At 40.9% G+C, this 72,089-nt stretch overlaps 1 protein-coding gene across 1 annotated transcript; it reads left to right on the top strand.

The window, feature by feature from the left end:
* Positions 1-37,390: 37,390 nt before the first annotated feature.
* On the top strand, positions 37,391-68,031 carry LOC149279567 (protein spire homolog 1-like). Its single transcript, XM_089501041.1, has 15 exons — positions 37,391-37,516; positions 47,725-47,850; positions 51,041-51,124; positions 51,706-51,870; positions 52,572-52,658; positions 53,368-53,497; positions 56,544-56,707; positions 58,929-59,013; positions 59,876-60,018; positions 62,390-62,563; positions 65,687-65,824; positions 66,427-66,497; positions 67,109-67,136; positions 67,229-67,365; positions 67,773-68,031. The coding sequence occupies exons 1-15, from the start codon at positions 37,391-37,393 to the stop codon at positions 68,029-68,031; spliced, it is 1,917 nt and encodes a 638-aa protein (XP_089357167.1).
* Positions 68,032-72,089: the final 4,058 nt, after the last annotated feature.

Here is a 72,089-nt window from a genome sequence, read left to right as displayed (position 1 = left end):
TACAATAATTTATTTTGTATACACTTTCATTAAAGCATCTTTTCTTGAATACGTGAATATTTTTGCTCATATGCGCATCTAAAGTATGTCAGGCTTTTATTTTAACCACTAGAGAGCAGTAGACTACTGCAGCTGAACGTTGGTTCACGATGGGTAATATTTACGGAAGATGAAATAAATTGGTACTTTATAGGGATAGTGGCTTTCTACTTTGAGTTGAGTCGGTGTAATGATGATAATATTGTCCACTGATTACAGTGGAGTTTTTCACTAAAGGAAGGATTGGGTTTCAGCTGCTTGACTTCACTATACGTTGCGTTATAAAGGTCCAACCCCAGAGACCTTCTGCTGCAGGAAGCGCTGGGCTGGCCATGTATAATGTCCCTTGTATAATGCTGAGGGTAACATGTGAAGACATTTTGGACAATGCTATGCTTCCAACTTTGTGAAAGCAGTTTGGGGAAGGCCCTTTTCTATTCCAGCATGACTGCTCCCCAGTGCACAAAGAAAGGTCCATAAAGACATGGTTGGATGAGTTTGGTGTGGAAGAACTTGACTGGCCGGACAGAGCCCTGACCTTAACCCCATCCAACACCTTTGGGATGAACTGGAATGGAGATTGCGAGTCGGCTCTTCCAGGGCCGGCCCAAGGCAAAATGCCGCCTGGGGCGAATTTTAAAACGCCGCCCCCCCCTTATTTACCCTTCCTCGCCGCCCCCCCCCATTATCTACCCTCCCCCCCCCCCTTGTACTTACCTTTCAGCAGTCCTGCGGCGAGTCTCCCTGTTCGGTCTCGGTGCCGGCTTGTAATGGTGAGCACCGGAAATCTTCCGGCACTCAGCATTACAAGCCGGCACCGAGACCGAACAGGAAGACTCGCCGCAGAGGAGAGAGAGAGAGGGGCGCCGAGCGGGTACTGACAGGTTGGTAAGCGAAAACCACTTGGCGCCCCTCTCTCTCTCTTTTAAAAAAAAAAAAATAAAAAAAAAAAAGGGGCTTGGGGCGGCAAAGTGCCGCCCCTTCAAAAGTGCCGCCTGGAGCGGTTGCCCCACTCGGCTCCATTGTCGGGCCGGCCCTGGGCTCTTCTCACCCAACATCAGTGCCTGACCTCACAAATACTCTACTGGATGAATGGGCTAAAAATCTTGTGGAAAGCCTTCCTAGAAGAGTGGAAGCTGTTATAACTGTAAAGGGGGGAACCAACTACATATTAATGTCTATGTATTTAGAATGCAATGCAATAGAGGTCCCTGTTGGTGTAGTGGTCAGGTGTCCCTATAGTGTGTGTGTGTGTGTGTGTGTGTTTATTTTATATATAATTGTTTTAAAGGAGGTTACAGCTATACAACAAATATATCCATTAAGAATTGAGAGCCTTATGATGTAGACAATTTTAATCCTGCTGGTATTTACCTTTTTATTTTATACTGCAGGTAGGCTGGATTGTCATTTAGTTGGAATTCTAGGGGCAGTTTAGCGTGCATGACAGCCTTAATAAAGAAGGATGCATATTAAAGTACACTGCTTTCTTCCAAAACCAAAAAAACCCCACTTAAAGTAGAAGCTGCAGCACTCCCCTACAGTGTTTAGCGGTTGTTTTTCTATGCTTTCTCTTACTCTTTCATCTCTTCTCCCCCTTATCTGTTCCACGGTCTAAATTCCACACCTCCTATCACTAACCTTTCTGAATCACACCAACATTGACGTGCGGAACCCCTTCTCCTGCCCCTCTATCCCCTCTTCCACCAGCATTGAATTTATAGCAATTTCTGATTTTTTTTGTTTTTTGTATTTTCTTGTCCTGGATTGCGTTATATGGTTTCATATTACCCCTCTCCCTTGTCCCACAACTTATACTTTGACCCTCCTCTTGTTAGCTGTGCTTCCTCCCCTTCAGTTGCCTTCATTTGTTCTGAAAAACAAAAAAAAACATTGATTTACCAAAGAAACAAAAACATGTTTGAGACATTTCTGCGTGGGTACATCCCCACGTGCAATCTAGTAGGTGTTACTTATTGTGGGTAGAGTATCTTATACATTGTTTGTTTATTTGCCTTTGTTTTATAGGAGGAATTGCTCTAAACACTAGAAACCGGATTACTTGGCTTTTGGCTTTTATATCGGGGTGTGGATGAGTCGGATTTGTGTGTATTAACTAGGACCTCGCTAAGCCTTGAACTTTTAATGCATTATGAATCTTCAATGTGATTCAAAACTTTGGAAAGGGCGCAAGGGGGGACACTGTGGCTGCGGTTATATATAATAAAAATCCACTCTGGGGCAAATCATCAGAAGCGGTCTTTGGAGAGTTGGCTAGAAAAAAATGTCCAAACTATTTAGATTTTGTTGGAGTCGTAGTGAAATTTACGAATTCCATTTGTAGATTGATTTTGTCCAAGACATGAGGTCACAGGTCATTCGAATAAACATCACTCGGCTAATTGTTTTTATGAGTGAACTGGATTGGTGAGAAATGGAGGGATATGTGCCAGATATGAACTGGCCATGACTTTGTTATGCTTATAAAGCAGAATAACTTGAAATGTAGTCAAAATGTTAGTTAAAGGTATTGATTGATCTTAGACTTGCCAGTTTCTGATTAAGTGATGCCGGGAGGATGAGGACCATCCAAAAACCCTGAGGTTGCGATATGTTGGTCCCATTGCATGTTGGCTTCCATCCTCTATTAGTTGTACTCAATCTGTTGGGTAAGGAAGGTTCATGTAGAATACAGATGGATCCCATGATGATCCAGACCCAGTAACGGTTCACCAAACATGCTAAAGGTTTGTGTCAACATATCGCCTGCTTATTGTAACATAATTAGAAGTACGCAGCAACAAGACATTTTCATACATAGCCCGTGAGCACCAATGACTACATGTATTGTCATGATAATGGTGTTCTTGTACAGACATGACAATGCCAATAGCTGGGCATGATCCACAGACCGGGCCTGTCCAGGGCCCCCAGTACCACTGCTTACCTTCTGGTTTCTCCAGGTCTGAGTGAAGTCCTTAGATATGATGTCATATTTATGTTATTCTCTTCTGTCAGACCCGCAGAGACCATGAGTTTGATCCTTAGGGGTCCCACTCCATCCTAAATGTAAAGGAGTCATGCAAATCCTGAAGGCAGAGCCGCCTTTAGTGTACAAACATGGAGGGACCTCAACGACCATCACCAGATGTTATTACCCAGCCCCATAAAAGTCTAGAACCCAAAATGGACCGAGCCAAGGACACTCCTGAGATCAGACATCGTGTTTCTTACTTCGTACATAGACTATTAAACGACCCATTCTCATTGGAACGCCGGTTACTGGTTGTTCTAAAGCCCTTCTGACAGCGGACGGTGAAGGCATTAGCCTCTCCTACAAGCTGACGTCACTAACTGCCTTCTCCTACACCGAGAATGCGGCGGGCTGGGCGTTGCGAGGCTGTGTGACGTCACGGAGCTGGGGTTCCAGGCTTGGCCGCCTCCTGGTGATGTTGTTGCTGCCGCATTCCCCGCACTGGAGCCGCGGGAGGATGGTCACCGGGATGCCCAGCACATCGCAGTGAGCGCGGCTTGCTCCGGAGCCGGGAATGGCTGAATCATCTCCAGCGGCTCTTCAGAAGCACAGCCTGGGCGCCGGATCCGGTGGGGAAGCTGCCGCTGGTTGCCGGGGGAGCGGGATTACTGTGGTGGCCACGGCGGGAGCAGCAGGAGGGGACGGGCTGGACGGGGAGTCCTTATCCTTACAGGAGATACTGGAGTTATATAAGCAGCCCGTCAACGAGGAGCAGGCATGGGCTGTGTGTTATCAGTGCTGCGGCTCCCTGCTGGAAGGCAAGGGGACCGGGGGCAAGCGGGGCAAAATAGCCGGGGCATGTGAGATCCGCATCCGGAAAGATGGAGCTGTCACCACCAACTGGGGGGCAGGTAAGCTCGATCACAACAATGCATGCCCCCCATCTCTCTGTACCCTCCCCCATGTCTCTATATCCCCATCACGAGCCTGTATCCCTCCGTGGATCCCGTCACCGCGCACACGTCTGTGCTCCATCTGTCACAAAACACAAACAAGCTGCGGCCCAGCGCGACTGCCCTTCCAATCATTCGCCTATGGATGATGGGGATTGGAGTCCACCATCATCTGCCAGGGGCTTTAGGTTGGAAAAGACATTGTGTGGCTGAAATCCGTATATTGCAAGGCACCGCGCATACCGCCGATCACAGATAGGCCCTAACAAGCTTTAATTATGGAAGATAATGAATCGATAAACGATCTCCTAAATGGCATGACATTAGAGTGTGCGGCTATTACTCTTATCGCAGGCGTGTTAGTAAATGGGTTGTGTATTGCTGTCACCCCCGGGGATAAATGATTGGTGTCCCGCACTGTAACCAGCCATCTCACATTGTTCCTCAACATCCACAACCCCCCAGTAATGATCTTGAAGTCCACCTCTGCTCTAGTCACACCCCCTCCTTAGCCAATCACATGACGCCTCTCGGTGTGGCATTGATCAGCTTGCCCACATGACATGTAAAGGGTTAAGCCTTAAACGCGTGGGAACCCTTTCTTTTCACCCCGAAAACCCCCCCAAGTAACACCTGAAAGCGTCACCTTGCCAAATACCTCCGTAACTTCCTTGTGTGACACCTTCTGTAAACGAGGAAATCCAGCAGAGCCCACGAGCTAGAACAATGCCAGATGAATCTAGAACCGATGAATCAGAAACATCTTTTAAATCTAGAGCGCGGCTGACTCACTTTTATCTGTTGTAACGAGTCATTATTTATATCAGTTCTGCGTTTCTGCGCGTTGTCCGTAGTGCAGCTTTTATATTTTTGTTTCATTGCTTTTTTTTTGTATTAAAAACTAAACAATCTACATATTTCTGCGACCGAGACCAATCACAGAGATTGCTAGTAATTACTGCCGTGTACCTGCTTACTACGTGTTTCCATTCATTATGCTGTTTGACAGACAGATGGCTGTTGGTTTAAAGGGTGGTGTGTGTGAGAAAGTGTGAGTGTGTGAGAGAGAGTGTGTGTGTGCAGCGTCATCTGTATTCAACGCACCTTTGGCATTCCGGGGGTTGCGTAGAAATGTTTATCATGGTGCAAAGTGTAAAAGTGGTGCAATCTCCATAGCGTCTAATGAAATGGTTTTGTTGATCGCTCCACTTTTAGCCATTAATGCACAGGGAGACCGGGGTCAGTAATAGTGTAAATAATAAGAAAAGTTTTTACGCAAAGCTATTCAGAGTATTACCTTCCTGGAACTCCAAGGTTTGAACGCTTAGTTGTTGCTCAGTCCTGTAATGTGATGTCTTGGTCGATAATCAAGGCATTAAAGGAGTTCATGATCAGTTATTACAGCGCTACAGAATACGATGGCGCTATATAAAAGAGTAGATAATAATTATTATTATTTTATGGCTGGTTATTTGGAAGCTTTTGTAATGACATGGGGTGTTGGGATATTGGTGTGATGAGGGTATGCGCTATTTGAGCGAGGATTATGTACTCCGTAAGGTGCCAGCCCCGCTACGCTGCTGTTTGTTTTTTTGGACTGTATCGGTGGATTGGTGCTTGTGACACACGCTTTGACCGAGTTAAAAACATCTTCTTTTGCCCTCTTCTGCTTATCAGTAACCTCTTGGATCCCGGGAACGTGCTCTTCAAACAGTCATCACTTATTTATCACATTCATTTCCTACGCTGCAGCTCTGTACAGCAGAACTGGGCAAATCTATCAGAGAGACCGATGCAGCAATCAGGCTCCAATGTCAGCAGAAAATGCATTTTCTGAAGAAAACGAGGTGAACGGGGAATGCGGAGACCAGAAAAAGACAAGATTCCCCAGACAGACAGAGAACAGATCCAATGAATTGATGTCATTTTACAATAACCACAGCACACCCTGATTGATTAAGCTCCTTGGTGTGATGCGATGTTATGCGATGCGGTGTATCTGCAGAATGCTTCCACGTGCAAATCTTCTGTTTGATCTGGATGTTGGAGCTTTATGGCATTTGGTGTTATATTATACCATTTTATTTGAGTTATTTGTATGCAAGTATTTTTAGCAGATGTCATTCCAGATGTTTAGATAAATCGGCTAAAGAATTCGCCAGTATACAGTTCCCATGATGGTTACATTTTTATCAAAATAGATACATTTTTGATGCTGTAGGACAATGTCTTTTGGAACCAAAGTAAAAACAGTGTTTTCCAGTAATTTCTGTATGACTGTTGTTATTATATCACCCCTGTATTATGCTGTGAACTTTAATGCATATTTTTTAACATAAAATACATTTAATTAGACTCACCAGTCCCATATAAATGATGCTGTTGAAGCTTGTAAAGTGTTTGTTAGCTTCATCTGTGTGTACAGCAAAGAGTTGAGTGGAACAGTCACCAATGACCATATAATACAACGATAACACATGGAGGTATCGCGTGTCATCATTTCACTTTGTCTATATGATAAATAGTATACAGCAGACATCTTGATACATGGTGTTCACCAAATTCCCGCTCGAGGTCCGGTTGGTGGTAGTGGAGCCATGTTGCCGTAGGCCCGGATATCGATGGTTTCATATTTTATGTGTTTTTATTGTAAGGGACCTCTGCGTTTTCAAATAATGCCATTTCATTTATGGTACATCTTTCTTGCCTAGTTCTGACTTATTTATTTTGAAGTTTATGTAACAACTTTTGGACCACAAGAAGGATAAAGACAAACTTGGTACATAAATAGTTAAAATAGTGAGTGTGAATTCACTCGGTAAGAACGTATCTTAATGTGTTCAGTGTTGGTTGGTTGTCAGGGAGGACTGTATGAAATGTTTTTGGTGTAATGTAGGGGTTCAGTCAGTAAACGGAGATACTGTTTGCACCACTTTTTTTTTAGCAAATCAAAGAAATCTATTTCATTCTTGCACTGATGCACTTTGGATATTTGTTAATGGAACCAGGACTGGCTCGTGGTGCCAGGACCGGTTAACCCACAGCGATAACTATTTTAGTCCCAAGCAGCCGCACAGTCCTGGGGTTAATAGTGGCTCAATGACAGTGAGCAAGAATAGACAGCAAAGAGTTTGGAGTTTTAGGAATCTTTTTGCCAGGGCAGACAATGAAGGTCTGACTTAGAAATAGCATTGTGAACCGTTACTGTACCCTAACCTTCATGGGGCAAGAGGGGCAGCCGCTGCGGGTGCTGCAACATGAGACTGTGCCCCTCTGCCCCTGGTGCCTCCTTCCAGAAGCAGATGTGGCATCAGCATGGGGCACAACCTCTGACCTTGCCCCAGGCACCATGATCCATACTTCTGGCACTGAACCCCGGGATATTATCTGTAAACCGGGACACTGGGAAAAAAAATAATAAAAATATATAAGGATTGCACTTATGCTTGTATTTTTAGTATATTCCCGAGTATCGGTGTCTCTAAAAGGCAGAAACATCGATGTACGCACCGTATGATTTCACTTTGCGCACTACACCCCTGAGCAGGAAGCTATAAAATACTGCCATTTCAGTCATATTTTCCGCAGATCCCCTAACTTTTATACGACGCTGACGACCTAGCTTGGATGGACATTAATATCAGCTGTTTTTAGTAAAGGCTACTTAATGCTATGTACAATGTAGTGTGTTTGCAGCAACCTTTGCAGGGTTAAAAATAAATGTTAATTTTCTGGGCCGTTGCACGTATTTCCTTGTACAGGAGGCAGAGTGTTTTGGTAACACTGCGACATTTAAGACTCTTATTTATTTTGGAATCCGCAGATACTGGAGTCTTTTTTTTTTCTTCTAGGCATTGGACAATGGGACGTTTTGTACATTGACTGAGAAGGACGTTGCCAGGAGGGGAATTGTAAGGGAGCATGGGGGCTTTGTGCGATGGCTGGTGGTGGGGAGGGGGATATGTGTAGCCAGTAAATACACCGACCGCAGAGGTGGAAGCCTCAAAAGCAATGCCACCTCCTATGGTACAACATGATGTGCATTCCAAGTATTGCTTTCAAAGCACGAGCTCAGGGGAACGTTTTGGGTTAACAGAAGGTTCTCCATTCGGTAAAAGATGGATCTACTTACATTGATGAGAGCGGTGAAACCACGTTGGGTTATATGTAACATGTATCATCATACCTTATCTTGAGGGATCACAACGGGGCTTTAGAGAGCAGATCTGGAGCGAAAGTCGTGAAAGAGGACTTATCACTATAGTAACCAGTGAAATGTCCCTGCTGACTGGCCCATTTGATTATTTACCCACCATTGTTGGGTTCTTACATGGTTTACTGAGTAGAAGGCAAAGAGAAGATTCTTATTTTTATTAAATGTGTCTATTATTTACAGCTCAAAGACAATAAAGATAAGAGAGATACCTTTTGGAATTTCCTTTCATCCTAGAGACCTCTTGTGGCGTGTATGCAACCCCACCCTGGTTATTTTACAGAACTTTCACTTTTTCTATATAACTCAAAGAAAACCAATTTTTACATTTCGACAATGTATGTTTGTATAGGCTAGGACATTCTGCTTTTAATGACCTAGCTACAGAATTATGGTAACTGGAACTAGAACATGAATGATTTTCCATTTGATGAAAATGCCAGATAACTTGCTGCTTGCTCAAAGACCGTCAAGGAATGAAACTAAAGTGGTGTACATGCTGAGCATTATGGGAGTTTCATCCCTGAGCAGGTGGGGCACCAGAGTTCGCTTTATAGGCAGCAGTATATTTCTCTTGGGTGCTGAACTAGGCTTGACCATGGGTAGCGCCCCCGTGGCAGTCTTTCGTGCCCACGTCCTTAGGACTGTTATATCCCAGCACTCTTTAGGACACACAGCTGTCGCAGGGTGACTAAGTGGAGATCTTCCTTGTAACTCACAACAACTGCATTCCATTTCTTCTTCTGTTGGGTTAAAATATGCAAGTATTGATTCAATGCTAACACTCAGCAGGCATCATCAATGACATGATAGGTTGCAAGTCAGAGCAAAAGTAATGTGAGGGTGATGTCATCAGATGCATGATGTGCATGTGTGATGTCATCAGAGGCATCTGGTCCATACACTGTGACCACCATGTGGGATGTCTACCTAAGTGCGCGATTACCTTTGTGAATATATATGCTGGTCATCGGTATATAAAATCCATATGTATCTTGGGGGAAAATGGCTGATGTGGCCACTTTAGGTCAGTAGCTTGAGACTTAAACTGCCTGCAAACTAGTATAAAGAATATTTAATTTAATTCTCTGCACTCAAGTAGCCTTCCTGAGTTAGTCATGCTTGGGAACTCTTTGGGTTTGACTCAGAATCTTCAGGTCAGCTTCTTCTTTCTTCAGCCAGGGGAGCTGAGTATTGCCACGGCTGCTACACACAGGGCTGGCCCGACAATGGAGCCGAGTGGGGCAACCGCTCCAGGCGGCACTTTTGAAGGGGCGGCACTTTGCCGCCCCAAGCCCTTTTTTTTTATTATTATTTTTTTTTTTATTTATGTTTTTTTTTAAAGCGAAAGAGAGAGAAAGGGGCGCCGAGTGGTTTTCGCTTACCAAGCTGTCAGTACCCGCTCGGCGCCCCTCTCTCTCCTCTGCGGCGAGTCTCCCTGTTAGGTCTCGGTGCCGGCTTGTAATGCTGAGCGCCGGAAATCTTCCGGCGCTCAGCATTACAAGCTGGCACCGAGACCGAACAGGGAGACTCGCCGCAGGACTGCTGAAAGGTAAGTACAAGGGGGGCGCGGGGGAGAGGAAGGGTAGATAATGGGGGGGGCGGCAGGGACGGAGGGAGAGGAAGGGTAGATAGGGGGGGGGGCGGCATTTTCAAATTCGCCCCAGGCGGCATTTTGCCTTGGGCCGGCCCTGGCTACACACGTACTTCCACCCCACCCCCCAACTGAAGGCTGCATGGAGTAGCCCCACCACTCCATTTAGCTCCAGGTTGTGTTTCTTGGGAAGATCCCAAGATTGTACTCTTATGTGGTACCTCAGCCATCAGTGGTAGAACGTGGTTTAAATGAACACATTGATCTATTGCTCAAACGTCCCCATAAATAAGCAGTTAACACAATGTTAGGCACTGGTCAAAGCCAGCGGTATACAGCCTTGTTACTGGCCCCCACAGTGTATATTAAGGCTGGTTGCCCTTGTGTTGCAGAGCTTAGTAGTCCTTTAGCAGCCGAAAAGGACGGCTAAAGCTTTGTTTTTATTTCTAACTGAGATGCTTTTTCCTTTAAGAGAGAACTGTGTTTATAAAAATAGCACTTTGCATCCCAAATGTCATTATCTCCAGGTTATCTTTATTAGGCTAATGAACTCTGCATCTTAAGTGTCTTCCCTGCATTGTCCGGCGCAACAGAGAGGCAACAGATCATATGTTAGTAACCAATCTCCGTGCCGTTCTGTATCCAACCGCCTCAAAGCTGGCAGTTTGGAACATTTTTTATTCGGTTATCACATCTAGTAAGGTTTATGCTTACAGTGATGGAGTCTGAAAAACGCAAAGCACGTAGATAAGATCCAGCTCATTATCTTCTCTGTCACAGAGCCGGCTGGAGTAGCTTATCTGTTCACGTCTCATTTTGAGAATATATGAGATTGTGAAATTTGGTTCCGCTGGCTGTCTCTTCTAAGCAACGTTTGCATTGGGCTGTAAATGTTCTCTTTATAACCAATTGACAAATTCAGATCAGATGTCAGAACGGGCTTGGAAGGCCACGTTTTGCCAGCCATATTCCTTTCTTGCCAATGACAATCTTTTATGTACTTATTCAATTGAACAAAACGGTGCTCACATTTAGCATTACCCCACAAAATGCTTAGGAGAAAATAACAGCAATATTGGTAGAATATATTTTTTCTCCAAATTATGGTGCATATTTTGTGTAAATAAAGTGTTTTCTCGCAGTGCTATGAGCAAGCTTTCTCCCGGAAAGTAGTGATCTATTGGGTTTAAAGGTGCCGTTCCACTTAGACAAAAACACTTATTGCTGTCTCTAGTATGTTAAGCAAAAAACCTTATGTGACATGGCACTCTTTTCTTTAATTGCATAAAAGCCATACCCTTTAAGCACCCTTTTAGTTTCTACGACAACCAGTTGTACCTTCTTTTATGTCACATGACAATTAACTGTTCCTGGTGAAATTATGAATGAAGCAAAACATTTTTCCATTAATGGATTATTTCATGCAGAACTAGGAACTAGAGCCCTGCGCGGGACTGCATTTTGAATCCCGCTCCCGCAATGTGGGTGTTCCGCTCCCGCCACATTTGTGACCAATCCCACCCGCTCCCGCCACATTTGTGGCCAATCACGCCCGCCTCCTTACCTGATTTCCTGCGCAGTCCCGCAAGGCTGCCCTCGAGTTGTTCCCTCACAGCGTCTCTTCTCTTGCTCCGCCCAGGAACAAGGCGGAGTCACAAGAAGTGACGTCACATCACGTGACTCCTCCTTGTTCATGGGCGGAGCAAGATAGGAGACACTGTAATGCAGCGAGAAGGCATCCTTGCGGGACTGCGCGGGATTACCGGGACCCGCAGGTACAGTGCCTGACCGCCTCCCAATGCAGTCCTCTACTAGGAACGCTGTTTCTAATGCTGCATGTAGTTACAAAAGTCAGCAAAGTAAAAAAGGGTTAAAGGGTACATTTATAAGCAGCTAGGACCATGATTACAATGACATGGAACTTGTGTGGATGTCTCTGAATACATTTCGATTTGTCCCCCAGCCTCCGAAACTGCATTTCTATACGCATATATTAGCATATAAGTGTCTGCAGATTGTTGTCACCGCTGTGGGATTAAGATATACATAATGCAGAAAGCACAGAGACGCTTCAGCATACTAGGCGGTGTTTCTTGGCTGAATCCTTGCACTCGTCATTTCTTGGGTTATGTGTACTTGATGACAGAAATAGTATGAATGTGCATGACCAGAGGGCATAATATGCCTGTCGATGTGATTAAGATCTAAATAGCTTAATGCTTCGTCTCCTGTGTCAAGATGTACTAATTAAACATTTGCTGATTAAATATGAGTTAATTTGAGTTAAATATTAGCAAGCCTCATGGCAGCCGTCTCTGTTTTCTCTGTTCACACAGTATGAGCCGTTTTCTCTATTATCCTGGTGTCTCTCCACAAGTGAGAATCCTGGACCTGTATCGTCCATATCACGTCGGTCTATGCTTTGCCGGTTAATAACATGATGCTCATTGACTGTATCTCTGTTGACGGTTGTTATTGGCAGCAGGCAATACACTTTGTTTGCCATTGAGTATAATATCGCTCACATGTGTCCTGCTGTACAGCTAGAAGTGACAGAAGGTGAAGTGGTCAACTCTTGTACCATTGTCGCCCAAGAATCGGGGCACTTGGTGCATATAAATTGTAACACAATCCATATTCTTATTGGAAAAGTACGTCTGTCTGTCTGTCTGTTGTACGGTCCGTTCGGCACTCGGTATCTCAAGAACCCCACTGTGGAAACCTTTTGTGTATAATAATTGTACATTTCCATACTGGGTGTGACTGTACTTGGTGTTGTGAAATAACCGCCTGTTCCTATCAGACGCAGGTAATGCAGTATGTGAACCTGTTTACTGTCATGTGGAATTTACACTAACATTTTCTTAAATACCAGTTATTTTAACAGGTTTGACGAGTGTCTTGGCACAACCCAAAAAGCCCCATTGCACAGTCTGTGCTTTACTGGAGTTTTTAAGTCTATAGCTGCCATTTTGCTTTTTATGGGGCTTATTTACTAAGCTTGGCTATCAGCAGTTGTGCATTTACCTGAACCACTTTAATACTCTTTGGCCTTTAAAGTGTTGGAATAAATTCTGTATGTTGATAACACAAAAATCTGTGTGTAAAAAAAGAATAAAAAAATTGACAGCAATAGGTAAAATGCCTTTTATATGTTATAGGTTGTGGGCTCTACAACTACAGACCCCCAAGGAATTGCCCAATATGTCCTCATACCCCTTCGCATGACTTTTGAAACCATCATAAGTCCTATTGGGTACCAGTATTACCGTATTTGCTCGATTATAAGACGAGGTTTTTTTCAGAGCAAATGCTCTGAAAAATACCCCTCGTCTTCTAATCGGGGTCGTCTTCTAATCAGACCTCAAATAGAGTCTGATTAGGAGACTAAGATCCAGATCCCCCGCACCGCTGCAGGGGACCTGGATCCTCCTGTCTCACCCCCCCCCCATCACACACACTTACCGGTGCTTCCTGCTGTATTGCCGGGGCAGCGGGTTGACGTCTACGCGATCCGCGTAGACAACGTCCGCTGCAGCCGGAAGGAGGTGTGGCTAGCAGCGGGGGTTGTCTGCGTCCGTCGCGTAGACCTTCCCCGACTGTCAGAGATCTCTGATCTCTGACAGCCGGGGAAAGTATACGCGACGGACGCATACAAACCCCCGCTGCCAACTCCACCTCCTTCCGGCTGCAGCAGAAGGCGACGTCAACCCGCTGCCCCGGCTGGAAGCACCGGTAAGAGAGGGCTGAGAGGGGAGAGAGGGGAGAGAGGAGAGAGGAGAGGGGAGGGGAGGGGAGGGGAGGGGAGGGGAGGGGGGGAGAGAGTGTGTGTGTGTGTGTTAGTTAAATGGGGGCATAGGGCATTTCTGGAGTGGCGTTAAGGGGGCATTTAATAGAGCACTCTGCCTCCTGAAATGCCTTATACCTCCCTATATGCCACTCTGCCCCATAATATGCCTTTTAACCCCCTAAATGCCAGAGTGGCATATAGGGGTATAAGGCATTTCTGGAGGCAGAGTGCTCTATACAATGCCTTTTAACTCCCTTAATGCCACTCTGCCTCCTGAAATGCCTTATACCTCCCTATATGCCACTCTGCCCCATAATATGCATTTTAACCCCCTAAATGCCAGAATGGGATATAGGGGTATAAGGCATTTCTGGAGGCAGAGTGGCATATAGGGGGTCAAAAGGCATACCATGGGGCACAGTGGCATATAGAGGGTTAAAAGGCATATCATGGGCCACAGTGCCATATTGGTGTGGCAAGCCTGGGGGCAGATGTGCGTAACTGGGGGACAGGCTGGAAAATACAAGAAATAAAAACAAAAAAAATATTTTTCTCAATCATAGCTTTTATTAAAAAAAATAGTTTACATGAATTAACATTTACTGGTAAAACTTTTTTCCTTTAGGGTCGTCTTATATTCAGGCTTTTTCTTTTTTCCTAAGTTAATATTCAGATTTTGGGGGGTCGTCTTATAATCAGGGTCGTCTTATAATCGAGCAAATACGGTATTCAAAACATGTCAATAGCTGGGTTTTATATTACATATGGATTGCTAGGAACAGAACAGCTCAAGGGAAATCATAAGAATTTAATCATTTAATTGGATACAAATCATAAATACACAAAATAGCTACAACTAGAGTTTTTTTGCTGTTTTGTGCAATCCAAACATGGAATTGAGGGACAGTTACTGACACATGAAGTCAATTTCTCCACTAAACTAACATTTTTTTATTTTATTATTATTTTTCGATTATTTGGAGATCCAGTCCCATACCACCAATGAGTTTGGATAAACACAGTTAAGAACCCCTTATATAGTCAATGTTAGCTGCAGATGTCAGGAACTTACTGGGAAATTGGCCAACACAAGTATAGGCAATATTTTGCTTACTTCAGAGTTCAGTAATGTCATTCTTAATTGACAGTAGCTTTCCACCTGCATCTTATAAAACAGAACCGAGAAGCTTTTAAAAGTTATCACGCACAGATATCACGTAGCATAACATCTACATTTTCTAACGTGGAATTTATGTTAAGAAAAATATATGGGCTTGATATGTTCATCCTGTTATTTTGCATGTTAGTATTTTTATAGTCCTTGATTGGTTGATTAGCTGGTATTTACTCTTTTTGCTATTACTTCATATATCATGCACAGCTGGCCTTGTATTATTTGGTTAGCAGAGCTGATTTTTATGAAAACTCTTTAGAGACCTTGTGATGGTGTGTATTCCTTGAAGAAAGGGTTAACTGCGTTCAAGAGTGTAAACAGGGGCACTCAGTAGGTATATCGCTGCGGTGTTTTGTTGACCATACAATAAGGTCCGCTCCGTTACAGACCTCCGTTTCATGGTCAAGAACATGTGGTCATTGTCTATTCGAAGATCTTATTTCAAAAATGTGCGCATTAATATGGAATTAAGCTTTGCATTTGCTACTGAAATAACCCCCATTCTTATGAGTAGACATCCACTACATATCGGAGCATTGCTGCTGGCTTAAACAGCAAAATTACCAGTGAGGTTGAATAATGATGTTGAGTGCGATTAGGCCCGGCTCGTGTTCTGTGTTCCAGATTATGCCAAAGGTATCCATTGCCAATGAGATCAGTGCTCAGTGCATACAAGTTGGCTTCTTAAACACTGTGGACCTCAACCAACCACTTCTGTGAGGACCTTCCATTGTGCAGGAAAACATTTCCTCCGTCACCAAATTGCCACTATGTAGCCAGACAGGTAGCATTCTCCTAGAATCTGCCAGACCCAGTGTCCTCCTTTAGAATGGCAGATGGTGCATCCATCCAAGCTTTACATCACCCTAACCTTGTCTCACGTGTGTGTGTGTGTGTGTGTGTGTGTGTGTCTGCTCAAAGAAACCCAGTTCTTGTACTGGTTGAATGTTTCATCTTGTGACCTACCACTTTGCAGCTAGCCTGTTGTTCCCAGAAATTTCTATTTCACAGAAACATCACTTAAAGGTGTGCTAGCATGGCAGAAGTTTGCTAAACTGGGAAGTTGGCATCTAATGACAATATCACATTGAAACTGTCTGAGCTCTGCAGTATAGGTCATTCTACTGTTTGTCTATGGAAATTACATGGCTATGTGCTTTATCTCATGATTTAGAAGGATGTGTCCATTACTTTTGGCTATGACGTATACAATAGAGATGCATTTTGCCGCATTGAAGTTACCAGTGCATCTCTATTGTGTTTTCTGAGAACCGCAAATGTAATTTTCAACCCAATTTTTCTTTTCCTTGGGTGCCATATGGTCTGTTTGTTACTGGAGCATTTTGTAATCTGTAAAGCGGGTCAATGTAAACCATTTCCCTGGATCTTTCCTGGGAGTAGAATCCTTTTGGAAATTGTTCAGTGACATCAAGTATGATTGAATTAAGATGGATCATTAAACACACACGAATATTGATTGCCAAACTAAATAGCGATACATATATGTAGCAGCCATTAAATGGCCATTTTCTTTACTCCACTTAAGCCTGTCTTGAATGGTCGGACATATTAATGTAGACAGTGTCTCTTCCAAGAATCAATAAAGTTTTTCAAAAGCCAAGACATTGTACAGGCCTTGGTCATCTCTACCCAATACGTGCGGCCCATTAGCTTATTAAACCAAATATTCTTTGTGAGATAAGCAGATTCACGCGTTTAATTCCTTTTATTTGGTTGTTTTTTTTGCTTTATTTAGTGCTTTTACATGTGAAAATGCTTATAGCGACAGATAACCTATTGTACTCTAGCATTGGGTATAGTTGCCCTTTTGCAGTACCTTCCATGCCGTTATGAACACTGTCTGATCTGAGCAATATCTGGTAATATTTCTATATGGCTCCTAGGTGAGAATGGCTGTTCCCTTCCAGTGGGGGTGCTTTGAATGGGTCAGATAGCTTATTCACTAAAGCAGAATTGTAGTTTCATTTAACTATTCACTATGCATTATGAAGGGCTAAAACCAAACAAGGTGAACCTGCAAGAACTAGCTGACCCCTTATTATACTATATTGAAAAGTGATATATACAGGGTATCTGTAACTTATGGTATTATTTACTTCAATTGTCTAATTCAGCCCAAATGTAATTTATATTTTGTCTCTTACAGGTGGCTCAAGTGAGTCTAGATGCACAGAAACGGAGGTACGTCTCTATATAACAGTCATGTTTATGCCTCTTTGCTTAGAATGTTGGGGCAGAATGTATTGTTCAAATGTATATTTGATGCTGTCCTAACCTCAACGTGTGAGGAAAGGGATTTAGGGGTAATTATTTCTGAGGATTTAAAGGTAGGCAGACAATGCAGTAGAGCAGCAGGTAATGCTAGCAGAATGCTTGGTTGTATAGCGAGAGATATTAGCAGTAGAAAGAGGGAAGTGCTCATGCCGTTGTACAGATCACTGATGAGACCTCACTTGGAGTATTGTGTACAGTACTGGAGACCGTATCTCCAGAAGGATATAGAAATGTTGGAGAAAGTTCAGAAAAGGGCTACTAAAATGGTTTATGGATTACAAGATAAACCTTACCAGGACAGGTTAAAGGATCTTAACCTATATAGCCTGGAAAAAAGACGGGACAGGGGGGATATGATAGAAACATTTAAATACTTAAAGGGAATCAACAAGGTAAAGGAAGATAGTTTATTTAAAAGGACAAATACTACCACAACAAGAGGACACAAGCATAAACTGTTACTAATGGTAACATCAGAAAATATTACTTTACGGAAAGGGTAGTGGATGCATGGAATAGCCTTCCAGCGGAGGTGGTAGATGTTAATACAGTGAAGTCATTTAAGCAAGCATGGGATAGGCATAAGGCCAAGCTAGATATAGGATAAGGGCAAGTACTAAAGGAAAGTACTCAGAGGTTGGGCCGACTGGATGGGCCGACTGGTTCTTATCTGCCGTCACTTTCTATGTTTCTATGTAACCTTTTAAGTACCAGGGGAGTATGCAATTTATAATATTCATTAACCCCAAAGTACTTGTAGGGTTAATAGATCACCCTATCATAAAAGCCCTTTATCATTTTGAAAAAATATTTTGCTTTATTTAGATTTCCCATTATTTATTTATTATATATTTATTTTCTTTAAATCATCTGCTGTTTTGATTCTCCCAGGAAATCAGTGTCATGTTCGCCGAGCACATTAAAGAAGCTGACTACAGATGTTTGTGGATCACAATTAAATACGCCTTACAATTAAAATACTAAATGTTATTATTTCTGTGACGTTTATTGTGGGTAGCTTATGTTACCTGATAGAAACTGAAACAAAGTATAAAGATAGCATTTGTGTTCCCATTGTATAGCACCTTGGCATCTAAGTATTAAAGCAATGATTTAAACGTTCAGCTAAAATGAATGCTGTTTAAACGTACCATGCAAATAGGCAGTGATTTTTTTTTTGATTTTTTTTTTCCTGCGGGTGGAAATGTATATGATTGTAGATTGTATGGGAATGATTTTTTAATAACTGATTGAGGATACAGAAGGTTTAGAAACTAGTAGCTATATCTCCAATTTCCCGACAATGCATTCTGTGTATAAAGAATTTATTATATAAGTCTACCGCTGTCAAGACGTTGAACCCTTCTACCACTCTATTGACTGGCACAGCAAAAAGGGTTAGTTATGACTCCCCTTATTGTAAGGAACAATACATACCCACAGGCATGGCCTTAAAACCAAATAGGTCAGAGTCTTAAACATATGACTGTTGATATTAAGCTTTGATGGCCCATTATTGGTACTCCACAAGGTAAATGAGGCCCAAACCTGTAGAAACTGACACAAATTGTGTCATTCATTCATTTTGATTCATTCATTCGGTAATTGGTTCCTGTCTCTGGGCAGGTAGATTATCTTGTGTCCCATGGATTCATGTTTGATAAGAACTCCAGATTTGAATTTCATGCACCATGCTGCACACCTTGTAATTGAGAGGTCGATGAGGACTTGCGTTCTCTAGTCTCCCTGCGGCCTCTCACGCTCCTCTGTCTTATATTAACCAGGAGTGATTAAAAGTCACCTAGAGCATGTCACCTTCTGGGAATGGACAAAGTTAAATACCTAACTAGACTAGCAACACCGAGATAGGAGAAGTAAGCAAATGTTCATTAGCTCAACTGTTTACTTATACAGTTTGTTTGAAGTCTTCAGTCCAGCGGCAGTATTTCTGCTCTGGCTATTTATAGAGTTTGCTGCACTTGTAAATGGCAGTTGTGATTATAATACATCAATGCGGAGATGCAATGCATATACCCTATACTGATGCCAACCGTAGTCTATAGGATGCTGCTAGCTCCACAGAACCCAGCTGCCAATAAATCAGTAGACTAGGGAGTGCTGTCCTAGTGCTTGTACATATGAACGTGGGCTGGTGGTGTTCACCGAGAGCGTGGCTGTGATTTGCAGAATTGTAGAAGTCTGATATTTTTGGCACATGTCATTACAGCACTTCCTCACGTGCTTTTGTAAGGTGACGTCCCCTCTGTGGCATTATTGTCTTGGGTGTTTGTCGCTGCTGCAGTTTACCTCTACGGTTCCTGGCTTTTACCTTGTGATATTTTCCACTTTCACTTTCCCACGGCCTCCTGCCATCTGGTAACACTTGTATTAAATTGCTGTAATTGTGTCACGTGTGCACAGCTCACTCAAAGACATCTCAACCTCTTAAAACATCCTGCTTTAAACCCGTAATCCCAATTTGAACTAAAGTGAGCTAATCCCAGAAGAATTTTTTTTTAATTTAATATGTTGTAATGATAAGCGGTGAGAACTGTGAACCTCTTGCTTCAAAAGGATTTTATTTCCTCTACTCCTCCTTAGGTTGAATGTTATGGTACATCTCAACCATACATTGGCCTGTATGCATTCTGTAGTAGCATAATACTATTTAAATTAATATAAGACTAGGATTCTACAATGCATGTTTTGTACAGGTACATTATAACACTGAAACCAGGTAAATATTTCTCAGTCAATGACAAACAACCACTCTTTTTGCCACCAATATAGTCTGCTTTATTAAAGTGGCACTAACCTTTTTTCTTATACAAAAAAACCCAATAATTTAGCACACTTTGTCGTATATTAAGGTTTGCTCTGTTGTACCCTTAAGCGTTTAAGAGGAGAAAAAAAACACATCCTTAACTGATACTCATTTCTACCTTTGTTCTCTTCCCTGGAGAAGCCGGTCTCCAACGGTGCAGGAGCCGTCTGGGGCCACAACTTTTTGTGAAATCCGACAGATTTGTTAATAAATAATATCAAAAATAATATAATTTCTATGGTGTGATAGTTTCTTCCTGTCACCCTGCAGGTCTATGCATATATCAGTTTGTCAGTTTTACTAATTGCTGTTTCATAGGACAAGAATTGTGTATGTTGCATATAATCTCATTGAAATGAAAGCAATAATCTAATAATGCCAGTTATCCATGGGTTTACAGAGGAAAGCCTCGTTACTTTAGATGAAAAATCACAATTTTGAAATTGCTTGTTTGCATTATACCAGATCTTATCATATAGCCTTTCATTTGCTTGCGTTGCTGTGTTCTGGCATGTACCCTTGCGGCATTTTTACGCACTCCTCCTCTCATAATTATATACTTTCTCTATGTAGTTTAAGAGTCCATTTAGTAACTTTAGATGAGCATACAGAGCTGTAAGAAAGTATTTGCCCTCTTCCTGATTTGTCACACTTAAATGTTTCAGATCATCCAACTAATTTTAATAAAAGACAGACAATATGAGCAAACGAAAAATGCAGTTTTTAAATGATGATCACATGTATAGAAGGAAAATAAGGTTATCCAAACCCAAGTAATTGCCCCTTCATTACTAAACCAACCAATTAACTAAATGCAATGGAGGAATGATTACTGCCAGCCCTGTTGATTCTAAAAATCTGTTAAGTAGGCTAAAAGGTCTCAAAAGCAGCTCATGAGGAGGCAATCTAAAGAAATTCATGAACAGATGAGAAACACAGTCACTGACACTGATCAGTCTGGAAGGGGTTACAAAGTAAATGATCTGGGCCAACCCTGTCCGGATGGCCCAACCATCACACCTCCAGGGTTTTCTCTTCTACCAATGTATTTTTAGTGGCACAGATCCAGCAGACAAGCGGTTTGGATGCACCCCCTCCATTACCAGGGATTTTCCACCTTCATTACCAGACGCCACACACACACATAGTCACACACTGTGTCTGTTGATTGGCTGAGGCCACCTTCACCCTAGCGAGGGCTCCTCTTCCAGCCTTCTCTTAATTAGTGATCCCCTAGCAGGCTCCCCAGTACAGCCGGGCCCCTTACAACTGTAATGGTTCAAACCTCCGATGGCGGCCCTGTGGCCAGGCTACCAAAAATTCCCCCGAGAATGCATCGACGACTCACCAAGGAGGTCACAAAGGAACCTGAACCAACATGTAAAGAACTGTAGGCCTCAGCTGTCTCATATAAAATGTAAAATAATGCACTTGGAATGCAAAAATCCCAAAGCAGAACATAGCATTGAGGACACTGTTCTGTCAGTGACAACAGAGGGATGTAGGAGTAATTATTTCTGAAGACTTAAGGTAAGCAGACAATGAGGCTTATACATTATGTAAGGAAGTTCTACTTTAGGGAATAGTAGACAAATGGAACAGTGTACCAGCAGAAGGGTGGAGGCTAACACATTGAGGCAATTTACACATGCAGTGGAAAAACCTAAAGCTATCCTAACTATGGGACTTGACCAAGGACTCATAGCGTTTTGAATCCCTTACATCAGGAAAAATGAGCAGACTAGATGAGGCGAATGGTTCTTATCTTCTGTCAAATTCAATGTTTCTAAGAAAGCATAGCTATGCGCAGTTAATTTACATTGACATAGTGAACTGATGTTCAACTCTCCAGCTGTCAGCATGGCAGCACCAAAGGAAAGTAACGAGAGGATCCGTGTGCATTAGAGTAGAACGCCGGCGGCTGTAAGGATCCTAATGATTTCTAAGGAACTCACTAAACCTCCATGTATAAAGAGCGGCTCCGAGTGATTGTTTTGTGTTAGCTGTTTGCACCCTGCTAGATGTTGGCCCTCTCTGTAGAAGCGTTGATTATCCATTTACTTGAATCAACTTGAAAAACTTTAAAGGTTATGTGGATGTCATAGCGAGTCATTAAAAGGCTTAGGAGAATGGCCACTGCAGGTCTGTGTTGAAGCGTTAGTTTTACTAACCTGACTTTGATCATTTGACTCTTTGAGAAGCAATATGCAGGGATAGATATTTGAATTTTCATGTAGTATCTATCTATAGCTAGTGAATGTGTCCATTCAGCATAGGCCTTTCATGGTAAAGATGGATTTTTATTGCAGCTGCAAACAGTATGATGAGTGCAGTGAGGCTGTTAATGTCACGGATGGAGGAATCGGTTTATGGAACTACGAATGACTCTAAGCATGATCATAATCAGGCTCTGTGATTCATGGTGTGCCGCTACAGGAGTCTTATGGGTTTTGCAATCGATGCTGAAATAAGATATGGGGTACTGGAGGAAATAAACGTTTGTCTGTAAGGGACAGATCTTAAATATATTAATAGACATGCAGCATCTTGTGTTTACTACCATGGAGTCTCCCCTCATCAATTTCCTCTGAAATGGTTATGTTTGAGCTTTACCTTCATACCCAGGGCAGTGTTGGACCTATATTCAGTAGTCTATTTGTTTTACGTGTTAACTAAGTAACTACAAATAGCAATTGTAGAGGTACAAGAACATTTTAGGGTTAGTGTATTGCTTTAGGTGCCGGGCATCATGAGCGGCTTAATGATGTAACATATAAGGGAATGTCCTCATCCCCACCTTCACCACAATGTTGTGGATTACTTTTTTTTTTCTCAAACTATGCTGATCAGATGGCCAAAGGCATATTAACTAAGTGGATTGTTTTCCTCTTTTGGCTCCCATTCGTGTGGCCCAGCCCGAGCTTTCATGTGTGGTAACAATGCAGTTACATGGTGACCTTGAGGAACTGCCAGAGAAAAGCAAATATCTAGAAAGAAAGCTGTGTACAAGTCCTGGAGAAGCTCGGGTTGTGTGAATGGTGTAATCACAAGGTAGCTGCTTTGTGCGCAGGATGAATTTACACAGTTGGGGAAGGTGAAAATTGGCTGATAAGCAGGCATTAGTATGTGATATGCTATACTGCTCGTGCCGATGTCCTGTACACTGGGGAGAAGACTACGTGGACTTTTAGTCACTAGTAACATCACTTATTTGTAACCCTTTTGCTTTAAAGCCTATGGGCAGCCATTGTGCCCATAATCTACCCTGGCAACACATGGTCCCTTTAGATCACTCTTGTCTGGCTGGCTACTTTTACCTTGATTGAGTAGATCTATTACAGAAATGATATACCCTGTCTGATACTATATCTCACAAGCTAAGCATTGTGTTAGACCCACAATCGTGTAGTTTAGTAGCAGGTCAGTACTGATATAACAGTACAACCTTTTATTAGGTAGCACAAGAGTCTACAGTTTCTCCTCACTAATAGCCAGTAATCTAGTCACAGAAGACTACTTTTTGGCAGAAACATTGCTCTGATAGCTGCTAATGGAGTCTCAGTCTCCTAGGATGTGTGCTTGTTACGAGCTGGGCAGATTTTATACAAGTCTGTGACAGCACAGAAGTTCAGGCTTTGAGCGTGTTTATAGATTTTAATTCTAGACATTCATCATTGACCTGTCTGATTTGCAACCATAGATCATATATTTCTTGGGTTGTCTTTTGTCTTTATTCTGTGTGTTGATGAAGGGCACACGATAATTGATGCTGTTACCCCATTACAAGAGTGATTGTGATGTCATTTGGAGACGTCTGTGTCATGTCTTTATCCTGGATTTTAATAGCAACGCTAACACTGCTCCCCTGCTAGTAGAATGTATGTCTTCAGCTTCTGTAGTGGGTGGATTGATTCATATGCAATGTATTTGGAGAGGATAGCTGTTCTTTTTGACTGTGTCATCATTGCATTCATCTTAATTTTTAAAATGAAAGGATTTTGACTGGTATCCCAAGCAAGAGACATAAGGACTATGTTTTTGCCTTGTATGACACCTATCATTAATTGAGTGATAGCTGCCTCATTTCAGATACTACAATTCTCCAAACACCGAATACAGGGGATTTGCCGTCATCTCTTCTAAAGTTGGATATCGATTTAATTTCACTCTCCCAAAGAGCTCCTTGTCCCCTTCCGCTTAGATTTTATGTCTGCTGGGAGAGTTTCTCGTAATTTAAACCTTTTTTGAACTTTGTCTGAAATGGTCAGCTCATACAGTCTTATGCTTTTGAACGCTCTTTTTCTGTCTTGGCCAAGTATTTCTAGTTTACAGCCAGGGAAGGGCTCCAGTATTGATGAGAATTATTACAATGCAACTTTCAACCCCCAGACGTTTGGTCACACAAAATATAGAAGTGCTATTAAACACAGTCTGGACATAGCCTCACCGACTGTAATTGCCTCATTAATAAATATCTATGTATAGAACCATTTAAGAAGAGACATAAGCAATGTGATCTCATTCATGAGTTATATTCACAAGTACATGCTACAAATCACAGAGTTGTCTGCAATAAAAAGATGAAGCCATAGTTTTTATGAGAACATGCAGACAATTTCATGATCAAAGGATATGGCTATTCTGTAGGTAGTCCGGTGAATAGTTTGCAGGATAAAAATCAGCAAAGACTAAGTGATCTCAATAGCTTGGAGGACAGAGAGAAAACCACTTAAATACATAAAATGATTTTATGGAGTACAGGGGGAGGTTCCAAAGGATGAGAGAAAAGTTTGAAGAAGAGGTCATAATCTAAAACTAAAGGGTCGGAGGCTAAAATCTAATGTAAGGAAGATTTACTTTACTCTCAGGGTGGTAGATAAGAGTAACAGCCTCCTAGCAGGAATGGTAGAGATGAATGCAATGAGGGAATTTAAACTTGGGGTAGGCATAAAGCTAATCTGAATCCAAGTCAAAATTAACGACTGATTAAGGTCTCAATCTTTACATCAAGAAAAACCGGAAAACTAGATAGGCTGAATATTTTTTATGTGCCATCAGATTATGTTTCTATGGTTCCATAGAAAGATCGATGGCATCCTTGGCCAGTTCTACCCTTATGTTATCCTTTCAATGTAAAACACAAAGTTTTGTGCTTCCGTCTCTTGTGCATCTTTCCGGCAGCCAACAGGCAGTAGAGTAACTAGCTATATTGCAGCATTGTAGTAAAAAAAAAACAAACAAAAAAAACCCCAAAAACGACAGATGTAAGATGTGGGATATTCCTTTCTCCAATAGGTAAGGTAAGTAGGTAAGGGTGGTCTGTATGCCTTGGTGTCCCTGTAAATTTTTGAAGATCTAAAGATAATGTGAATACCTAGGAGCATCCAGGCTCCGGCTACCTCGGAATGTGAGTAGGGAATCCCACTGGAAGCTGCCGTTTTTTTGGTAGGCAGTGGGCCGTGTTACCCAGTTTGTGTTGTTTCTGTTTCCTGTAGCATTTGTGGCTTATTTGCCACGGCTGGTATCACATGTTTTGTTTACAGGACAAACACACATTCTGCCAATTTATGTTAGGGGATGTGTAATCATGCTAATCATTACAAGATCTATTTAATGGGGATAATGTGGCTTCATTTGCTGCTAATTAAGCAGTTTTAATACCTTTCATACTTTGATCTTTTTTTTAATGCTTTCACTAAGCTAGAGCCCACTGAATACACTGAAATATCTATTAACTCAACTCCTGGCCTGTTATTTAGGGTCCTATTAATTGTTTCCCCAGCCTATTCCCCCTCCTTTCTGTGGTCACATGATTTATAAAGTGACGGATGATTGGTCTATTATAATGCCCATCGCAGAATTTAAAGAAAATGCATGATTCCTTTTTATTTTAGCTCTTAGTAGTCCCAAGACTATAACATTAGTTATGCCCTTTAGCCGGCACCAGCATGTTTTTAACTCATTTTTATAGAAAGCAGAACCCCTTTTAACTATTCATCAAGAAGTCTCACCACGTTTGGATACTTCTGATACTTCAGAGGACTATGGTTTTATTAATGCTTCGGTAAGAGGCACTTAAAGACAGATTGCATGTTTATGTATCCAGACCTGTAAAAGGGAACAAAGGTAGATCTTTAGAGGATTATTATTACTAACTTTTTTGTAGTAATAGGGCACTCTTACAGTGCTTCAAAGATTAGTGGCTTATAAGATAGCTATTTAACTGTCCCTTAAAAAGTAAATATTACATTGATATTGTCTCTGAAAAGCAAGTGATGCCCCTCTTACAACCAGTAAAAATGTATCTGCTTCATGAATGGAGATAAAAGAATGAACCGATGTGTTTTATGAAGATAACATCAAACAGATAAATAAGGTTAAGACATAACCTTCTGCCTGTTTGCCTTTTAAACAAGGTGTAGTCCGGATGGGTAGATCCGGCTGTTCTGCTTGGAAACTGTAAATTAACAACAGATGGGTAATAACCGACGGCCTGCTGTAGATCTAGACCAACGCCTGCCAGTGGGTTAATCCCATACTGAGACCCGGAATCTCCAGTTAAAATGATTTGATATGCATGCTACATGGTGTCACGTGTTGGCATCAAAATCTATTTTTGGTTCCTCAATTAAGGAAATTTGTTTTTAAATGCGGATAGAGAATTCTTCTTGTGTTTTTAAATCGCACAGTACATGCAGTCCCCAGCTGAATAAATTGCATTATAAAAGCAAGCTTGCCCCAGGATATGGGTTTTAAGTCCTAAATGCGTTAATGCTTTGCTTTTTTCCCAATAGCTTGTAATCTGGATGATAAATTTTAAGGCTGAAGAACAGAATTTTACTCAGTTTTTGTAACCCCTTCTTCTGTGGCCTGAAAAAATGCACCTCTAATTTCTCCAACAGACAGTAACTGGGTGGAAAGGGAGTTGGCTACTGCCCAACTCTCTAAAAATGTTACACTGCAGCCACAATATGTACTTTAATGCATATGATAGCTGAGAAGTCTCTTTCAATTTACATGGTGTCCCCCTTGCAGATCCTGCAGAATCCCCCCCATATGCATACCTGGGAACTTTCTGGCTCCAACTATCCAGAGCTTCACTCGCGGGGTGTGGACAGGAGGTCCCGCAGATGGTGGTGGTCAGTCCCGTCAATGTCAATTGGGGACGCCCTATTTTTAGTGTTTGAGTCCTCAGGTATGCCCATATGTAATCACCCCTCCCCCAGCCAAACACCAGCTTCAGCGCCGGCTGTGTTAGCATTGAAGGGGGCACAAGACCCCCAGGTCACATGTGTGGTAAACAATGGGAGTGCTTTCCTGCCACTGATTGGCTGCTTCACTTGCCTGAACGCAGATGAGACAGGGAGTTGCAGGATCTGCTAAACGGTAAGCGTATTTCTTTTTTATTATTTCTTTTGGATTTGAGGAATGCTTATTAAAATACTTTCAAAGTATATTAATATGCATCTTTTTTTTTAAAGGCTGTCTGGGACACTGAAGCGGTATACCTGTGATGTTCTTCACTCATTTGCGATACCTGTCCCTGTCCTTTTTTTCCCCCCCATATCTTAGTCACTACCTCCAAGGTGTCTTTATGAAGTGGTTTAGTAAAAACAAAAAAAAAAACTAATGATTTTTTCCAATTCCACTAGATTTTTAAGGCTTTGAAGGGCTGGCTCGTTTCATAACCTGAGAATGAAACTTGCATTCTTTTTGCAGGACACGCGTAAATATCTAAGATCAGCTGATAGCCTTGGCCTTGAGGCTCTGGAATTTTCATAGCGGCAATACACGGTTTCCTTGTTTGTTCTGGTATTTTATTATGTTATCGTGAACTCTGTACTTGTGAGTATTCTGAAAATACTTTTATGTAGAGTTCCAAAATTTGGTATTGCCCCCCCAAGAAGATAAAGGCTTACAAGGTTTGTGGTGCCTTTTATTGGGCCAGTGGTCAGGGCTACCTAAGCTTTCAACGCCTCCGATGTCCCTTCTTCTGATGTACCCCTGAGGCGTGACATTGTTAAGAGATCTATATATAGCTTTCTCGTGATTTGCACCATTATTCCTCCAATTTTGTTATCTCTTCCCTGTTCTTAAATTGCTGATAATTGGCTCAGGGACCCTTTGTAAGGATTGAGGGAGGAAATAGAAAACAAATGTAAAAGATGCATGTAAGACAATAAAATGTCAAACAGATTAATTATTTCACTGTATTTTTTATTTTTTTTACTTGTGGTTTGGCCTTTCTATGTAAAGTATGATTTTGAAACTACCGTATTTGCTCGATTATAAGACGACCCCCCAAAATCTGAATATTAACTTAGGAAAAAAAGAAAAAGCCTGAATATAAGACGACCCTAAAGGAAAAAAGTTTTACCAGTAAATGTTAATTCATGTAAACAATTTTTTTAAAATAAAAGCTATGATTGAGAAAAATATGTTTTTTGTTTTTATTTCCTTGTATTTTCCAACCTGTCCCCCAGTTACGCACATCTGCCCCCAGGCTTGCCACACCAATATGGCACTGTGACCCATGATATGCCTTTTAACCCCCTATGTGCCACTCTGCCTCCAGAAATGCCTTATACCCCTATATGCCACTCTGGCATTTAGGGAGTTAAAAGGCATATTATGGGGCAGAGTGGCATATAGGGAGGTATAAGGCATTTCAGGAGGCAGAGTGCTCTATTAAATGCCCCCTTAACACCACTCTGCCTCCTGAAATGCCTTATACCTCCCTATATGCCACTCTGCCCCATAATATGCCTTTTAACCCCCAAAGTTCCAGAGTGGCATATAGGGGTATAAGGCATTCCGGAAATGCCCTATGCCCCCATTTAACACACACACACGCACACACACACTTACCGGTGCTTCCAATTTCCTGCTGTATTGCCGGGGCAGCGGGTTGACGTCTCCTTCCGCTGCAGCCGGAAGGAGGTGTGGCTAGCAGCGGGGGTTTGTCTGCGTCCGTCGCGCATACCTTCCCCGGCTGTCAGAGATCAGAGTTCCGGTGCGGGGAACTCTGATCTCTGACAGTCGGGGAAGGTATCCGCGACGGACGCAGACAACCCCCGCTGCTAGCCACACCTCCTTCCGGCTGCAGCCGACGTTGTCTACGCGGATCGCGTAGACGTCAACCCGCTGCGCCGGCAATACAGCAGGAAGCACCGGTAAGTGTGTGTGTGTGTGGGGGGGAGACAGGAGGATCCAGGTCCCCTGCAGCGGTGCGGGGGATCTGGATCTTAGTCTCATAATCAGACCTCTATTTGAGGTCTGATTAGAAGACAGGGGGGTATTTTTCAGAGCATTTGCTCTGAAAAAAACCTCGTCTTATAATAGAGCAAATACGGTACATCACACCACTTCTAGTTGTTCCATACCAGTGTTGCCAATGTCCCCAGTATGACGTTCCTCCGTATAAACACCGTATAGCTTAAAGATTTGATGAATAAAGGGTTTATTCCAATACATGGGATTGGCTTGTTGACCTTTAATGTTACATTTAACACTTCAATAAAAAGCATGGTTTACCAAATGATACTAAAATGTATATTATATGTGTCCTTAAATGCCAGATGGTTAGTGTTGGCTCAGTACTGCTCACTGCACATGCTTTTGGTTTGATGTCACAGATCTTTTCTATAAACAGTAGAAAAATTTCATTTCTAAAATAAAATGTGCAAATAAAAACACTAATCCTCTTTTAAATAAGTTATATAAATAGCTATGACTTGGTCAAAAGGTCCCATAAAGAGTCTAGTTAAAGTCCTGCCCCAACCACACAACTAACCCAACTCCTTCTTTTCCTGCTTGAAAAGTTCGGCTACCAGATGATTCCAAATGGGTTTTCACAATCACATGGATGTTTACTTTGTAAAACTCCATATTCGTCATTGGTATCTGTTCTAGCTCTGCATGCCATCAATGCTCAGTGTGGTGTTTGAACAGTAAAACATCACATGGCTGACAACAATGGCAGCCTCTGGTCTGCAGATAAGAGGAAAGATAAGGTTATATAAAGTTTATTGGAGCAAAAAGAAATATCCTTTTGTCAGTGCTAACCTGCATTACTGTATTTATAGTTCTTTTGCCTTGGGACTGCCCCTTTAAGTGTAGTAGAATACCCATTTCTCACGTTTGCGTAATTTAAACCATATTCATTTATTTTTACCTTTACTCCCGCCCCGCGTTGATGATATACCAGTGATGAACCTTGAGTTGCTATTACTTGCTAATGGCTGGTTGCCTGCCTCTTTGGCTTTCTTTTAAAGCCCTATAAACTCCATGACTAATTATAAACCTGTTACATATCTTATTGTATGGCTTTGTCGCCGAATACTTTTTACTGAGGTGTTAATGACTGGTTATAGCGGAATAGTCAGAATGACTCTCGTGAGTGTCTAGCCTTATTAGCCTGGGATTTTTCCTTATCTAATGTGTACCCTGTCATTAGAGGAATGAACTATACATGTTCTGGATGCACATCTGATCGTGTACCCTAGACATTTGTCTAGAAATAGATATTGGTCCTCCTATTCATATTTTCACCATAAGGCACTTTCTAGTCCCCATCTCCATGCACATATTACGGCCTATGTCTGGCACAGTGATCTGGCACTGACAAGGTCGGTTTGCCCCCCTCGTTGTGTCTCTAACCATAGCTGCAGCACTCAGTATGGATGCTTGACTATAGCATGGGAAGCTTAAAGGCAGAGTTTATTGTCCCTGATACCGCTATACTTTTTATATTTGCGGAGTCAGCTGGCTGCTGTTATAACATATGCAGAAGATATGTTCACCTGAACACACCTGGGGCAGGAAAAATAGCTGGGGAGGGCAAAGGGTAAATCCCGGGAAACCATAGAAATGTAAAGGGAGCCCTCAGCTACCAGAGACGTTAAACCTGTTCTTCTGTAAATTAATGTTAATTAAGCATTTGTAATAAAGAGTGAATATTGTGGCAGTGTTTTTTGTGTAGGTTTTCCACATGCAACGAGAGGCAGACTTTAATAATATTTTTGGTTCTCTGTGCCCAGATTTTGGTACTAAAAGTTGCCTCCCCTGGTGTATCACCTTTTGCAGCATGGGGAACACAACTAGAAGAGGAACGCACCAGATAGAAAAATATAGAAATAACTTGGAAATGTCATGACTGTCCCACTCGGTCGCCTGTGGTGGGCTACGGTTAGCAGAACAAGCAGCCGTACCTTCTCTAGCACTTTGGAACATGTAAGCAGAGCATTCAAGAGATGGGCCACTCAGTGGTTTTGGATTACTACTCCCAAAACACTAGATAAAAAAGAGACGGCATGCAGGAGGATCATGGTAAATGTAGTCCAAACACAGGTGTATACTTGTTGCTGGTAACATGTTCCCGGGATTGAAATGTCACAAAGAGTAGTAATAGCAGACAAGTGCAGTGGTCACACATTATCTTTGTTTGCTTCCCGGTGGTTGTGGGTGCTGTACCATAGCAGCCAAAATGAAGGGCTTCTGTTATATTGAGGGTATAAAATGAACCTTTGCATTGCTAATCGGCTTGTAAATATATATTTTGCTTATAGTTTTTGCTACAGTCTACAAGTATGGCTGCCGAGTGGGCTGCATATTGTTTACACAGAGGGCTGAGCAAGCACTACCTCTTACATAGTTATGAATACCATCTTACCCACTTAAGAATGCATTATGCAGGGTAACATAAATCTTCCTAAAAGAGAATCTTGGCATTGCTATCCCTTCATAATGTATATTGAAGCTGGGGTGAAACGGACCTAAAGTATGAAGTCCTGCTTTATCTTGCAAGGGCTTAGTTGACCTGCTTTATCTTGCAAGGGCTTAGTTGACCCTGCATAATGCATAATTTACTGTTAATTCTTCATACAGTAACTATGCATTATGCAGGGTCGCCTCAGCTCTTCCTGCAACATAAGCTTAGTTGGATTGGCCCTCCAAAACACACAGTGAAGTTGGTGGGCATTAGCACCAGTGGCTTTTATGATGGACATATCATCAAGTTACCCCATAGGAAAAAATTTCTTCCACAAGCCTTTTCATGGACATGGGAAACTTAGTTTTGGGAATATACCTTTTATAGAGTTTGGTAAGTAAAGCTCCTGCCTCACACTTGAGGGCTTGCGACACATAACAGCACATGTTACACCATGGAGAGCCTGATTTAGAAAACCACACACAAACATTTAATGCGACTTTGAAATTAGGATACATTCTACGTATCTTTTTAAATAGTCACAAATGGTTGTGCGCAGTTTTCCGTCTGTGTGTCATATAAAACAATATTCTTATTATACCGCTTTCATTTCATTTTTCACAGCAGTCTCATAAAGTTAAGGCAGTACCGTCCAACCGATTCAAGGCTGTGTACGGGTGCGTCATGATCCTGTTATAACAATTAATATAGTTCAGAACATCAAGTATTCTGATTGCGTTGGGGCTATAGCAGTCACACCCAGTTCCGCTGGTGTTCAGTTACAGAGCGCAGGATAACCACGTCTTCAGTAACATCGGAACCAGCCACGACCTTAACGGATTTAATATAATATATTTCGTTATTAATGTAACCAGCTCCTATAACTGTGCCAGACCCGAGCCGTTATGTCACTAGCATTCTTATGATTGTATATTGCGTATCTGCGCAGCCATGGATGCTTTTTCCTAAACCAGTTTTTATCTATTAGCAGCATAATTAATATGAAATTAAATTTTGTCTGTACAGATCACTTACAAATCTCGTAATGAAAGGAACGCTGGGTGGTGTTAGGTCATTTTATGTAGAAGACTGTGTCTGCAGGTCAACAAATAACTAAATTGGTTTTTTTTCAATGTTTTCTCTTTATTTCATCAAACCCGTATTTATAAAAATACCTACCTGGGAACTCTTATCGATGGGTTACCCTGAGAGCCATTTAATAGTCTACCACAAAGAGTATTAAAAACTGTTATTTGTTGTGACTTAGTAATGGTGGCCGCCACATGGTTCCCTTGATGGTCTTTAGAATCTTGATGAGTCAGGAGATTAAGATACCCTGAATTTGCCTGTATTTAAGCAAGAATTCCAGGTGTGATGTTCCAGTGAAAAAAGTACAAATTACTCAACGACTCTAAAACCCTGTGATTGAGGCAAAACCTCTAAGACCTGAGAGCAAACTTAGAGGAATCCCAACTAGGAATGCACCGTATTTCTGGTGGGACTTACATTCCTGCAGTGCGGTTGTAAAGCTGTGTAATGGTTTTCGGTTTGCTTAATTGTTTTTACGGATGACGTGAAACCTTGCTTTTTCAGGCTGGAAGGGGATTATATAAGAAAGTGCTTATCAAATCGTCTAACAAACATGTCTGACCACATTTCTTTCACTCGCAGTTTGACAGAAGTTGTGTGTGGAACGCAGAATATACTGTGTAGTGAATTTGCTATTTGTTTGCTAAACACAAGCTGTCGGGCAGCAGAGCTGTCATTGCAGACAGCCCCCGGGTGCTGCTGTGTGTCTGCAGGCGTTATGGCATTCAAGTCTGAGCTTAGGTCAGCGGGCTGCCAGGTGTAAAGGGAACATGAAAACGTATGAAAAAAGTATGTTTAAAGGGGATTCCCATCACATTAAATAAGTTTCCCAATATACCAGTATTTGTATAATTGAATGTTTTTTGGCAGCTGCATTTTAGCAGTTTGTATGTGCTCTAGCTCCGTTATCTTAGCCCAATCTACCAGACAAACTAGTCCTGCTTATGATAGTAAACAAGCTCACCCAGTCAGACACTCTGACTAATGAAAGTCTACGGAGGAACGGACCTCATTAGCATTGCCATAAAGAATCAGCTCAGTGTGGTCTCTGAGCAGGGTGCGTCTTACTTCAGTAAGTTTTACCTTAAAATAACAACGGCAGCCTCCAAATCTGCAGATAAAGGAAGGTTATTGGAACAAAATGAGATAAAACCACATTTTCTCAATGCTAACCCATATTTTGTTCCCATTGTCCTGCCATGGCAATGACTATTTTGCTATAATTGCCATCTCAATCATGTTAAGATGATGATTGATTCCTGCCTTGTCTGTGATTAACAATGCACAAGATTTATGCATGTTGAGGCATAGCGCAAAGGGAGAAAAATGCCATGTGCCTGCAAGCTTACAGTCTATTGGGAAGTTATGGGGAATGAAGCAGAAGCTTTCCAGCATGTTATTAATTGTAAGATGGAGTTAATTTCATCTTTTTTCTCATGTAACCAGGTTATGTTGGACAGTGCTTCAGATCTTATGCTCGCTGTGTCTGCAGAAACCCGGTGACATCCAACATCATCCTTTGTACTCAAATATAGAGCAGAGCATGGTTTCTCACTTGCAAACAAATAGGAGACCTTCATGGGGACATCCCTTACCCACTCTATGCAGCCACATAGTTTGCCTATAAGGCTTGCAGGCTACTAATTTTTAACATTCACTTCTGTCTTCTTTTTACTTTATATCATTTTCTCCCATGTAATGACTTAAGAAGAGGTTGTTCTCCAACCGAAGTGATAAATTACCAAATCTCAATTTTATACATGTAGAAAAGTACTCATTTGGCGTAGTTGAATCCTTGACCATACTTTTACTGAGGTCTGTAACCCTCCAGCTTCATGGCATGGTAGCTGTAAGCTCCGCAGGTTGTAAGATTTTTTTGACTATTTAGCACAGTGATAAAGTCAGTGGCTCAGCTCGTAAAATGTCCTGTAAGCTGTAATACCTCTATTGAAAACCCATCTGGCCACATGAAACGCAAACATATGCCGAACCTCAATAAATGCCTCGAGGCGGGTTGTTTAATGTTGTGTGACTTGAATTTCAGGATAAAGCAGAAACGCTGCAACCATTTGTAACTTTTTACTTTATTTTTGGATTGTGGCATCTCCAGTATTTAAAAACCATCCTGTATAATAGTGTTCTAAAACCTTTGCATTTGTAGGGGTCCTTTATATACACCTGTCATTAGAAGGGTTTACCTGCGATGTAAGCTGGATTCTTTTAACATACTGAGAACTATCATTGAGCTAGTATCCAGAAAATAAGTGATTGCGGTCTGCGAAAGTGTTATTCCTGGTACTGAAGCTCTCTGTAAATGAGTTGTTACCTCTCCCTGTCCTAGAGGTTTCTATGAACAAGCAAGACTATTTGTCTGCAATTTGTATGCCTTTAACTCCCGTGAATCTTAATGCAAAAGTAACATCATAAAACCAAACAAGTAATGGCTCCTTTACCTGTAAGTAGACCAGCATGACACTCTTATAATTTTGCATTAGCAGAAAATATGTGGTTTGTTCACTTTCTATTTCTAGTGTAGAATCTGATTAGAGGGAGTTTGGGAAATAGCTGGGTGAAGTTTATGTGAAATTGTAACACCTTACCAAAACAGTGAAACAATTATACAATGTCACCGTACATGCAATAGAATAAATCACAAGACTTCGCTTAATGGCTAAAGTTAAATGCACATTTTGCATGGACTCCAATGTGTTTTTATTTTTTAAATGGGGCATTTCCTTGCCACTTTGTACTTCTGCTGAAGCAGGAAGTGTACTTTAGTACGCTTCCTATGTACTTTTGTGTGCGCTTGTGCATGCCAGCTCTACTGGCTTGTATACAAATTGAGCTCCCTTTAAGGTTATTTGAATTATTTTGAAATGAGCAACAGAAACCTGCAAATATGGGAGAGTGACTGCCATGGGGGTTTACTATGCTGTGTGCTTAAGCAGAATTGAGATAGCAAGGTGACAAAATTAAATAGCAGCCTCTTGTCTGTTCCTCTGATAAGGAGGAGAGGGTGTTCCCACAAGCACCTCTCTTTTGCAGAAGTGCACAGGGAACAGTGAGGTACCTGGGGGGTGGGTCCAAAATTGTTTACATAGGGCCACATTGCTGTGGCGCTGCCAGACCATACAAGTAAACTTCCTCACACAGCGTGTGTGGGCCGCATAGACATCAGCGCAGCCCCCGAAAACCAGAGAAATCTGCATGTGAGGTAAGTGAGTGCAGAAGGGTGAATGGGTAAATTAATGAGTGAGTGAGTAAATTAGTGAATTAATGTATACGTGGGGGCAGAAATGGCACAAGCAGGCTGTTAAGGGGATAGAAGTGGCAGAAGTGGCAGACAGGTTGTTTATGCCACGGCACAGAGAGTCTCATTAGATCCACCAAAATGCTAGCTAAGCCAGTTCTGGAGCTCACTGGTGGTAATGATGTCACGTGCCAAGAGATGCAGAAAATATCTCCTGCATGCCAAAAAGCATGGGGAAAGGGGCAAAGGCATATGGGGGGGGGGTCTAGCTACCACGTGTTATTACTAGGTTGTTAGAAATCCAGTGAATAATTTATTGTGGTGTGTTTGTTATGGCCTTATGATGTTACCTGTGATATGGCACATACTGTTAGGAAATGCATGTACATCAACATTCACTAAGTCTTCTGTAAGCATCTTCACAAGCTCTCTCACAGGAGTTAAATTCCCATTAAAAGCCCAGGATTTAGTTGAAACTATAGCTTTCATAAATAATTAGTCTGAACCTGAAGATGTACCCTTGTCTTAAATTCACATCATGGCGTGTCATTCAGTTCTGATACCATGTGACACTAAGAAGGTCCATGCCTAACCACAAGATAAATTGTGTGTCTTTTCTTATCATGAACGGTTTGTTTGTGCGGATGCATGCTTTAGTTGTTTCATTTTACAGCGGCATGTGTAATTCTAATGAAGAATTTACAGGAGACCAATCACTTGACTTTTAGTCATCCTAGTTTGACTACTGCATTTCTTAAGTGTGTGATTTCCGCTAATCACAAGAATCAACCATTTTTAAAAACCTCATTGTTTTGGATTAAATATTCTGTATTTAATGAATTTTTCTGCGTTGTGATTTTTGAAGCAGAAGTGAAAGGAATTCCAAATATAAGGATGAACCATTTCAGATTATTCAGAGTGGTAGAATGAATAGTATAAAAAAAAAATTGGTTGATGGGAAGCCATCAGGGAGATCTGAACAGTATAAAGGAAAATGGTAACCTCTCAAATGGTAAAGCTCTCTCTCAATTTACAGTAGTACCTTTCTCTTGGAAGCATCCGTTATGTGACATTTGCTGTCAGTGTACCCATGTCTTTAGGTCTATGTATGTCTGGCTTTCCATATGTAAACTGTTACACTTTTTTCTGTAGGACTTGAATCTGTAACTCTGCATCTTGCTAACTGTGTTATTCTCTGTTATTTGTAACCATGTGTTACCCTCATTTAACATAATTCTAGATTATGAGACTGTTTTAGCATTGGCCTCCACAGCTGTTGTTTCTGTAAGTGGGAATTGTTATGTTATGCACTTTTTAGCACTGCGGAATATGATGGAGCTGCACAAATCCTTAATAATTATCTGCTGTGATTCTTTTCAGGTTATCGTATCCCTTGGGATTGTTATTTACAAAGCATTGGACTATGGTCTTAAAGACAACGAGGAAAGGGAGCTAAGCCCTCCCCTGGAGATGCTCATAGATAACATGACTTATGTGGACGAGACTGATGGGAGCAATGATGAAGGCTATGATGCTCTGGATGAGGAGGATGAGGATGGCAAGGAAAATGAAGAGAGAGAGTTCCGCCACACATACAAAAATGTCATGAAGGTTTGTGGCGAAGTTTAAATATTTTTTTCTTTGAAATAATTAAAGTTAGTGGAAATCCGTTTCTAATACTGATTTCTAAATTGATTTCTAAATCTGTTGCCACCGGGTTTACATTTGTTGAAACTACCCATGGATTGAGTGTTTTGTTTTTTAATCAGTGTAATTGTTTTGGAGAACTTGGTTTGCAATCTCTTCTTAGTAAAGCTGAGGTAGATGCCAGCCTGTGGCAGGGGCAACAATATCTAATCAATTTCCTGTAATTATCCTTTGTTCCATACACCTAGCATTTCAGGTGTCTAAATCGAGACTTCACTTGTGGTGTGATTAGAGATAGATCTCCTATCTACCACCCGGCCACATAGTGGATCTAAGCTAAAGTGTAACGTAAGGTACCCACACTGGAGCTTCGATTGTCAATACCATAGTTTGCTTGGCCAGTCGGAGTATATCCCCAACAGGATCTTCCCAACTGGCCCCTTGTTCTGGTCAAGTTCTTGCGAAAGACTGTAAGAGTTGGTCAAAACATTGGCCACAATTTTCAACTCTTTTATAATTAACTCTTACTTAAAGACTCTAGTCCTGAACACCATTAGATTTATTCAGTTTATAGAACTGTAAAGTGTAGAATTTTGCAAAATGTGACACTTTAATCCTGGCACCTTTATAAAGCAGTGATAAGAGCACATTCCTTTAAAATCTTGCACGTACCTTCGGGGTGTGCACTTGAACCCACGAGCCTCTTTCTGTGCTGCAGGTATTCTGTTCTAATGTATGATTAATCACCGCAGGAAGCCTGGAACTTGACGTGCCACTTCACATCTGATGCCCAATAATTGCTTTTTGTCACACTAAGCAATTCCTGTTGGGATTGATTTGAAACTTAAAAGTAGTGACCATGGAAACCAGACACAAGGGTCATGTTGTGGGCACAGGCAATTAAGCGCATACCCAGGGGAGAATTATTGTGTGACTCGTCACAAAGGAAAACCGAGGCCTCCCCAAATTTCTGTTTATCTCTCTTCAGGCAGACATATACAGTACATTTTTAGTTCATGACACATTTTGACCACGTTTTGAAAAGCAGAGCACATTTTAGTGTAGTCCAGTGAATTTTGTAAGCTCTGCGAGTTAGTTAAGAATAAGCCCTGCCGTGAATTCATGACATCATCATTCCGTACCAGTCTTAGAAACCTGTTTTTATACTAATTTATTTCTTAATCTTAGACTTTTTATTAGTATTGCAGGCACCTTAACAAGGTTCATCTTCTGGGTATCCATGCTGTAGGTCAGTTTTTAGGTCAATATCTTTCCCTGCTATAATGGAAAAAATTTACAGCTTGGTTTAATCCAAGCCTGGTCATACCCTTCCATTTCTACTGACTGGATCATCCTGCATATCGTGATATTAAACATTCTCTAGAGGACCTTCCTAAACTTTTTTTTTTTTTTTTAAATAAGGAAATAAAAGCAGTCCCTATAGTAACTATTACTTTGAAAAATCAAACATGACATGTTGAAACGGTGAATGATTTACCATGGAATAGCTACAGTGTGGTGTACTGTGATGACTGGAGAAATGATAAATAGAGCCATAAATAATTTATGGTGCACAGCACTATGAGACTGATACCAATTTAAACGATATCCCCAAAGGGGGAGCAGACAGCTGTATTATAATAGGATGGCAGCATGGAAGTCGGCTGCCAGATTGTCTGGAGTCACGTTTCATACCAAAGAGTATGAAGGCCCCGGGGAGGGGGGATTTCTTGTTTTTTCCCTTTATTTTAGTGAAATGTTGAAAAGCAGAATAGATCTTGCAAAGTGTATCAGTTGATTGCCATATGTTTCTGAGCATTAATAACAGCAAGAGGAAGGAGCCAGGCTCGTATTACTGGAATGAAGTGTTGGATCCAGCTTGCACGTTAAGACATTCACAAATAGGAGATTTTATTGATATAGATAAGATCCCATTCAGGAGTGTATGTAAAGAAACATCAGATTCTGTCTAGCCGTACTAAACCTTTTAATTGGTAATGCTCTTCCTGTTTTTAATGAAGTCTCTAGCCACGATGTCAGAACGAATCACAGAAGTATCATTAATTTATCACATAATTAATTTGCAATGACAACATCTCTTAAAATTATTTAATATGGAGCAACTTATAATGCTGAATGATGAAGATTATTCCCAAGAACATTGCTACAGATTGATTTAACGCATTCTTCCTGGAGGCCTTCATCACTGGTGGCTACAGAAAAGTAAATTGTAGGCTACAGAAAAGCGCAGTGGGTTTTAAGTGCTGGTTGCCATCTGTGACAGGGTCTCACATAATACACTTGCGTTTCATTACATTTTTTTGTGGAGGATTTGTATCCCAAAATTGTATTCATATCTTAACAGCGGGTACAGGAAGACGTGGACCTGGATGTCCTCTAGTAAAAGTGTTTGCATTCTCCATCTATGTGCCAGTTCATTTAGTGACCGTCACTGAACTGTTAACTTATAAACAAGTTGTGTAGCTATTAAGCGGTTTACAGCAGAATAAGCTGAGAAATCACTACTTTGTTTTCATTCATCTATAATATTAACTTCAGTTACATCTTCATCTACATTCCCATTATTCATGTTGTAAACATGGCAGTGATTGCATCCTGCGTTTGAGCGTGTATAAACTGTCAGGGATAAATACCAATGGTTAGTTGTACAAGTTGCTCAATAGCAAACTATATATTTTGTTTGTTTTCCATTTGTTTGTTTTTTTGTTTTTGTTTTTTAACCTCCATCAATATATTAACCTCCATATGTGATTTTGTGAATTCCTAGAAAGCAAAGAAGACACGCTGTCCAACTTCAACGTCGTCCGTTACACATTAACGTTTATCCATATTATATTACCTGCACAATGGTAAGGGCAGTACGTTGAGATACAGGTGTTTGGACTATGAAAGCTATGGCTTTTGAATAATGTTAGGAATTTTTGGTGGCACTAGTGCACAGGTGGACATTGTCTTGTCTTCAATGAATTTGTGACAGTGGAACAGCAGCACTGGGAAAGTGACACAGCTCCTAACCGACTGAGAACATTTCCACTATTTTGATTTAATTTGTCATGCTATGTGTGATGATGTGTCAGAATTATAGATTTTGTTCTACAAGAAACAGGAATTTTAGATTTGAAACAAACGCTAAATGATTGGTTTCAAGATGGCTGTGTAACAGGAGCGAAAGTAGTTTTAGATTATTATATGGTTTCAAGAGTTGCTCAGTTCATTTCCATGGAGAAACTAACACATTCCTAGAAGGCCTCTGATCATTTTTGCAGCCATTCCAGAGATTAAGACAGGGCAGTGTTTTAAGGGACACAATAACTTCCCGTGTTCAGTTGATTTCATGCTCAGGTGGCCAGGCGTATTCAGTTGCTGGCCGCACACTGTAGCAGATCAGGTGAGTCTGTGGTGCTGTCGGCCCGTGTGCCAGATGGCCTCCTGTGCATATGATCCAAATCCTCCACATATTCATAATAAGTATGGTACAGGAGAATTATCCCAAGCACTCTGATTGGTTTCCATGTTTTATCCTTTGTCCTAGAAATGTTCTGTATAAATATTGATGCACCGCTTAAATATACAACCCCGCAGTTTTTAGAAGGAACACACACCTTTTTTTATATAACTGTTATAAATAAATGACAAACTAACAATAATAAAGAGCCCCAAGTAATGTTGACACGTCAGCCATTTTTTCTACTGAGTAAATATATGATTTTTTTGGTGCTTGAGAAAACAAGGATGGAACAACCCTAAAATGTCCATGCAGAATAATTCTGAGAAGCACTCTGCGGGCAGCTCAGCCTGTTTGCCTTCATTTTGAACTCAGTTTCACGGAAAGGGTATTCAAAGTTTGCTTACTGACTCCTGGGAAAAACTCAGGCATGACTTACCCCTTTTCTTGACGCAGACAAACAACAAGCTTCAAAAAAATAGATCTGGGAATGACTGCCCCTGCAAGGTGTGTTAGAGACGCGTGCGTAGCCGCTTCGGCGGCCTGTCTGACATAAAGAGACTCTGAAGTTTAATCATTTCCTTGACAACAGATGGAACATGTACAAGAATGATTCTAAAAGCTCTGATCCAGCATATCCTCGGTAGCCAAAGCATAAATTTCACAAAATATGATCAAGGGAGAGATACATTTTGACAAGAAACAGAGCGTTTTTTAATGTACCCGAAACTGATGAACCTAGGAATTCCCACGATTAATGCAATAATGGGATACATCGGCAATTTCTCAGGGTTTCACCTTATGGAGCTGACAACCCCTCGTTAGGGCTTCCCAATGTCTGTTCTCTTATTATGACATAGTTTTAAATTTAATTTCAATATATATTGAAATCATGAGGAGTAACAGAGAAATAATCACAACTTTCATACCGCTGTTTAGAATATCCGTGATTGTCTCGACTGTTAAAGAGTTAACATTACAAAGGGTCGCCGGACTAGGAAGCTTGCAGTTATATAAACATGGCAATACTGGTTTAAATTCTGTAGTTTTTAAAATATAACAATAAATGAAGAAGAAAAAGAGAGCCAGCGAAATAGAAACCAATAATTATATAACCATAAATGAAAAAAGAAGTGCACGTATATAGTTAACTAAAATATGACTAATTAGGGCATTTTTCTTGTATTCTCAAATGTTTTCTGTATTCTTGCAACATTGTATTAGTCAGTATGGATGAGCAATACCTGTGTGGAATTTCGGGCAACTCCCTAGAATGATACATATCTGTACTGCATGTTAAAATGGTCCCAGTTAGCACTGGTCTTAGACACTGTGTTCATAGAATAACAGCTCTACTCTTTCTCAAAATAGAGCCGTGAAGACCATAATTTCCTATACGTTACCCCCAACAAGTAAAGAACGTGAACTCTCTCTAGTATACAAAGGGACATTAAATAGAAAAGGCTGAATTTCCTGCACATATGCCACTGCAAAGGTCTTAATAGTGTCTGATTTAGTGTATCTCCTCTCGTACAGATCAGGTCATTACCGTGAGAGCGTCATCTTACAGATAGGCTCCTGGAGCTGCGAATGTTTACTTCATCACAATAATGTACGTCACAGAACCAAATAGTCGTAGGCTTATAGTTTTTGGCAACACAGTCAGAGCTGGGAAAGGTCTGCTATTGTAGACAGTCGCTTGTGGGGAATGAAAAGACACAGTCTGACCCATTTCCACTGCCTGTTGTAGAAGGCTTGGTAGAGTGCCGTGACAGCTAAAGAAATTAGTATATGCCCAATGCATTATCTGCATCTGTTATTTATCCATAATTCCTAGTGCTGGTACATCTCATGTGAACAGTGTTGGGAATTGTACACTCATTTCAACAGGACCCTCTATACCCTTTCTCCCCATAATTCCAAGTTGTTACGTGTCACTACGTCCTGTTTACATATTGTTAAGTGCTGAAGAATATCACGGCGCTGTGTAAATCAATAAAAAATACATTATAGCAGCAGATGGTATGATCCTATCGATGTTAGCGTTACATTATGGCGATAGGATCCTTATTTTCCAAACTTTGTTTGAGAATCACTTTGTATACATAACCCCCATTGTCACAAGTCCAACTCATAGTTCACATTGGGTATGATTTTCTCCTTTGAGTGGCACAGCCATGGTCACTGTTTGCTTATGTGTTTTCTGGGATCCCCATTAGTTCACTCTTGACAGGTGGTTGAGCTTTCTATGACAGAGACCTTTAAACAGGTAAGCCTGCCAAGTGCGTAGCCTAATCTCCTGTCCAGCTCTGGACTAACAATAGCAGAGGGAAATAAAGTTTTGCTGAGTTCTGATATTCTTCTGTGAGCTCATTGGCACTAAGTCTTACAGGAATGTAGGGCTGCAACTAACGATTATTTTAATAATCGATTAGTTGGCCGATTATTTTTTCGATTAATCGATTAATCGGATTAAAAAAAACAATATGCAAATTTTTTGTTTATTTAAAATAATTTAATGAACTGGATGTTAAAAAACAACTTAAAATTTACATTAACATTCTTATTTTGTTATGATGTAATAAAAAAACAATATTTTCAAAGTACAAAAACCCAAACACAATATTTATGAAACAAAATAACCCCAAACATTCTGAAAAGAGGTATACTGTTCAAGAAACTTTGCACCCAGCACTTTGCACCCGGCACTTTGCACCCGGCACTTTGCACCCAGCCCTGGCACTTTGCACCCAGCACTTTGCCCCACCCCTGGCACTTTGCACCCGGCACTTTGCACCCGGCACTTTGCACCCGGCACTTTGCCCCAGCCATGGCACTTTGCACCCAGAACTTTGCACCCAGCACTTTGCACCCAGCCCTGGCACTTTGCACCCAGAACTTTGCACCCAGCCCTGGCACTTTGCACCCAGCCCTGGCACTTTGCACCCGGCACTTTGCACCCAGCCCTGGCACTTTGCACCCAGCACTTTGCACCCAGCCCTGGCACTTTGCACCCAGCCCTGGCACTTTGCACCCAGCCCCGGCACTTTGCACCCAGCACTTTGCACCCGGCACTTTGCACCCGGCACTTTGCACCCAGCACTTTGCACCCAGCCCTGGCACTTTGCACCCAGCCCTGGCACTTTGCACCCAGCCCTGGAACTTTGCACCCAGCCCTGGCACTTTGCACCCAGCCCTGGCACTTTGCACCCAGCCCTGGCACTTTGCACTGTGCCCCTGCACCCAGTCTCCAACTCTGCCCTGCACCCAGCCCTGCCCCCACATTCTGCCCTGCCCCCACACTCACACCCTGCACCCACTCTGCTCTGCACCCACACTCACACTCTGCCCTGCACCCAGTCTCCAACTCTGCCCTGCACCCCCACCCCCACTCTGCCCTGCACCCAGTCTCCTGCCCTGCCCCCACACTCACACCCTGCCCTGCATCCCCACCCCCACCCTGCACTCAGTCTCCTACCCTGGCCTGCCCCCCCCACCCCCACTCTGCCCTGCATCCCCTGAAACCCCACCCCCACCCCCGCGAATCGCTCTGTGCGAATGGAGCCACTCGCACAGAGCGAACCGCTCTGTGCGAACGGAGCCACTCGCACAGAGCGAACCGCTCTGTGCGAACGGAGCCACTCGCACAGAGCGAACCGCAACTAAAAGAAGGCGCGTGTAGCGGAAGCGAGGAACGCTCGCGGAGGTAAGTAAAAGGAGCCGAGTGCTCCAACAACGAATCGATCACTCGATTAATCGATAACGGAAATCGTCGACAACGATTTCCGTTATCGATTATTATCGATTTTATCGATTCGTTGTTTCAGCCCTACAGGAATGTTAATGATTTAGCTTTGGGGTTATGTAACTACAGTCTGACTTTGCTCCTCAAGTTAAAAGTCACTCCTCCAGAGCACAAGTACAAGCCACATGGACAGAGAGACGCCCGGCAGCGTGTGAATCGCTCTAAAGAGTGATGTTCAATTATAAAGCAGGCCTGCCAGTTCTCCTGGCTTTCCTTAGACACTTTTTAGTTATAGTTCTCAGTTTTAACTAATATCTTGAGTCCAGTAGTCCAATATGATGGTAAAAGCAGGATATGCAGGGTCAAGATGCTCACCAATACGTTGCCTCTTTCCATATACACAGCTATAATGCTAAAGTTGTCTCTCTCTGTCCTTTGTCCCAGTCACAGCTTGTAAAATGGATGGCTCCTGTTGAGAGACTGACCAGTGAATGATAGAATATATCTACTGGTGGAAGTGTGGACTTAGTAATGACTGCAGTATGGCTATAAATCACACTATAAATCTCTTCTCGGCCTTTTGGCTAAGATCAAGTAAACACCACAGAAATGACAAGCTTGGTTCTCTGGCCTTAAGGCTGGGAAACTTGAAGCCCGAGGTTCTTCAGAGCCCCCTGAGATACATTTTAGTGGAGCAATGTTTGCCGAAAGTAATATGTGGATTTTCATAAACCTTCAAGGCCTAATATATCCATTTTTTTTCATACTCTAATAAATAGATGTACATTATATTGCGTGATTTTTTTATTTTATGTATTTTTTCCATTTTCACATCGATCTATGTGTGTGTATGTAAGTCCTTTGCTACTGTAACTGGTTTTCTGATGTGTAGGGTGCTTGGTTTCGTAAGCAGAAAAGCACAGAAACATCACATGTTTGCTTTGGATTTCTTTTGTCCTTAAACAGAAGGGCCCAAGCATTTAGAGAGTGGTTCTCATCTGTGAAACAATGCCAGGCTTATTTTGTTAGTAGGTTTGGCATTCAGGCTAAGGACTAGATGAAATGCTGCAGATAAAGGGGAATCGCACAGTGAGCTCTTGTTTCATTCCTTTAAAAAATAAAAACATTACTGTGTTGTACCCTGTGACTTCATGATCACAGTGAGATACTTCTTTTCAGGTGTGATTGTGTTTCTGTCCTAAAATTGCCATCTTGGCTTGTCTCTATCAGAGCAGTTAAGGGCAGATAGGTGCCCTGTATTCAGTAGCGATCCCCATTCTCCGAAAAGGAAAACTGCGCCATTAGCTGTAACACTGGGCCCTTTTTGACATGAGAGTAAGAACAGAGAAGGCTATAAGTGGGCATATCACAAGGTCCAGATCATCTGTGCTACCGACTAAATGGAATCACGAGTCCCAGTGAAGCTTCCACTTCCAGTCCTTCCCTCCCTCAGGCGTGTCCTGCCACTATTTTTCCTTCCACTCTCACGTGTACCTTATGTTCCCTGCTGCCATTGATTATGTAAATGCAGGGAGATACTGCTATGATTGAATAAATATACTTAATGTATGGAAGGGGTGTGTGTGACCTCTGTGTATTTAAAGACTATAAAATATTCTCGGTATGTAGTCCAAGACCTAGAAATAATTGTATTGTACCAGTTATGTTTAGAGCTGCGGAGTGTGGATTTGCATTGAAGGTTTTAGTGATCTAGGCTAGGTTTAGGAAGTAGTCCATGATGTATCGGGGCTAAGAGCCTGTATCCGGTTTAGGCATGTGCTCCCGGGGCAAGGGGTGTCCTGTATTGGGAATCCTTTGCAGAAGAAGGACCGGTCTGAACTGCCCTTTCAAAAGATGGCCTGCTGCTAGGGGAGAAATACTTGCCCCAGCGCCTGTGTCAGTGCTACCCTCCAGGAGGATGGCAGCAGCTGTCTGTAAACTAAATGACTAATATTTCCAAGTAAAACCCCACTTATTTGGCAAAGGTAGCACTGAGGAAAATGGTCTAAACTCACAGGCTAAAATGGAGGTCCTGTCCCAAAAGAGAACAGTTTTACTTGTGGGACTCTTTTCAGGACCTCAGATTGCTGGTCTACTCCCTAGACTTCTCCACAATGCAGTCCAGGATCACCCACATACAAGAAAATCAATTCAAACTACTTCCATGAGACATATAGAAACATTTTATCAAAGATCTCTCCTCAAAGTATATTTACTGCCCAAGTCTGTACACAAACGAGGAGGAGAGACTCAGACTCCACAAATGAATATTGAAAGCCAAACATACTTGTCGTCTAAGCAATCAAGAACAATACCTTCAGGTTTCTGTGGCAGTCTTAATGTTGGGAAAAAGTGCTGCCCAGTCCTTTCACAAAGCAATTTGTTTTTTTTCCCACTGCGCACTGGTGAATGAGTGAGTCTATTCAAGCAGAGAGGACAAACTTTGTTTGATCTCTGATTAATTCACACTTTTAATGGCTGTTAACACCATATTTCCTTTCCAAGCAGTGTGTTGTTTTTTTCTGAAATGAATGTGAAGCAAGAAGAGCAAACCCACAGGGTCTCATCAATGTTACGTTTAATAATGTTACGTTTGGTCATTTTTAGAAACTGGCATTAAATGGAAACTGGTCTACCCCAGTGTCGAATGTAGGCCAGTGGCAGGTTGCTCTTCCTCAGATGCCTCTAAGCCTCAGAGGTGGACAAGGCCCAGGCCAAGACAGCCAAGTGCCCAAGAGATGTCTACAGTAAAGGAGTTGTTTTTATGTTGTGTATTTTCTAAATGTTAATATGCATTCTGTGTTTCATGTGAATTTTACAGTGCAAAATATGTTTGGGGTTTGTTGTTTTTATTTCAGTTTTGAGATATTTATGTCCCACCATATAGATCGAAAAAAGCTTAATGTGATTTTCTTTCATATATATGTATATATATTTAAGCATGTGAATATTCCTTCACAGGTTTGTGCATCTCGTCTGCCTACTCCATCAGAAGCCTCCAATCACTACCAGGCAGTATGTCGTGCCCTGTATGCGGAGACGATGGAGCTGCATATGTTCCTGACCAAAATTAGAAGTGCAAAACAGGTAAGTTGCTTATTGTCCTGACTGTGCCGAATGGTATCCATACATTGACTACTAAAAGATGATCCCTTTCCCTAAGTAATAAAATAGTTATAAATTATGTAACATTAACCGGAGAATATTCATCTAAATGTATCAACTTGTAGATAGTAGAACATATGCAAGGTATAACAGTCTGTTCTAACAGTATATTATCAGTTCAGGCACATATCCCATAGTCGCTAGAATATTAATGATACATTTAATTGGAATATGAAATTTAATAAAGTACTAAGCGGCACACAGATTTAATCAGTTTGTCACTGGTCTGATGGTGAGGGGGAGCGTGCTGGAACAACTGCGTCCCCTGCCTCTCAGACGGGACAGTTATGTAATGGTTGATCGTCTTACCATCCAAGGCCTTGTGTGCACCATTACAAGAGCTCAAACCTGAAGACAACTTGGATTCCTACTGATGGGTGTAGAGAGACCCTCAACGCTGGGGGTCAGTCAGTTTCTCTTCACTGAGATTGATAAGGTCTCTACTACAATGAAAACCATATTATTTGGGAGGGGGCAGAAAATGTTTCCACCCTAAAATAGTATTAACATAGTTTAAATGCATCTAATATCACAATTGTTTAAAAAAATGGATTTGTTAAATAAACAGTAAGTAAATTGGTCACTTAGGACTGGTCATCTCCATAGACCAGTCCCTTTTAACAAACTAATTCCGCTTCCTGGCAAAATCCTAAATGAACTCAGTGGAAAAAGGTCAACCTCCATCCCTACGGTGTTCCTAACCATTTTTGTGGTAATGTTTGGCATGCCAATGGATGCCTTGAGGTTGGCAAGCTCTGGTGTACATGGTAAGGGGAGCTGCTATGTGTCTTCTAGAGCAGAAATGGGATCTTATACCACCCTGACGCTCTAACAAGCATTCCCTTTGTCAGATATTTCTTTGTTTGGCTTTGGATCAGATAAAATATTAATCATTAGGTTGTCTTGTCTCACATGTGTTGGCAGGCACGGTGCTTGTTTATGTGTAATTTCAAGGCTACATATAATTAAAAAGATTTTGATGCTTCATGAACTGTCTCTTTATAATGTAGACTAGTGGCAATTGACACAACCTAAATCTCAATTCAGCCATATGCTGACTGGCACAAAGATTATACCCCCAACTACTACCTCCAAACAAATAACAATGACCATTTCATTTTTATTTTGTTAAGATTTCTTTAGATCAGCACTATCTTCTTTTTTTATCTTGACAATCTGCAACAAGACAAGGAGACGCGTGCTCTCCTCTAGTAGTTATAAATTCATATGGTTGGGAAAACAAATCTGAAACATAGTTCTCACACAATATTATTTGCACTGATTCTCTAAAGGCAAGCTAGATAAGCTTGGAATTTGATATTTTTAATTGGAATGAGACTTTTATATAAAAAAGGTTTGATACCATGAACTGTATCGTTACTAGATACCGAATATTGAATCCACCAAAAGTACCCAAACTTTTGGCAAGGAAGAAAGCTGCTGTAACCTGGTAACCTCATTGGCATGTTTGATACCCCCAGAGCAGTTGCTAGGGAGCCTCATGTGACTCAAATTACCATTGGTTTCAGGTTGCTAGGCAACAGGCTCCTTGTTGCAGTTGGCAAGATTCACCCGAATGCACATGCACGGGCATAAAAGGCTACATAGTAATCTTTTGCATTTTGTCTACAAAAAATAAACAAGAATACTTAACTTTTTTGCTTGCTTAGGCAATTTAAGATTTGACTCTTGTTTTTTTATGCTTCAGTACGACTGTTACGCACGCTGAATGCATAGTGAAGGATATGTCATTTTAGTATACTGACTCCTTGCCCTGTGTCATGTTGACTTGTTTTCCCCTAGTGTCTTTAAATAAGCAGCCAGCAGGGTTGGTGGCATTTAAGCTTTGTCCTTTGTGTATTGGAAGCGGGAGCAGGTCTTGTTTGTGATCATCAGATAGCAGCAAGTGGGCAGCCATTGGCATTTCACCACGAAGAGCCCGGTGCTTTTCATGTATGTGGCAGAAGTGCCAGATTTTAACTCTTTGATTTCAAGCTGGGTAACTCTTTGGTCCTCCTTTAAAAAAAAAAAAGTTAATATTTTGTTAAATAGTCACAGCACTGAAACATTCCAGCAAATAGAAATCTTTAAGGAAATTTAAACCGATAAAATGTATTTATGCACATAAGGGGTAGTACATAAACGATGACAATCGGATCCCTTGCCTTGCCAGGCCTCCTTCATTTGACCCGGCCAAGAAAAACAGAAACCCTAAAGACATTAGCATTTAGCATACGTGCTTTGAAAAGCCACACTGTGCTACAAGGGCCTGATCAGCCGTCTTCCCGAGAAACAACTCTTTTATTATGCGATCTGAGAATGCCAGCTTCAGCGCCACTGAGTGGGAGACATTTATGGCAAATTGGACAAAAACTCAAGCTGGGAACATGCAGTTTGTAAACACTGATTTGCTGGACATAAGATTTGAAGGGTCCTCAAAGGAATGGATGGAATGTTTAAGAACTTGCACTGGGTTACTGTGGAATCTTGAAATACATTCTTGTAACAAACGAATAAATGGTATATAGTTGCCTTATGGCAACTTGCAGACACATATTTTTCTGCATTATTTTGTGAGTTCCCCTCTCAGCAAGTAAACGAGGAAAAATAATCCCATCAGACATTCATCAGGGTGGGCTGAAGTTGTGTAACTTCAACAATCTACGGTTAAATTCTCACTCTTACCTTCCCCATCACAAGCAACCATGGAAACACTCAATTTTATCAAGTTTATTGGAGATATTGAATCGTTCTGCGCAATAATAATAATAATAATAATAATGTTCTTCAATGCATCCATAAGACCAAACGGGCAACTAGTTTTTACTGCACTGCTTCTATTGCTGTCAGAATTTTCAATGACAAAACCCTTCGTTACTGGCTTCAACCCCCAGAAAACATTAAGCTGTGAGGCGGGAGACACACAAATCCATTGTCGCATGCATTGTCACTTTTATAGTATGTGCTCCCCACACTGTTTACTTCGACGTGTATGAATCTGAATCTTGAGCTGCCAAAAACTTCACACCAGCCTTTAACAAATGAATGCCGATAATAGCTTATTTTAGCTTCTCGTTCCGTTTGGTATACTGACTAGCACGCTTTATTGTAGAGTCTAAAGAAGATTCAAGAAATGGAGAAGGACACAACTGACCGAGGTGGCACTGATCTGGATGACTTAAAGAACGCAGATTGGGTAAGATATGTAATACTGAAAATCCCCAGTGTTCCTTCTTTTATAACATCGGTCTTTCATTGTGAAATTGTAAGAATTATAGCACTTATCAGGGTTTCGATTTTAACATCAAGAGCCCGCTAGTCAAGGGAGTGTTTTAGCAACGAAAAATCTTTTTGCCGTATAACCAAGAAAATCCTTTCCGCCATTCATCTCTAAAGTGTTACTGTAAATGTTATCTTGAGTATGGAACATTATATACAGTATGTCGATACTTAAGTAAATAATACAAAATGCAGTCCAACTGACTCTATGAATTTCTATTATATGACTGAAAAGTATAAGTAGAAGATTATAAAACTTTACATCTTGGAGACATCCTGCGTTTTTGAGCAAGTGGGTAATATGAGTAAGAAAGGACTTTATCTGACAATTTAGAGGACACCACTCCATTCTAGCTGGCTACTCACTATCTTTGGCCGTTCTGAATACTGTAACAAATACATGATCGTTGACATCATTCTTGTTAGCGTTAATGAGGATTGCATTGTTTCTTTTCCGTTAGGCTTTGTTGTGACCATACTCTGTGCATTTTATTTCAGGCACGGTTTTGGGTTCAGGTGATGCGTGATCTCCGAAATGGTGTCAAGCTGAAGAAAGTGCAGGAACGTCAGTACAACTTGCTACCGATAGAATATGAGCTAACGCCGTATGAGATGCTTATGGATGACATCCGTTCAAAGCGGTACACTTTACGGAAAGTTACGGTAAGTCTCTGTCAGGTTGTCCGAGGGGAAAAAAAGCAAATGATAATGGATGAGCTTTCCAACTACAGTTCAGTTATCTTTTGCTAAATGACCCATATTTGTATTTCCCCCCAGAATCCAAAGGTGTATTTCACTTCCAAACAATGCTTGTTTATTGTATGCCAATGGCTAGGCCCTACTGCGCATGGTGTGCAGAACTACTCCGGTGTTCACAAGCACTAGAGGCTCTCCCTCGGCATTCTCCGTTAGCGGTAGCGTTCAGGAATTAATCCTGATGACAGACGTCCTATTCAGTGATTACTACAGAATCGCTCCGTGGAGGGACTTAAAGAAAAATGACCTATTCCTTTGGGAATCAGTGGGTGATAGAAGTCTTAAAAAGAGGCTGACTAGTGAAGGTGACCAATCGCCCACAAATCTGATCTCTCAGAGCACATGTGGATAATAGTGGTATTTCTATTATTATTAACCTATTATCCACAGACTTCTCAGTTTTTTTATCCTAGAGAGATAAACATCTGACATGTCATGTTTCATGTCATGATGCCGGTTATAGCTGGCCCAGGATTTGGCTCAGTTCCTTCTGCCTTAAAACCCTTTAACAGAATAAGGTGGATCTTTAAGTAATATTATGTGCGTTATGTGACAGTATTAATTGTTTATTACTTGTTGACTATATGCATGTTTTCTCTCTATTTCAGGTTCAGGGGGACATCCCACCTCGATTAAAGAAGAGTGCTCATGAAATAATCCTTGATTTCATACGTTCCAGACCCCCGCTAAATCCTGTATGTATTTCTACTTAGTCGTAATCCTGTATTCAGTGCTTTTAGCCTCAGCTTCAATGAATTACATTTCTACAAATACGATGGTAGCAGGGGTCTCTAATGCTTTTCTCGCACAGCCGCTTATCAAAGCAGATTATTGATGCAGAGACAGCTGGCAAACTGTTCACCATAACATTAATGGGGTCAGAGAAAAGTTCATAGAAAACAACTGTGAATTTAAAGTAAAATGTGGAAACATTTTTCAACCATACCAGAGTATTTTAGGTCCTGCAGTAATGATCTTAACAGTATGTTGTATCAGGACTCAATGGGATCTGATCAAATGTCATACCGATAGAAAGTGTTTCTCTTCAGAGTGGTACTTCCGTTTTTCATTAATGTCTATTGAGTTCAAGGTCTTAGAACCTTTTTATACCCTTCTAACACTTATATATATAATTTGTTTCCTTTATTGATGTTACTGTGGTTTTGCCATTTCATCACAAAAAAGAAAATTGCTGAGCTAGTTGACAGTGGATTATGGTTCAACCCGTTTCTGAACGAGAAACTCAACGACGTTGACCTTTAACAGCTTACATTTTTATCTCCTCACTACTCACCTTCAACTCAGTGTGTAATAAATATACCTCATGCCTAAGGGATATCTCAGCAGATTGCATTAATTTACAGACAGCTAATGTGTCAATGCATTCTGTTTACTCTTTCTTAGGTTGCTGCTCGAAAGTTAAAGCCTACGCCACCTCGTCCACGAAGCCTTCATGAAAGGATCCTAGAGGAGATCAAAGCTGAGAGAAAGTTACGTCCCGTGTCCCCTGATGAGATCAGGCGTAGCAGACTAGGTAAGCACTCGGTAGCTGACAAGCAGTAAGTCTGTGCCAGATTACGGGCATGGGTGGGGATGTCCCTTTAACAGCTTTTTAGTCCATGATAAATTTACCATGAGAAAAACATACTTCAAAAACCTGGGGTCTGCTCTAACTATTAGACTTTTTGTTTTACAATTTAGACTGCAAGTACAAAGACACATGTACCATTACCTCCCCATGCTTATACACAGAGGAAGGTCACTAGAATCTAAAACTAGAATTCTGTTTTGTCTTAGTTTATTGCTTGTCGCCCTGGTTCATGTTCTTCTGGGACATTTAGCCCTGTATTCTGAACATATCTGTACTGTTGCATGCATTTTACTACCTGGCTTGTTTTTTGCTATTTGGGAGTTCACAGCAACAGCTCCCAAATTCAGATTACGAGTTCGTAATCAACTGCAGACCTTTTAATTGCTTAAATAATGAGGGTAAATCCCACACCTAGCCACGAAACAATGTCTAATTACTTTTGTCCCCTTGAAAAGGAGGGGAATATAGGTGTAATTCCTAAAGCATTTCCTTAATGTAGATGTTTAGACCCTGAAGTTTAAAGTCTTGCTCATTTCTACACCATTAATAGTGGAACGGACTTGAATCACACAGGTGTCCTCAAGAACACAGGTTCACGAAGAGCATTTTGCATTGCCTCCTGCATAACAATTCTCTGACACATGGGATTTGGATGCCAAAGATCGTCTTAAAGACTGTTTGGTGTTGACCGATAGTGTGGGTGTACACATGGAAAAGTTTACATTTCAGATCTTGTCAGCATGAGACCGCGCGATCTGAAATATCTCTGTGTTGAAAGTGTTTGTTTGTTTACCTGTCCTAACGGATTATTTTTGTTTTTCCAGTAATGCGGCCCCTTAGCATGTCTTACAGTTTTGACATGTCAGGTAAAACTTGCACCTGGCGATATTTGTGGCTGTTATAACACTTTTTTCCATTTGTGCGAAGCACACAATGTTTAGAGATATACCCCCTTTCTACCATGGTCAGAAGTGTGTCTCTCCAGATTTTAAGAAATGCTTCTTCAATTAAATCCGAACAATATTGTATTTCAGATGAAGAAAAAAACATTTCCAAATTTGATTTGGCAAATGAAAGTTTCTTGAACGGTCCATTATTAAGCCAGCATGTTCTTTTCTGGACCCTGTAGAAGGGTTAGTCATAATATGCAAAATCCATCATGGTGCAAAAATGTAAAGTGGCCCTGTCACCATAGAAACTAGGCAAGATGTTGGCTGCCATGATGGCTTTTCAAACTGCATCAGCATCATTTATAAGTGCTAGTACATTCCCCTTAATACATAGAGGTGCTCTGTCTAAACCATGAGTTTGTAGGGGAGATGCATTCGGATATTCATGTCCCTGACTTCACCAATCATTATGATGAGCTTCTCCAGCAAGGGTCACTTACTTGCCTTTCTTATAGGAGAATTGCTCTGGAGGTGATCCTTCATAACCCACAGTCGAGTAGAAATAATTGAACCTACTGACAGCTCGCTCCTGGTTGAGAGAATGACCCTTATTTTTCACGCAGTGTGTTGTTTTCATTTAATTAGATCATGCACTATTATGCCAGTGAGTTCCATGATGACCATGGTAGAAATCGTTTTATTCATCTGTCTACTCTTTCTTTCCTATTTTCCCATTCTTGTGGTTTGTACAGAAATGGTGCCGTGTTGTGTCTGTTCAATGTTCTTCTTCTAGAATAGTCTGGAATCATGGAATGTTCTGTGCTGTTACCGACATTACTAACGGATAAAGAGTTTATTTTGAAGTGGATTTACACTCAGATCAGTCATTCTGAAAATAAACCAAAATGCCTCTGTATCGGTGACCTAAAATATTCAGCGTCTTATAGTGAAACATTTCTGCAGCATGCTTTTTAAATGTTTATCATAGGGCCAGCTTTTAAGGGTTAAAATACAGCTGATGAAATTGGGAACTGATAGGAAGATATTAGAAGACGTATTATCTAGCTCCTGAGATTTTTACGGCCCTGCATATTTACATGAAGGTATTCTTCAACTCATAGCAGTGATAGTGACCTACAACACCGAGGATCTGTTACAGCAGGAGACAACCGCTCCACTGGTAACCAACTCCTTTACCAACCTGATGACATATTAAGCAAGGTGGAGGGGTGGTCAGGGACATGATATAATGTTGCTTTACATCATAGAATGTCTATAGTTAACTGTTATGGTAATTTAGCACTGATTTTTAATTCTAAGCATAATGCAGCTTGCTTTGGGTCAGTGTGTACAGTGGTTGGATTATTCACTGCACACGTGTAGGGAAGCTGGCAAGTTGGGGTATGGCAAAGAACGGGAACACCTCACTGCAACTTAGTAACGAATTGCTGTCCAGCAAATTAACCTTGTCTTATTATATATTATAAAGTAATATCTTTTTTGTAGCATAATGGAAAGGTGTTTCATACCCATGTGTAGAGAGAACAGTTAAAATTGAAGTGGTTTGGTAGAATGGGGATTGCCATTGGGTGATGTGGTAGACCTTTAGACTATTTTACTGCCATATGTTAAAACATTGCCCTTCTGTTTCAGGTAAGCAAAAAGTTAGTAGCAAAATTAGGTAATTATTAGAGTTTATTGCCTCTACCACAAGGCATTAAATTTTGTACTTTTTTTTTATGACCCCTTTATAAAGTCTAGATAATTCCAGAAACAGAAATTGTTTCTATGAATGCTCTATGTTCATGTCAACGTAGAAAAAGTGGATTTCTGCACAACATACGCTCAATTGCTTGCACATACGTACAAAGTTTAGGCTTTGCCGTTTGTGAGACGCAGAGTAAAGAAAATACTTTTATATGGTATGATCTTTTAATATGCGTTTATTTTCATGGAAAAATATATTTTTCGGTATCATTCTGGGTTTGTGCAGTTTTACATCAGGATACCAATTTGGCAATGTCAAACTCCGTAAACAGCGTATTAAATTACAGGGGAGCATAACGGAATCTGAACGCTTGCATTTTTTAATATCTTAGATGTGTCCACCCCGGTCCAGAGAAAACTACCAGACAGCTCAGTGTTTAATGGAGGCGTCGCTCCGCAATCCAAGACAAATAACCGCTCTGCCCAGGTCACTGTCCAGAGGAAGAGGCTTCTGAAGGCCCCCACGCTGGCGGAATTAGACAGCTCCGAGTCTGAGGTGAGATATTCCACACAAAAAAGCAAAACTTTTTTACCATTCAGGCGGGATCTTTGCAGTTTTTTCTGTTCATAACGCAGTAAATATTACTCCATGCCCTAGCAGTATACCTTGGATAGTATAGGAATATGCAAGGATGTGCATGACATTCTATCTATGCCATGTAAACCTTTGTTCTGTAAGAGGACCGTCATTGTGTATGTTCTGCATCGTCGCCACATTTAAATGTGACTTTTTGAACACACATCAACTCTGAAGTATGCTTTGACACACCTATCACACACACACAAAATTATTCATGTGTCCTCCGACCTGTTGTTCTGTATCAGACATGGCTTTGTTTTTCAAGTCTAGACAGCAGACAGGATGCATTTTAATCCCCTACAAAAACCTACACTAGTCTACTGAAAAATGCAGGTGTCTGCTCAGACATTTACACTATTCTGTTTTTTTTTATACTTAATTTAGTTTTAATTTAGCTATTTTGTTACATTAGGATTTTTTTTTAGATTATTTTGTTGCCTGCTGCATGAAAAGACTTCTACTTTTCCAAACCACCTTAAGAGTTGCACAAAAGGTTCTACAAACCTGTGTGTGAATTTGGCAGCATTTTGCAACTCGTGGTCTGTTAGATAATTACTCATCATCTCTACTCATGCATCATTTCTTCCTGTTTGCTGGGATTCCTACTAATTGTGCAGTCAGTGCCGGACCACTGTAGCTTCTGCTAATTCTGACATCTTTTTGTCTGCTATCTGACTCACCCAATGAGTAGACTTGTGTGACGCACAAAAAACAACATGAATTGGCATATTTGGATCTTCTCCACACAGCACTTTTTGGCAGTTTCTTTCCTATACAGTATCAGGACATGGCTGTACGTGTCCTCTGAGATACCTGTCATTACACGGTTCGAGTGGAATAAGAGCACGGAAGAAGGTTTGAGGTGAACAGTGTATGTGTGGTATTGTGTTTGACGATGTATAGAAAGGTGCACAATGAATGGATCTTGCCAAGACTAAAGTAGTGTGCAGAGGATTGTGCGGCAGAGGTTAGCGTAGGATAATGCTCAATGTGATTTAGCAACATCTGGGCTGTTGGGTTTACCATACTTAGACCAAGAAACAGATTTATCACTCATTACGTGCCTCTCAGTATTCCCTGTTATCTTGTATGACAGCACGTTAGTTGTCTTTTAATTACTCCCTTCATTCAATGTTATTTCTCTTTTACCAGAAACTTGGTTTGTTGGTGAGTGGAACACGTATCTGGATTACAGATTAACTAAAAGAGGATTAGTGTTTATTCATTTTTTTTCCTAGTGGGTCTGGCCTTCAGTTAAGATATAAACATAATTCATGTTACACTCTTTGGCTGGCATTCACCATGTCCTGTTGGCAACGAGTATTGATACATAAAGCGGAAGATTGAAACACAATTTACTTTATCATAGTTTAATAGTAAAGCATGGTTAGAAGGAAAGTTAATGACAGAGAATCTAATTTTTGTCCTTAGTGAATGAAGTGGGGAATCTCAGTGTGGACCTTAAGTTCCTCCAATGTGTTCTGAGGATCTCCTGAGGTCCGTTCAGACCGGTTAAGGAGTCACAAATATAAAGAGGAACCAATGTTGTTTGAAGAGCTGCCTACCTGGATATTTAAACATGGAAAATAACCCTTCATATAGCCCAGCATCATATGATAATGGTTTGCCTTAGTGAAATGCTATGGTAGACCACTATAGCAGCATTGATACTTACACAAACAGTTTGATGGTCATGTTTTGATTATATCATACTCTTTCTATGAAATACCTGGAATTCTCCATTGAACAATATGCTGGGAGTTACATATTTCTATATCCTTTTGGTCTATTTTATCACTCTTTGTCTTTAACCTATATGTAAAGCTGTGACTTTTTATTGTCGACGTGTAACTTTTTTTTTTCTTTCTTCCCATGAAGTTTTTTTGCCCAAACAATGTTCAGGTGGAAATAAATGTAACAAAGTGTAAAGTGCGTCATTTGGCTACATTATAATTTCCAGCAGTTATTTGTTGGAAGCTGTGTTTGTTGTCTTTCGTAGTGGCATTGCTGGCATTTCTAGCTGGAATTCTTCATATTGTGCGGCCCACACTGCCGATGAATAGCGATCTGCTCTGTCAGCCAGTGTGAGGTTAGCTTCTGAATAACTATGTAATTCACTGTTATGCTGTTATTTCAGGAGGATTTCGTGCGCAAGTCCACAAGCAGCAGCGCGTCTAATTCTCAGCTTGAAGACACATCACCGGAAGGTGCAAGCCGGAGAAGTAAGACTTTTTTGTAATTTTTTTTTTGAAGGTGGCTATAATAAATATATTTTTGCAATTATTATTACACAATCAAAGCTGGCACCATCATACCAAGGACCTTCAAAGGGCTGGTGCTTCGGAGAGCTGGTCCTTCTCCTGCTTCTTGTGGGAAGAGGTGGAGAAACATTGTAGTGGTGGTACGAGCCTTAGTGGACAAGAAATAGGCAGATAGTAGGCAGAGACAAAACACCTTGATCCCCCCCTCCTTCTCCTACACATAGATTCATGAGTATTCTGGTTTCTCGCAGAGACAAAACACCTTGATCCCCCCCCTCCTTCTCCTACACATAGATTCATGAGTATTCTGGTTTCTCTTTAGAATGTGATTTTTTTCCCCCCCAATGGTTGACCTACACATCCCAGCATGGTCATCACTTGAATATGTCTGGCCATCTTCATATACACGCCCTAATACTTTTAGTGGGAAGCAACTACACCCTAACCTCACACCTGTTCACCCTGTTAACACTTAAACATAGGTATTTTACATGACACCCACTGCATGTTACATCTCATGTGACTAATGGCTAATTGCGGCATAGCTTGTGTAACACAGCAGCAACCAGGAAACAGTCCAGGAAAGAGCCGGGTTGGCCTGTGCGGTAGTCGGCCATGTCTTTAGTTAGATCTTCCTCCCACATTTTATAGATAAGTGATCATCGTCAGCCTGACACATTACGTTCTTTAGGTTGTACACTTGAATAGTGTTTTCAAAAAAGATTGAAAATGTCAGCTTTTTAGTATTTTTTTTTTAGCAGCAAATGTTTTATTGTAGTACAAAGACGCATGGTGTTTCCAGCATATGTCATTTTCTCTTCAGCACCCCCCAGATTTCTGCCAATTTCCTCAACACCTCAACCAGAGAGGCGTCAGGCCCCGCAGAGACGTCACTCCATAGAAAAGGAGACCCCCACCAATGTACGGCAGTTTTTCCCCCCATCCCGGCAGAGCTCCAGATCTCTGGTAAGCAGCGGTCACAGCAGGATGGAATCCTGGGAATGGGTTGTGTCTGCCTCCCTGCTTGTGAGGTGACCAGAAAGCACGTTTTTATCATTATACCAACAATTAACTTTCCTCCATCTAACTTTGGAACCAGTCAGGCATCATATCCAATCCATCTTCACCTATGATATTCACGGGTTGTGTCCCATCCATTGGGTTAAAGATGGGTACATATTGTCATCCTAATGATTTTTTAAGCAACAACACCTATGATACCCAGCCAGAAACGCAATGGCTGGTTTCAATGAACAAAGCATTGCATTCCTATTAGCTGCGTAACTTTCCTGACAGTAACAGGAAGTTATTATTACGCGTCGTATGTATTTTCATATCTTTACCAGTCCTTGTTATAGATGAATGAAATGACAAGTGAGTGCAATATGCAAAGCATTATAGCAAAGGGAAATTGAGATAGCTTTGGTTCTAGAACAGGTCCTAAATAAATTTTATTGGAGAATGAGCCTGACAAAGTCTGACGTGTTTAGTAGTAGTTGACGAAAACAACAATTGAACCAAAAGAAGCTCTTATATTTTTTGTTTGTTAATGAGGAAATGTAGAAGTAGTGTCTTGTAGCAACCGGTTTTGTATCAATGTACAAGAACACTGCATTTATGTATGAAGCGAGGAATGTCAGAAGGCTACGTGCTGCTTGGCTGATGGAAGAGTGTACAAATCCCTGTAAGAGGCTACCAACGAACGTGCGGGCTGTTGGACACACTGGCCTTAGTCGAGCCTCCCACATACCTAACAGATGGCCGCAGGCTGCAAAGGTGCACACCTGTGTGATTTATCAGCAGCTGGCCTTAAAGCCCAGTAATGCTGTCATAGGTTTCATCCCAGCCTCAAAATGTTAGGCGAATGGCTTAGAAAGGTAAACTCCTGTTTTATGGACTGAATGATTTTGATTACTGTTCAAAATTTGGGGTCATCTGAGCTGGGATTTGAGGTGGGATGAAGCATTTAATCTCAACAATGTGGCTAACTCTCCTCACAAGGGCTGGCCCTGCTTACACTGGTAATTATCGTTTAAAGATACTGTTCCACCTACCTACTGAAGTCTTGCATCATCAGAAACCTAATTCCTAGTTCTTTTGAATGTCCAAACCCTTCCCAGAAATGATTCTTTGGTCATGTCAAATTTTGCTTCAACCACATTTGTCATGTGACAAGGTAGGCACTGAGATGTTGCCACGGAAACAGAAAAGGCTCTAAATGAAAGAATAAAGAGGCGGCTCTTCTAAGGTTTATTTGCTTAACATGGCAAGGTGTAGTTCCCTAAATAATAGGGTCCACTGTAAGTCTCCGTCTACCCCAGTGAACCGTGCGTATGCGTAATCCGCGTATCGAGGACACGGAGAAACACATTGTACATTGAGGGCAGATATGCATTACATGTAGTGTGAGGGGAAAAAGGCATGTTTGTATAAGGGTGTTAACATATGTTGCATGACAGGCGGTACCATGTTTCCAAGATAATTCTAATCGCTAAATAGCCCTATTTAGAAAACACCCACATCCTATTGTGTATCACTGACAACTATTATGTACAGATTATATCCTGAAATTATCCCGGAGATGCAGGGTTACTTTCCAAATTAGCGATAAAGATCTCCTCTTGTGTAACAGGGAGAGGTGCTTATAAATATGAAGAGCAGAGCCCAAGAGAAGCATGTTTGCTGGTGTGATAGTGTGCTTTGGTTATCAGTAGAGATTTGGTGCCCTCTAGTGGAATTTAAGCAGTAAGCATGATGAGGGCAGGGGGGGTGAGCATTAAAGTGCATCTGTCATGGGAAGATCATATAAATGCAGTATGGAGAGAGGACCGTTATATTAGGTAATGCAGAAGGAAGGTTGCTGGTGAGGTACATGCGTGTATCTGCATGCATCTGATGTGCATATTCTTGGAACATATTAAGTACATGCAGATGTGCACCCTGCCTACCAAAAACATAATTTACTATATATATAACACTTTTTGTTTTGTCGGTGTATAGATCAAATGTTATTTCTTTCCTGGAATTAACAAGTCTCCTTTTAAATTAAAGAACACAAACATGGAAAAATACTTACCTGATATTATCATTTATAACCTCTACATGGCGCAAAGAGAAATGTTCTAGACCCGCTACTGTCTTTAATCTAATCGTGGGAGCTATGTGGTAATTATTTATCCTGCAAGATCTTGGGAAGAATGTCCGGTTCGCGATCCAGGGTGCCTGTTTTTAAGCCCCTTCCCCTACACGGCTCGGCTTGATATCCTAGTAGGTAGCACAGCGTCGTGCTCTAGTTTGGCATACAAGCCCTTTATTCTCCTCCCTGTTTGTTATTTAGGTTCCTAGGATAACCAGTTTCTTTCCAAGGATGACCTTCCGACAGCCATTTTCCACCCTACACACAACCTCTCTGCTGGGCTCTCATCCTTTTGAAGCAGCCATGTTTGGGGCAGCAGGGGCTTTATTTTATCTGTGTGAGAGAGTTTATGCCAGCAGGTGGAGAGCACCCCAGGTTTGCCATATTCACCTCCAGTTTGCCTCTGAAAATGATTGTTCTGTCCTTCCTTCTGCGTTCTAACGGTGCCTTGGCTGCAGTATCCTTGCAGTAGAGGCGCTGGTACATACATAATGTAACTTTGGATGGGGAATTTGTGATTTGTTGACCTGCCAATCATCTTGCATAAAAAAACAACCAAATCATACTTGAAAAGGACAGCAAATTTCTAACGCAGTATCAGTCAACACCTTAGTCTCAGATATGTAGATATGTGGACACCGATCTGGACTTATAAACACACTTATAAAATGATCCTCGTTATCCAGAATATGTTTCAAGTGTTACAGAAAAGCACCTCCAGTTTGTATGTGGTACAGATACATTAAGATGATATATAGGTTATATAGAAGGTTAAGTTCGCGCATCGCGCATAAGAGCGTTACATCTGCTCCTCTCTTTGTTAATCTTCATAAGGACATCTAACTGATGATTATTCATCTCATCCTATGTGATATGGAGGCATAGATTTTATATATTTGGCCACAAAATACTATATCGTACTACGGGAGGATTTCTCCTCTGCAATGAGGATCATTTTATGAATAGCTTGTTAGCCCTGTGTGATTCAAAATCTGCAAAGATTAATTTTGATTTTTCTCAGAGACCTCTTTAATGAAAATCTTAGATGCTGCGTGAAAAATTTGTGGTGTTCTTTAAAGAGAATTGATTAAAAAAAAAAGAACATTAGCATTTTGTCAGAAACTCATTTGCACCCTTCTTAATTTATAGTGTTTTTATACATTTGTCATTTTAATATTCCAGTTTTCTCCATTTCAGGACACATGGTTTATAATTCAGAAGACTGGGACTCTGGTATTAAGAAGTAGAGCGCTGACCCGCAGTACTAATTTTATGTATTTGTTAAAACACCTTAGTCTTACGTACTGTGGCAAGTGGTCCTTACATGTATTTGCCTAACTACAGGAATCCCATGCCCTTAACACAGAAATACTCTAATACCAGAGAAATTAACAAGGGTCACATTAAGTCCACTTCAGGTGCATGAAAATAAGATATATGATATTGTTAACTCCGACTACTACAAGTAACCATTGGATAGCATAGCGTCCGTTTCACACCGAGAATCACTGTGCCCTACTGATACTCTGCACATCATTTTGGACTTGTGTGTTAAAATGATTCACTACTTACTTCTTTAAAGGCAAAGAATGCCCATGCAGTAAATGTGTGTCTTTCCGTGTCCCACGTCCTAGACTGTCCAAAGTAATAACAGACATGTATTGTCTAATGTTCCAGTCTTGTGTTGACAAAGCAAAAGTTTACAATGACACATGCTGAAGTGTAAACTAGAATGAATTTGATTCCTGATAGAAACATAGAATTTGACAGCAGATAAACATTTGGTCCATCCAGCCTGCCCATTTTTCCTGAAGCAAGGCTCAGGTCTTAATCAGTCCTTTGATTCCGGATAGCTTTATGTCTATCCCATGCATGTGTAAATTCCCCCACTGTATTAGCCTTTACCACAAGTGATAGGATGCCGATGTCTCAATAAAGTAAAACTTGTTCTGTATGTTACATCTCAACCTTTGACCCTCTAGTTTAAGAGAATGAACTCTAGTTCTAACATTTCATCTCTTTCTTGAAATAAACTTCCTTCTTGTCCCTTGTTGAATCCCTTTAAGTATTAAAGTGGTTCTAATACATCTCCTATTTCTCTTCCTACCTCCATACTATAAATATTAAGATCCCTTATTCTTTAGTGGCCTTCCTCTAAACTATTTCCATAAAGGCTATACCTTTCTGGAGTTGGGGTCTCCAGAACTGCACACAATACTATAGGTGAAGTCTGACCCGAGACCTATTAAGTGTCGGAAGCACCTTGTATGGTATGCCAGCTATTGTTGAAATGTTTGTCTTGGGCAGTGTGAACTTTAAGCCAACCAAGAATGGATAGGAGCTGCAGAACCTAGAATTCAACAAAATCTTGGCATGACCATTTGGCTACTTTTGCAATGCAGAACAAACATGAGAATGATTAGAATGGCTGCTGGAATTACATACCAGAGATCTTCTTCTGTGTCTAGTTTGCTCAGTGTGTTAGGAGAATGTGACAGGGAGATGAATATAACATACAGATGGAAGGAACCCAGGGCATCCTAATGTTGTTTGCAATAGAGCATTCTAAACACCTTTTTATACCAGTTGTTTCTCCACAAACCAGGTGAGACTGCAGGCCATGGATGTACCCGACGGGGTATGTTTTATAAAGTATTTTAAGCCTTAGTCCGCCATGAGCAATAGAACCAGGTTGCTTGTTAGGTGTTTAACACATTTGGTGCTGGATGGTGTGCTTGGAAAGCATATACCGTCTAGAAACATAAGGGTCGATATGTAGTTAGGAATAAAGATGAAAGGTTCAATAGAAGGTGGCTTAATAAATGCTAATGTTTGCATGGTGTGTTACTCCAATCTTGTCTAGTGTAAAGGCAGAGCCAGGGACAAGCCTAGCTGCTTTCTTTAGACTAGTATAATGGTGTTAGCAGGCAGAGAACAGCGTAGACACGCGTCCCAATGCTCTGCCTTTCACATAGACGCACAATGATGCCAATCTGCTTGTTAAAAGAGGCATTTTATTCTGTGGTGGCTGTGGTGCTTATATACCTTTTGGCACATCTTTACTGCTACTTTTACCCTTACCATTTTCACCCTTTTTAATTGCCAGAGTTTTTGGGAACACTACCACAGCATAAAATTCTCTATTTTGAGGTTGCTTACTAACACTTATATCTGATCGCTCTGCCCACCTCCGACTGACTGTTGCGTGCAGACCTATTGTCAAGAAAGCAAAAATAACGTTCAATGATAACTTGGCTACATTGGTCTATGAACAGTAATAAAGTGCTCAGGAGGTGTGGCAGCCCAAATACTCTGGACAGCCTTCCCATCAATGGAGATCATGTCTGCTTTGGTTAAATCCAAGAAGCCATCGTTCACAACACAGGCTGTCCAGGGAACCTTCTCTTTCTTATATACTAATCGAGGTGTTTGGTTGATGGTTGACAAACCCCCAGAGTTTAGGTATATGCCCTCTAAAATGAGGCTGTTGAATTTCAGGAGGAGTTTTGCTATCCAGTAGAATGCCTGGCCCTCACAGTGGAGGAAGTAATGCATATACGGCAGGTGCTGGTGAAGGCCGAGCTGGAGAAGTTTCAGCAGTATAAAGATGTCTACAACGCCCTGAAGAAAGGAAAGGTACAGCTTCCCAGCCTGTTTGCATTTCTCATTCATACAATTTCTCATTTAGTAAAATTCTTATGCTTTGTATTGTCAGAATGAGGTTTCTGAACATAAGACATTTTAGCCATAAATTTAGGAGATTGATCCAATGGCTAATGTGAATTCCTTGGGTCATGCTCTAGTCTAGAGTCTTGTTACTTGAATTGAGCCATAGTAAAGAAAACTGAAAGCATGATGAATAGATATGCTAAGTATAAAGAATAAAAGAATGCACGTGCGTATTCTACGGTTAGTAGATATATTGTGCTGCATACATAAAGCTTTTTCCAGAGCTTTGTTTAAAAATGGATCAAACGGCATCTAGACAATGGGATGTCTTCCTAGTTCCTCTGTAAACATCTTTCCTATAACCAAAAGGCTCTCGCCTTCATCATATAAACAGTATTCTAGGCCCGTTGCCTTCTGGCGAAACTGGAATGTTTCACTTTTTATTACTATATAGTATGCGCAGCAACTTTCCTTACACTTTTCAAATTCATAATTTCTGCATTGTAATATAATAATAATTGTAATAATAGTTTGACCAGGGGTGTGACAATCCATTTTTTTTCCCGCAGCTTTGTTTCTGTTGTCGAACAAAAAGATTTTCCCTCTTCACATGGTCTTACACATGTCAGTTTTGCAAAAGGTACGGGTATTTGATGAGTACTTAATACTTTCTTACCTGCATGATTATATATATATATATATATATGAACTTGAGTAATAAGTAATTTGCCTACAACTCAAAGGATTGTGTTAGAAAGAAAGGCCTATCATTAAGACTGCATGAGTCAACTCTCTAGGATTCCGTTCTTTAGAGGGTACGTTTAAAAAAATATATATTATATGAGGGAAATACGGAGAAGGCAAATAGGTGTGCCACCAGCATAGCCAAGAATAAGCAACCCTAAGTCCCTTACCCTATGGCAAGTTACTGGAGTCAAGAGTGCCCCAAAATAATCTTCAGAAGCATTATCAGAGTAAGCATAATTAAAAGGGCACTCAAAATAGGGAAAAATTAGGTGCGTTTCCTGGCCAGACGATAATGTTCTATCTTTCCTGAAAGGAGACTAAACGTAGGAGTTGCAGTTTTTGATGGAGCTGGTTTTCCATATGCCAAGGATACAGACCGCCAAGTGCAGCTGGATGGCACTATTAAAATGTTAAAGCAGGCAATCTCAGAGGAAGGGAGTATTTTTGCAGAAAAAAGGTTTTTATGGAACAGAGACTGACGTTTCTTTTTCATTTTTTTTAAAGGCCTGTGTGCTCACAGTGTTGCAAAAAGGTATGTGTCTCAAAAACCGATTAGTTCAAGTTTGATTTAGTAAGTAGATTTATTATGTGTGTTGAAATGTATTTATTCTTCTTTTGCAATAGATGCGTTTACCGTCCAAGCCATATTCTACCCTCCCCATTTTTTCCTTGGGACCTTCTGCCTTGCAAAGAGGAGACAGTTTTTTGAGACCAGAAAGGCCCTCCACGAGTCACCATAAGCCAATGAAAAGCCTGCCCAGGTGAGTGATGTTAAAGCCCTTTTATTGACTTATAGAATTAAAACCTCTGCGATGCTGGTCACCAAATCTAACTACTTCTGTCACAGGACAAAACTATACTAAATCATTATTTTCTACTGTGCTTTTCTACTTTTCTAGTGTATTATATCTTGTATTGATGCCCGTGGGCCTGCATTTTGTAATAATTTATTTGTTTTTGGAACACATTCACAAATGTATTTAGTGTATGCCTGAATAACATAAAATGTGCAGTACACGTGCAGTAAAATATGTATAATGTGCAAATTGGTAAGGTGAAGTGGGGAAAACACTCCCTCTATAACACCAGGAGCCATAGGGCCTCTTGGCTTTGTTCTGTTTGTGGCTGCTAAAGGCTCACATGGGATGGTTCTGTTGTTTATTTTTAGGTTGCCGTCCAAATCAAAGTCTGTAGACAAGTCAGATGAAGAACTTCAGTTTCCGAAAGAGCTCATGGAGGATTGGAGCACCATGGAGGTGTGCGTGGACTGCAAAAAGTTTATCTTGGAAATCATTAGTTCCAGCCGGCGCAGCCTCACGCTAGCTAACAAGAGAGCCCGGTTAAAAAGGAAAACTCAGTCGTTCTACGTGTCTTCAACGGGAAGCTCGGAGTATCGGCCGACAGAGAGAACAATCAATGAGATCTGATTCTCTGTGCCTTTTCATTCTTTTTGCTTCTGTGTGTTGACTAACAAGGCTGTTGGCGTTTCTTTAAGCATTGAGCAAGCTTGAATTCTGAGAAATAGCACATGAACAATTATAATTTTTAACTTGCTCTAGATGCATCAAACAGTCCCGCCGTTCCGATGTTGCAGCCGGTAATTCCTCTGCACTGGAAGAATGCAACTATTGCCTTTTTATGTTTCTTTTGGTTGGACAGGATTGCTGCTGGATTTCAGCGGACCAGAATACTGTTCTGCCTGCAAGAGGAACCTTTATGGACTTCTTTGTCTGTTACCTCATTATAACAGTACCTTTTCTTGTCCTGCTCGATGGAAAGAGGGAATTACTTGTTCTGTGTTGTTCCTACATCCCTGATTGTAGCTTAGTAATCATTAGCTGAACTAGTTTACTCCAAAGTACAAACGTGTCTTTTTCTGGACAAGCTGCACAAGTCCCAATAGCTCCATACAGAGAGCTTTTTAAGTAAATCCTTCAGGTATTATTTTGATGTTGCAAGCAGTAGGGTGCTCATAACTTCAGTCCCGTAGGAACAATTAATAAACTTTTAGATGGAGAAAAATAGCACTTTTTTTTATTTCTGCCTTTAGTGCCAAAATAAGTCTTCCCAAGCCAAGCCCATCATTCATATATCTATGCATAGCATTCATTTCACCAGCTTCTTCTTGTGTTTTGATATTGACAATCCACCACCACTGAAGAAAAAAGGAAAGATACACTTCCAAACAAAGAATTATTATTATTATTACATTTATATTATCTAACAAAGTGGTGGGAGCATAGTCACAAGAGCAGAGACCTGGTTACTGCAAGAAAAACAAGAACGGACCATACAATGTATGAAATAAGTCACCAAAAAAGGTTTGACAATACTGAAAAGTTGTCTTCTAAATACTTTAGGCAGGCAGTGTATAAAGGAATTCCAAGATGTGAATAGTTTTTGTTCACATTATGAGACTCTGTCAATTTCTTCCTGGCATGAAGGTTAGCCTATATGAGATTTAAAAAAAAAAATGCTCCTTCGCAATATTTTTTTAAGTTTTGGTAATTTTGAGTGGGCAGGGGTTTTGTAATAACAATAATAATAATAAATAAAAAAAATTCTCCGTCGATCATATCATCCAGTGCCATGCCTCCTCCTTCCGGAAGACAGGCCCTGCATAATATAATCCCATTTTTTTATATAAACACATAATTTTATTTTATAAGGCAGAGCTACACCTGCGCTCAACAAGGTGTAGCTCCGTTTTCCGAGTTTTATCATATTGTAGGAAGAGGCCAGCATTGTGTTATGTTACCATTATAGAGGTCTTCAGGTAAAGCCTTGATCCATTCCCTCTGTAGGATTCTCTTTTAGCTTCACAGTTACAGTATATGAAATGATTATTGTAAATACTTGTATCATATTTATAAATGTGTTCGTATTTTGGACACTTGTGAGCAGGAACATTTAGACACGGAAGGAATTGCATATTTATATGTATATCAACTATAATATAATTTAAAGAGTCAAGAGTCCTATTAGATACCTACTAGGAATCATGCGTACAATAACATATTATGTTAACGAGCTGCGGTTAGAGCTCATTGCTAATAATTTTATTTCACTTAACGTCAGTGCCAGATAGGTGTGGGGTGTATTCTGTTTCTCACTCCTCAGGCACGTTGGAGATTTTTTTTTTTCGCGTTCTTGTGTGCAATTTGTTACTGTGTTTTATTTGTGAACAGTGTTTTGGGTTCAATTTCATTTTTATTTGCAGCCCTTTGGTTATCGGAGAGGTCATGCCTCTGGCAACCAATTGGTTCAAGGGTCAAATTCCCTTTTAATAACACAAAGCTTTTATTGGAACCAGTAAAAAAAAAAAGAATTAAGGAGAGCCCACACAACATATACCAAAAACTGAACAAAAATATACCACCAACACCCTTACACTCATCTAATGTGCCTAGTATAATTATTCCTGTTACACCATAGTAGTTTCTATACAACGTAGAAAAAGAGCCCCAAGGACGCTATATCCTAGTTTTTTTTTTCTCCTATTAACATTTTCTAATGCTTTTGATATTGGGATATGTTGTGCGAGTTCCCTTCATATTGTCTTTTTTAATATACTGGTTCCTGTGAAACGTATTGTAATTTTAAGAGAATTTCTCCTTTCTTGGATAGTCTAATAGGTTTTTAGTTCCAATTCCCATTTTGGAAATTTTGTTCAACCAGTGGGAAAACATGGCAAAAGCTAGAACAGGCCATGATGGAGATTCAGCCTTTCATTCATTGTAGTTGGTCTAGATTATATGTCATTGACAATTCCCCGTTGACTCTTATCTCCTTCTACGTTTACCCCGCAGCAGCCAGAATGGTCTGTGAGGACAATAAGAGGCTTTTACATCGTGATCTTGTAGTTCTTCAAATATACAATTTCGTACTGTACTTTCAAGGATGTAAACATAGTCATGAGGTTGTCCTGAGTTTATGTTAACATTTTTTGCATGGCATTTGGAAAAAATCTTATGCCTGGATATATTACGCAAAAGAAAAAAAAATCAGTAAATCACCACCTTACCAGTGGCTGCCGTGCAATGTATAAAAGTTGTTTTATTGCCAATCCATGCCCAGTACCAACAATAAAATATTCATTTTGCAGACTTGATGAATTTGTGTGTTTTAAATAAGACCAATCCACCCGATGACCATCAGCCTGTGTAAGAGATTTTTTTTAGATAAATAAATATCTTAATTAAGCAGTACCGACAAGGAGGCACAATTGTATCCGTTGGTGACATCTAACAAAAACTTCTTGTCAGTTGTAAGGGAACAAAACCTTGAGTGTTGATTAGTCTCATACATGAGGTATGGTGTAGAATGCTGCTTGACTACAAATAATTTAATAATAGTATAATCAATCTTTTTTTGTTCGTGATCTCCACTATGTGGTTATCTAGAGAAAATTAGTGTAACATGCTGTGTGCTTTGATTAATTATTAGACAGAGTGTAGTCTGCCTTATTATGTTGCATTTAAGTACTGTTTTGAAATTACATTTATCACAACATTGTGATTTTTATCTCACCCTGCTGTTTAAAAGAAGCAGGAGCTGAAAATTACAATTGAGTGTCCCCAAAAAGAAGGATACCGGGTTGGGGTGAGAAGGGGACAGCTATTCAGTGCCCTCCACTAATATTAGCACCCTGGGTAACTATGAACAAAGAAGGGTGTGAAAATTGTCTTTATTGTTTAACCCATTGACCTTTTCTTAAAAAAAATACACACAAAAAACTCACTGATCTAAAACAATTGCAGCATAACACAAGTTTATCCAAAAAAATGAATTAAAAAAAGTTGAAATATGTGTGGCAAAATTCTCCTATAATGCCTGATGAGGTTGGCGAATACACAACAAGGGATCTGAGACCATTCCTCCATACAGAATCTCTCCAGATCCTTCAAACTGTGAAGTCCACATTAGTGGACTCTCCACCCACCTATTTGGTTTAAGTCAGGGGACTGGGATAACCATGATAGGACCTTGATTTTATGGTCAGCAAACCTTGAATTTACAGTCAGCCCAAAAACATTCTAAAGAGCCACCACCATATTTAACTGTGAGCATTAGGTAGGCTCCATTTTGGTTTCACCTGACCGTAGTACCCATTCCAATTTGAAGTTCCAGTAGTGTCTGGCAAACTTACGACGGTTGAGTTTGTGTTTGGATGAGTAGAGGCTTTTGTCTTGATTGTAGTTATGGAGAATTTCTGACCCCAAGACGCAACTAGCTTTTGCAATTCTCAGGATGTCATCCTTGGAAACACGTCTTCTTCCAGGTTGGTTCATACCATTTCCAGTTGACTGGAAGTTCTTAATTATTGCCCTGATGACACTTATTGGTCCTAATCACCCAAATGTAAAATATAAATGTGACTATACTTCAAATGTATTTTTCTCGTATGAATTCATGGGAGTGCCAATAATTGTGGCACTCACATATTTAACAATTTTTTTTTATAAACCTGTGTTGTTTGTAATTT

Source organism: Sceloporus occidentalis, unplaced genomic scaffold, assembly GCF_023333645.1.
Source record: "Sceloporus occidentalis isolate IW3139 unplaced genomic scaffold, rSceOcc1.0.p SCAF_162, whole genome shotgun sequence".
Lineage (NCBI taxonomy): Eukaryota > Metazoa > Chordata > Lepidosauria > Squamata > Phrynosomatidae > Sceloporus > Sceloporus occidentalis.
This window is presented reverse-complemented; position numbering and strand designations above follow the sequence as displayed.

Excerpts from the sequence above, each read along its gene's own strand:
- LOC149279567 (XM_089501041.1), top strand. The coding sequence starts at position 37,391 with ATGACTTATGTGGACGAGACTGATGGGAGCAATGATGAAGGCTATGAT. Across the intron at positions 51,871-52,571 it reads ACACTTTACGGAAAGTTACG|GTTCAGGGGGACATCCCACC; the intron begins GTAAGTCTCTGT and ends TCTCTATTTCAG. Across the intron at positions 67,366-67,772 it reads CCAATGAAAAGCCTGCCCAG|GTTGCCGTCCAAATCAAAGT; the intron begins GTGAGTGATGTT and ends GTTTATTTTTAG.